General features: G+C 46.6%; 5 protein-coding genes across 8 annotated transcripts in view; 1 reads left to right on the plus strand and 4 right to left on the minus strand.

Annotated features, from left to right (window-relative positions):
- Positions 1–716, minus strand: part of LOC125135679 (HLA class II histocompatibility antigen, DO beta chain-like) — a 6,403-nt gene extending 5,687 nt beyond the window's left edge. The window contains exon 1 of one of the 3 annotated variants that reach the window (XM_047796026.1): positions 518–710. In XM_047796026.1, coding sequence (XP_047651982.1) covers positions 518–647 — 130 coding nt within the window. In that variant the 5' untranslated portion in view covers positions 648–710. Of the gene's footprint in view, positions 1–517 lie in introns of all 3 variants that reach the window. The other 2 variants (XM_047796024.1, XM_047796027.1) reach the window with 2 other exon arrangements.
- A 6,610-nt stretch (positions 717–7,326) lies between these two features.
- On the minus strand, positions 7,327–20,445 carry TAP2 (transporter 2, ATP binding cassette subfamily B member). Its single transcript, XM_047796023.1, has 12 exons — positions 19,784–20,445; positions 18,806–19,306; positions 18,604–18,718; positions 15,748–15,878; positions 15,295–15,500; positions 12,507–12,704; positions 12,233–12,361; positions 10,976–11,164; positions 10,242–10,415; positions 9,896–10,055; positions 9,392–9,528; positions 7,327–9,017 (listed from the first exon to the last, which is right to left on the minus strand). Exons 2-12 carry the CDS (start codon positions 19,296–19,298, stop codon positions 8,769–8,771), a joined length of 2,181 nt encoding a protein of 726 aa, XP_047651979.1. The 5' UTR covers positions 19,299–19,306; positions 19,784–20,445; the 3' UTR covers positions 7,327–8,768.
- A 1,077-nt stretch (positions 20,446–21,522) lies between these two features.
- Positions 21,523–24,719, minus strand: PSMB8 (proteasome 20S subunit beta 8). The gene is made up of 6 exons (XM_047796028.1): positions 24,445–24,719; positions 23,519–23,666; positions 23,237–23,348; positions 22,674–22,803; positions 22,101–22,305; positions 21,523–21,855 (listed from the first exon to the last, which is right to left on the minus strand). Exons 1-6 carry the CDS (start codon positions 24,589–24,591, stop codon positions 21,767–21,769), a joined length of 831 nt encoding a protein of 276 aa, XP_047651984.1. The 5' UTR covers positions 24,592–24,719; the 3' UTR covers positions 21,523–21,766.
- Positions 24,720–25,822: 1,103 nt separating this feature from the next.
- On the minus strand, positions 25,823–35,022 carry TAP1 (transporter 1, ATP binding cassette subfamily B member). 2 transcript variants are annotated; one of them, XM_047796022.1, is made up of 12 exons: positions 35,008–35,022; positions 34,260–34,264; positions 33,679–33,793; positions 33,417–33,547; positions 31,671–31,876; positions 31,048–31,245; positions 29,858–29,986; positions 29,498–29,686; positions 28,491–28,664; positions 28,094–28,256; positions 27,179–27,315; positions 25,823–26,445 (listed from the first exon to the last, which is right to left on the minus strand). In XM_047796022.1, the coding sequence occupies exons 3-12, from the start codon at positions 33,786–33,788 to the stop codon at positions 26,233–26,235; spliced, it is 1,650 nt and encodes a 549-aa protein (XP_047651978.1). In that variant the 5' UTR covers positions 33,789–33,793; positions 34,260–34,264; positions 35,008–35,022; the 3' UTR covers positions 25,823–26,232. The 2 variants fall into 2 exon arrangements, with proteins under 2 accessions (XP_047651978.1, XP_047651977.1); XM_047796021.1 differs by lacking the exon at positions 35,008–35,022 and having other exon boundaries at positions 34,260–34,845.
- A 187-nt stretch (positions 35,023–35,209) lies between these two features.
- Positions 35,210–40,384, plus strand: PSMB9 (proteasome 20S subunit beta 9). Its single transcript, XM_047796032.1, has 6 exons — positions 35,210–35,519; positions 37,352–37,419; positions 38,362–38,493; positions 39,169–39,298; positions 39,550–39,691; positions 40,204–40,384. The coding sequence occupies exons 1-6, from the start codon at positions 35,460–35,462 to the stop codon at positions 40,329–40,331; spliced, it is 660 nt and encodes a 219-aa protein (XP_047651988.1). The 5' UTR covers positions 35,210–35,459; the 3' UTR covers positions 40,332–40,384.
- The last annotated feature ends 29,159 nt before the right edge of the window (positions 40,385–69,543 follow it).

The following is a 69,543-nucleotide window of genomic DNA, read 5'->3' on the forward strand; positions in this document are numbered from 1 at the left end:
ATCTAGAAAAACAACAGCAGTAAATACACATACCTGGGAACCTGAGGATGGGGATAATATATACAACTTCTCTCATTTCTCCAAATCGCTGGGTACAATCTGACCGTATGATAAGAAGCTTAAAAATGGCAAATGAAGCAAACTTTGTTTACAAGTTCTTGGATCCACATATACCCCAATTGGATAAATACTGAAACCGTCGAAATCATCAAACTCCTGGCTGAAGAACAGCAGCTCTTCTCAGACTGACACGGATACAATAAGGACCCTAAGCAAGTGATGGATTTCCCTTCTTCCTGCCTCCCCACTCCTTGAATCTGTGGCTTTGGGACAGGAAGTCCCTTTCCCCATCAGTCCCTTGCGTGTGGTAAGGAAGGAAGGAATACTTTTTTGTCAAAGGGAAGAACACGCTCTTTGGAGCCAGACGTCACTTCCAGTCCAGACTGGTTCGGGAAAGGCATCCATCCCCCATGCCAGTTCTTGCAAATATACCTGAAAAAAAGCACTGTGTTCTTACCTGGAGGATCTCTGCCTTGAGTCATGGAGGAGTCCAGCCTGATTACCGTCATTAACAAAGCCACCGCCCAGGGAACCCAGCTAGAACCCATTCTGGAGGGGGAAAAAGAAAATGAGGTTGTATAAATCATCAGCCTCTTCCGAATGGGGCTTGCCCACACACAACACAGACAAAAATATTCATTAAGAGCAGAGACATCTTTCTGGCTTCCTCAGGATTGGAAACTCCTCAGAGAGATAACCAATCAAGAGAGAGGAGCTTCGTGTCATTAGGCACTGGGTAGACTACTCATCACGGAAGAATGGTTTACCTGCAGAATCACTGACAGCAGTTTAGGTACGTGGAAACTGGGCTAAGAGAGAAAGAAAAAAGTACTCTAGGAGTTCCTGTCATGGCTCAGAGGAAACGAATCTGACTAGTATCCGTGAGGACACAGGTTTGATCCCCGGCCTCGCTCAGTGGGTTAAGGATCCGGTGTTGCCGTGAGCTACAACGTGGTGTAGGTCACAGATGCAGCTCGGATACCACGTTGCTCTGGCTGTGGTGTGGGCTGGCAGCCGTAGCTCTAATTCGACCCATAGCCTGAGAACTTCCATATGCTGCAGGTATGGCCCTAAAAAAACAAAGAGAGAGAGATTCCATTTCACCAAAGTGGTCTGTAAGTATATTATTTATTTAGCATAGCACTCCATGTCCAATACCATAGGTTGTATGAGATGATGGTTAAGAAGTGTAGGAGTTCCTGCTGTGGGTTAAGGGCCTGGTGTTGCTGCAATGGTGATTTGAGTCACAGCTGCAGCTCAGATTCCAGTCCTGGCCTGGGAACTTCCACATGCCACAGATGCACCCCACTCAACCCCAAAAAAGAATGTAAAACCTGGGTGGAGTGACAGGGCTACAATCCACTATAATGTCAGGAAGAATAAAAGTTTGTCATGTTTGGGCACAAGAAGAGAACATTCTAACAATCTAGAGAGAGTTCGTAATGAGGCTGATGAAGTTGACATTTGATAGAAGGGGTCAACACGAAATGTTATAATTCTGAATCCCCAGTGCATGTGGACAAAAGAGAAGAAATAGACATTGAAACAGAAAGTTTCCCTGGAATTCCTTAAAAATTATGACTACCCACAATAAATAAATAAATAAATATATATATATTTATATATGTGTGTGTGTATATATATGTGTGTGTGTATATTTATATATGTGTGTATGTATTTATATGTGTGTGTATATATTTATATATGTGTGTGTGTATATATTTATATGTGTGTGTGTGTATATATATATTTATATGTGTGTACATATATTTATGTGTGTGTGTACATATATTTATGTGTGTGTGTGTGTGTATACACACACACTATTTCATTGAATGGGAGACTACAGTAGAATTTTTTCTTCTTCACTTCCATAAAAGAATGCAGGATTATGATGTAGTTGATGAGGAGAGCCTGGAATACCTGAGTTATGCCTTACCAAATACGCTGGGATGACCTCAGGCCAGCTCTGCTCATAACTATAATAGCCAATTGTAAATCAAAGGCTTCCTCTGTGATTAGCTGGTTAAATCCCTGGTACCCCAATGGAGAATTTGTTTTTGTTTTGGGTTTTGTTTTGTTTGCTTTTTAGGGCCGCACCCATGGCATATGGAGGTTCCCAGGCTACGGGTCAAATCAGAGCTATAGCCGCCGGCCTAGGCCACAGCTGCCGCAATGCCAGATATGGGCCATATCTGCAACCTACACCACAGTTCTGGCAATGCCAGATCCTTAACCCACTGAGTGAGTCCAGGGATCGAACCTGAGAACTCATGGATACTAGTTAGGTTCATTTCTGCTGAGCCACAACGGGGCCTCCTGGAGAGTTTTATGGTAAAAGCCTCCATGAAGCACGAGACCCAAGATTTACCTCCACATTTTCAACACGACTATCTAATTTAGCAACATCAGAAGCTGATTGATGGGGTTCCCAATAGGGCTCAGCAGGTTGAGAACCCAATTAGTATGCATGAGGAATGTGGGTTCAATCCCTGGCCTTGCTCAGTGGGTTAAGGATGCAGCGTTGCCCCGAGCTGTGGCATAGGTCACAGATGTGGCTCGGATGCCAACTGTAGTGGCTGTGGTGTAGGCCTCAGGTGCAGCTCCAATTTGACCCCTAGCCCAGGAACTTACAAATCCTGCAGATGAAGCCCTTAAAAAAAAAGAAGAAGAAGTTGGTCAATTATCTCTACCCTCCTTCCAAACAAGACAGACTTCAGAATGCTTTTACTTTATCTGCCCCACTCTCGTTATTTGTGATTGTTCCACCTTGTTCTTAAATTTTCATTATTGCTAGCGGCTTTGTTTTTTGTTTTTTGTTTTTCCAGTCTTTTTAGGGCCACACCCCCAGCATATGGAGGTTCCCAGGATAGGGGTCGAATCAGAGCTTCAGCTGCCTACACCACAGCCACAGCCACAGCAACAAGGGATCCAAGCTGCATTTGCAACCTACAACCTATACCACAGCTCACAGCAACACCAGATCCTTAAGCCACTGAGCGAGGCCGGGAATCAAACCTGCGTCCTCATTGATACTAGTCGTTAACTGCTGAGCCATGACAGGAACTCCGCTAGTGGTCTTTGTAGTTACAATCGTTTCTTCATTCCTCTGTCTGATTAACTGATATTTTATTTTATTTTATTATGTTTAAAAGATTTTATTAATAAATGCCATTTGGAAGTGAAAAAAAACTATTTTGTGCCAAAAATTGGAAACTACAAGGATATATTTAAAGGAGGGAAGAAAATTATCTATCCTCACATAGATAAATTAATACATTATACACAAAATAGTGTTTAAAGGTTAGAATCTGCTGGGGGTTTTCTTTTTTCCTTCTCATTGCAAATAATTTTTGAATGATATATTTTGCTTCCTAATATGTCTATAATCTAACATATTACAAATATATTTTAGCTTATGATCGCCCCAGGAGTGGAAGAGACTGCACTGACAAATCACTGACCACAATTTAACAACCCTGAAGAGAGATCCTCGTGAATGGTTAGATAAATCCTGGCTTGAAGTTTCACTTAATATATAAATTAGATATTTGCAAAGCAAATATAATTATACATATTTACATTCTCTTTCTGTGATTAGCCAATATTTTAGACAGGTTTTGGCTGATGATGGTTATGGTAGTGGTAGTGGGATGTGTGTGTGTGCGTGTTTACTCATCCTTGCTTATTGCATCCCAATTTTTCTTTCTGGGCTCAGTATCCTTCTTATTGAAGGTGTAGTAAAAATAGAGCAAATGACGACTTCAACGTGATTCCACTTTTTATCCATAAGAATCACAAAATTTAAAAATATTGCACTACTCTGTTGATGAGACTGTGGGGAAAGATAAAATCATCTACTGCCGATGTAACTCTGCATTATACAATCTCTAGGATGGCAATCTTCCAAGAGCTATCATTAATAATATTATATAAACATTTAGACTTGGCACTTTCCCCTCTTTAGGATGTTATCCTAGTCATATTCTCACGCGGGCACATAACAACGTCTATACAAGACATTGCTTACAATAGCAAAAGACTTCCGATAACCTAACTACCCATCAATAAAGGGAGACAGGCTAAATGAAATACAGTACTTTCATAAAATAGAATACACTATAGCCATTTTTTTTTCTTTTTATGACCACACCTGTGGCATATGGAAGTTTCCGGGCTAGGAGTCAAATTGGAGCTGCAGCTGCCGGCCGACACCACAGCCACAGCAACGCAGGACCCTTAACCCACTCAGTGAGGCCAGGGATCAAACTCAAATCCTCACAGTGGGTTTTTAACCCACTGAGCTACAACAGGAGCTCCTATCGCCATATATTTCTAAGATATGTTTAAAAAGTAGAGTTTCCATTATGCAGCAGTGGGTTAAGAACCTGACTGCTAAGGCTCAGGTCACTGCAAAGGCCCAAGTCCAATCCCCTGCCCAGTGCAGTGGGTTAAAAGATCTGGCATTGCCACATCTGTGGCATAGGTCTCAGCTGCGGCTCAGATTCAATCCCTGTCCTAGGAACTTCCATATGCCAAGGGTGAAGGCATTTAAAACAAAGAAAAAGGAGTTCCCGTCATGGCGCAGTGGTTAACGAATCCGACTAGGAACCATGAGGTTGCGGGTTCGGTCCCTGCCCTTGCTCAGTGGGTTAACGATCTGGCGTTGCCGTGAGCTATGGTGTAGGTTGCAGACGCGGCTCGGATCCCAAGTTGCTGTGGCTCTGGCGTAGGCCGGTGGCTACAGCTCCGATTCGGCCCCTAGCCTGGGAACCTGGGAACCTCCATATGCCGTGGGAGCAGCCCAAGAAATAGCAACAACAACAAAAAGACAAAAGACAAAAAAAAAGTAAAATTCAAAACAGGGAATTTAGAGAGCTGCTATTTGTAAAAATAGGGACCAAGAATACACACACACACACACACACACACACACACACACACACACACTGAGATATACATTAAGTTTCTCTGGAAGGATAAAGATAAACCTGGGACTATGGACTGCCAATGCCAAGGGTAAACCGTGGGGAAGGATGGGAGTGAGGTTTTCCTCTGTTTACCATTTTGAATTTCAAAGTTTAAACCACACTAATGATCGCCTAGTCAAATGAACTGCGTCTCTACAAAGGAGAAGAGCATGAGGGCAAGTGGATACAAGGAGTGCAAGGAGCTCTTTGGGGGAGTTTTGTTTGTCAAGTTGGGTGAAGCCTACCTTTTCCTAGCTCTGTGACCCAGGCAAGTTAGTAACTGTTCGTGTCTCCATTTTCCCATTAGAATTGGGGCCTGCTACACAGCATTAGGATTACCTTAAAGATAAAGCAAGGAGATATATGGCAGACACCCAGCACAGCAGTAGCTCACAGAAAGCACTCCATGAATGATTCTTATTGATGCTGAATTATTACAATTCATAAAAAACTCTGGGTTGAAAACTCAGGATTGCCTTGGACCAGCAGATGGCATCAGATTCAAGTAAATGGATGCTCCATTCACTCAGCACCCAAAACAGGGAAGGTCTTTGTTTTCCTTATTCCCTGGTCCTTCCCCCACAAAATCTGACCACCCCGCACTTCCTCCTCCTGAGTCCCAACTGCCATGGGGATTGCATGTGGCCACCCCTTTGACTTGGGGGGTAAAGGACTTGAAGTTCAATGCTGTTCCCACCTTGGGCAGGGCAGACAGGGTGGGAAGTTGTTTGGGGCTCCAAGGTCATCTATGAGCCTTTGCCGAGGTTCCTCCTCTACGTTCACACCTTCCTTTGGGAAGAGTAGGTCCCAACTAAGCAGGAAAGACACTGAGGGTATGTGACAAGAAGTGGAGATTAGGAGTTCCTGTTGTGGTTCAGTGGTTAATGAATCCAACTAAGAACCATGAGGTTTCGGGTTCGATCCCTGACCTTCCTCAGTGGGTTAAGGATCTGGTGTTGCTGTGAGCTGTGGTGTAGGTTTCAGACACGGCTCGGATCCCGTGTTGCTATGGCTCTGGCGTAGGCCGGCAGCTACAGCTCTGATTGGACCCCTAGCCTGGGACCTCCATATGCCACAAGTGCAGCCCTAGAAAAGACAAAAAAAAAAAAAAAGAAAAGAAAGAAAGAAAAAAAAGAAAAATGGAGATTAAAGAGTGGAAGTTGGAGTTCCCATTGTGGCACAGCAGAAATGAATCCAACTAGGAACCACGAGGTTGTGGGTTCGATCCCTGGCCTCCTCAGTGGGTTAAGGATCCAGCGTTGCTGTGGTGTAGGTTGCAGACATGGCTCGGATCTGGTATTGCAGTGGCTGTGGTGTAGGCCAGCAGCTTCAGCTCCGATTAGACCCCTAGCCTGGGAACCTCCATATGCCATGGGTGCGGCCCTAAAAAGACAAAAAAAAAAAAAAGAGTGGAAGTCAAATGATGGTGGACAGTGGGTGGGGAGGAGGAAAAGAACAAGAACTCTGGACAAAACCAGGTTACTAATATCTGCAGTCGTGAGGCAAACCACACTTGTGAGGGGTGCACTGAATACTCTGTCGGGGAACATTTTTCTGTGTCGATAAAATAAGGCTTAGCTGGGAGTTTCCCTGAAATAACACATTTTCATGACCTCTTCAGAGCCTAAGATCCACTGCATCCCCCTGTACTATATGTCAGGATGCCTGAGTTCCCTCCCAGCTCCGTCTCTGAGTAGCTGTGTGATTTCAGGCCCCTTTCCCTACTGTAAAGTAAGATTTGACAGCTATACTATTTTTAAAATGTCTTCCATGTTTAAAGTATTATGAGTCTATGGGTATAATTGCACTGAGGATTCCAAAGAATTATAATAGATTGTCTTCTTCCATGAAGACAATAGTTCCCTTAGGGTTGGGAGATACACAAATTACTATTCCTATTTTACAAATACAGGAAGGACATTTGGTGGGGGAGGGGAAGGAATCAGGCCAGTCTTCTCTCTCTCTAAATGCTTATTTCACCCTTAGTGACATTTGAGAGATACGCAGATGTGGAACAGCAAGGCAGCAGCAGGATGAAGCAAAGGTTTATCTGTCTAAGAAACTCCCTGCTCTGGCCTGACCCTGCTCCCAACAGTTTCCAGGAAGAAAAAAAAAATCCAAGACCACAAAAGTTCTGGCTAGATCATCGCTAGCCTGGAAAGTACCTGCTACTTCTGGGTAAGTGACAGTTTCAGCTTCTTAAAATAGGCATCTTCAAAGGCAAGAACCTTCCAGGAATGAGTAATGTGTACAGCTTTGGATTTTCAGTGGTTTGCATGTGAAGGAAGGATTGGAATGAGGACAGAGGAGGGAGATTTATTCATTTATCCAGCAAACATTTATGTATCATCCATTATGAACAGAGCCCTGTGTCAGGTAGTAGATATAAAGCTTAATATGACATACAGCCTCCCCTGCAGGAGCTCATGGTCAAGTGGAAGGACAGAGGTCTACGGGGGGGGGGGGAGTCCAAGAGGGACTGTGAAAGAGGTAAGCCCCAGGAGCAGAGCTATGGGAGCACATGCGAGGGACACCTTCTCCAGACTGAGGAGGGAAGGGAAGGTTTCCTGGAAGACCTCACCCCTGAGTTGAATCTTAAAGAACTGGGGAAAATGGCAGGCCACACCCCATGCCAAGGCACAGAGGCATCAGGAGGGCAGGAAGTTTGTCGTGGATGGAGGTGAATCCAACAAGAGAGAGTGAGACAAACGGGCTAGAAGAACCTGTGTCTCTGAGGAAGATCTGAAAGCGGCGAAGACACTGGAAGGATTTTACAGGAGTGACATTGTCCTAGGTGTCTTCTAGAAAGAAAAATGACTTCCTGAAGAGTGAAGAATGGCTGGAAGAGGGGAACCAATGTAGGGGAACCTCCTTGGAGATGAGAGCATCTAACACTATGATTGAAAGTTGTTAACAGGGCTAGAGGGAAGAGATGAGATTCAGAGCTAGAAGTAAAAGGGCCTGACGATCTCATTATAAAGCAGATTATGACACAAGATGGGTTGTAATTTATTGGTTGAGAGTGAAGACTCGGGGGTCAGGCTTGGATTCAAATTCAAATTCCACCACTGTATAACCTTTGGAAAGTGATTTAATCTCTTAAGAGATTCAGTTTTCTCATCCATAAAATGGGGATGACAACCAACCTCAAATATATGATGAGGATAAGGATTAAAAATGATAATATATGACAAACTGCTTAGCATAGTTCCTACTCATATTAAAACTCTGTAAACCAGCTATTATCTATATTCTACTAATACTGTTAATTAGGGAACTGCGCTCCAGCCCTCCATACCCTAACTCCCCCCAAACCTCAGACCCTGATGGGAATGGGAAAGGATACAGAAAAGCAGTCTCATGAATATTTAAGTCATACTAGTTAATATGTATCTCAAAGAACAATGAAGACAGGAAGACAGCCAGCAAAATAGTAACCATCTTTACCTCTGGGATGTGAAATAGCGGCTAGTTTTACTTTTCTTCTTCCAACTTGTCTATACTGTCTAAATTTTCCATATGAATGTGTGCTATTTATATAATAAGCAAAAAATATTTTAAAATATATTTGTTATGCCACAATACACTTCTCAGCACCAAAGTTCTGTTCATCAAGTAAATGAGGTTCTTGGATAGAGACAGCAACCTCCCCACCCCCACTCCCCGTGCGCTAACAAAAGTATCCTCCGTCTAAACCTCCATCATGCCTCCAGCTCCAAAAGCAGCTCCCGGGGAAAGTCAAAGCAGGAGCTCCTCTGGGTCACTGAGATGGCCCTGGGAAGAGGGCAGTGTCTCTGGGGTGCCCCCCTCCGGCCTCTGGTTCTGCTGCACCAGGTAGGAGTAGAGGTCCTCCCCCTCCATGAGCTGCGCATGCTCCTGCAGCTCTCCCTGCTTGAGCACCAGGATCTGGTCCGCGTTCTGAACCGTATGCAGCCTGTGCGCGATCACCAGCACCGTCCGGTTCCCGTGGGATTTCCAGTCCTGCAGCTAAAGGGGGAGGACCGCCATGCCTCAGAAAGCTAGGAATGGGATGGACACCACAGCCCAACTGGGCACCATCTCTTGTGACTTAGGGCGAAGAAGGCATGAAACACGAGAAGGTGGCCCAGAGCCCGAGGGAGGGTGTGCACTGCGCTTCTCCGACAGCGGGGCCAAGGCAGCTGGAGGAGGAGGAGGAGGGAGCCGGGAGGAAGCCGGGATGTCCCCACACCACTCTGTCCTCCAATCCTGCCCCACTCCGAGAAGGCGAGAAGGCGCAGGTGTTCGTTCCACTAGTGGCCCATTCGTCCTCCCACTGCCCCATTCTGCACCGGCTGACCCCTCGGGGCCGCGTCCCCTGCCCCGCCCAGCGCGGTACCCACCGCCTGCTCGCTCTCCGCGTCCAGGGCACTGGTGGCCTCGTCCAGGATGAGGACTCGTGGGTCCCGCACGAGGGCCCGGGCAATGGCCAGACGCTGCTTCTGTCCCACAGCCAGCTGGTTCCCTTTCTCCCCCACATCTGTGGAAACCGAGAAACATCTATCCTCAGACACGAGTGATCACTATAGGAACAAGGGCACAAGTGGTATGTCCACAGGCTCGGGTCCGGAAGATGAGGGCCCGGTTCCGGGAGGGAGGTGAAGAGGGAGACTCAGGAGGAGAGGGAGGAAGCACCACTTCCCGCCTGCTTTCGGGGAACAAAGGCTCCTGAGCGGACAGTAGGCTAAAGAACTCCTGACGGTGGGCGAGGAGGGGAGATGGGAGGTAAGGAAAGAAAACCGCGAACACCGAGCTACAGGGACAAGACCCTCCCCGCACCCACCCACCCCCCGCCCCGCACCCCGCCCGGCCGAATAAGCTCCAGGTTCTCCTTTGGCTGCAGGTACCTGTGTAGAGTCCGTGCTCCATTTCGTTTATGAACTCCTCTGCCCTGGCAGCCCGGGCAGCGGCCATCACCTTCTCATCGCTGCAGCTCCTCAGCCCATAAGCAATGTTGTCTCTCACAGACCCTGAGAACAGCACAGGCTCCTGCCCGACCAAAACCACCTGTGCGGAGGCGGTGGGAACACAGACCATGGGGAAACCCGCAAGGCAAGGACCCTCCCTGGCACCTCGCCTGCCTGCCTGCCTCCGAACGGACTCCCTGTGCTGCTTCCCGCCGCTTCCTCCCAGGCTCTGTGCGACCGTCCTTCTTCTCTCCCATCTCTGGTCCCCTCCTTCCTCCCCGCCCACCTGTTGGTGCAGGTAGTGATGCTCATAGGCGGAGACGGGCTCCTCGTCCAGCAGCACCTGCCCCTCCGTGGGCTGGTACAGGTTCTGCAGCAGGGCAGCCACGGTGCTCTTCCCAGACCCATTGGGCCCCACCAGAGCAGTCATCTGACCAGGATGCAGGGTGAATGTGAGACCCTAGAAAAGCCAGAAGGAGTTAGGGGCCTGCCTCCTCTCCCTCAAGACCCTTCCCCTTTTGTTTTCCTTTTTTTTTTTTTTTTTTTGGCCACGCCCACTGCCTGCAGAGGTTCCTGGGCCAAGGACAGAACCGGCACCACAGCAGGGACCCGAGCCACAGCAGGCATAACAACGAATCCTTAACCTGCTGAGCCACCAGGAAACTCCCCCCTCCCCTTTTCTTTTTTCTTTTCTTTCTTTTTTTTGGGGGGGCTTTTTAGTGCCATACTTGCAGAGTTTGGAGTTCCCAGACTAGGGGTCAAATCAGAGCTGTAGCTGATGGCCAGAGCTCACAGCAACGCAGGATCCTTAAACCACTGAATAAGGCCAAGCATTGAACCTGTGTCCTCAAGGATACCAGTCGGATTCATTAACCACTGAGCCACCACAGGAACTCCCCACCTCCCCTTTTCTATCAGAGTAAGATCAGCTTCTCAGAGGTAAATCATCACAGTCCATGATGCCTGGTCACACAGGGAGCCAGGGCCCCAGGTCCCCTCCCTGTGGCCTATGGCGAGCACCTTGAGCACAGGCTTGTCAGGGCAGTTAGGATACGCAAAGGAGACGCCTTGGAATTTCACCACCCCCTTCAGAGTGGAAGGGGCCAATGTCCCAGGTGGAGGCAGATCTGGCTGTCTGTCCAGGTAGTAGAAAACCTTCTCTGCAGCCCCCACGTTGCTCAGCATATCCCCAAACACATATACCAGGGTCTGGAAAACAGGAACGCAGGGGTCAGCCAATCAGAGGCAGCTCCCCAGAAAACCTACCTCTCCCCTCCTCATGCACTCCCTGCCCCACACTGCCCCTGCCATGCCTCTCCCTCATCTGAAAAGATTCCCCACCTTTAAATGTGCAATGCAGATGGAATTTAACATCAGCCCCAATCCCCCATTACTCCAATTTGCAGCATAAAGGAAGGAGACATCCACACTCCTCCCACACAGTGTTCCTCCCACCCCAGACCTGTCCAGGGACTGGTCCCTGTGACCCCTACACAGCTCTGCCTGATGAGACAGGGGACTCCTTAAAGGCAGGCGCTGTGCCCACCTCATCTTTGTAGCCCCCAGAGTGCCTCCCACGCAGCTCTCCAACATAACGATGTTTAACAAATGTCCACGAAAATTATCAAATAAAGCCCAAGATGCAGGAACTAATTATTTTTGGAAGCTGGTAATTATAGGCAAGGAGCTGAATGCTCATTCTGCCTTTCTTCATCAAACTGCACCCCTGGGAACCACACAGTAGATGAGGAGACGTCTCCCTTGAGAGATGAACCCCCGCTAATGAAGGAGGGAATGGCGAGGGTCACTGTTTTGCAGCCCCCAGTAATGTGACGGACCCTGAGCACTGGTGGATGGTGCCCCCACAGATGAGAGAGAGAAAGACATCGACTCAGTGTATACACTTCTCCTACCTCTAAGAGACACGCGGAAATTTGACCACTGACTGATGACGCTACTGTTAACTTTTCTGGTGTGATCATGGCTTTGTGGTTATATATTTTAATGTTTGCATTTAGGGATACATATTTATAAATGAAACCATTTCTTGGATTTGCTTCAAAATAACATGGGCGAGGGGAAGTGGATGGGTTTAAGATGGATTAAGATTGGCCATCAGTTGATAATTGTTAAAACAGATGCTAAGTACATGGGGGTTCATTATAGCTTTTTTTTTTTTTTTGGCCTATGTTTGAAATTCTCCATAACCAATAAGTTGGGCTTATTTCAGGGGTTTTTTTAAGGGGAAAAAGACAGCCTGCACAGATCCCAACTCACGTGCACATAGGAGCCCATGTTTTCCTGGTAGAGCAGAAAGGAGAGCAGCCCACCCTGGGTGAGGTCCCCAGCCAGGATCTGCTGCAGCCCACAGCTCAGCAACAGCACCTTCATTGCCAACTCCAGCATCTGGAGGGAGAAGAAAGGGGAGCCTGAGAACCTTCCATTCCCTGCCCTCCCTGCCAGTAAGCGGCAGGGTCCCCAGGAGCAGCTGTAGGACCAGGACCCCTGCTTTCCCTTGCCCCTCCCTGGGCCCTTCCCCCAGCTTCCTCACCCTTCTTAAGAGCAGGTAGAGGGCCTGTTCCAGGTCTCTTCGCCACCACAGCTGCCGGCATCGTTCCAGGGCCTCCTTATAGCGACAGACTTCTTCCTCCTCGGCCCCAAAACTGCGCACAGTCTGCAGGTCTCCCACAGCCTCCCGCACCACCTGCCCTGCTCTTGCCACTGCATCCTGGATCTCTCGAAGCACTGCCTGGGAAAACGGGGCAGAGGATGGAAGGGGTGACTTTGGCAGGAGAGAACAGACCCCCATGTCTCATTCCAGGCCTTGGGATGCTCCCTCAATCTACCTGGAAATACTAAACCCTCTTCTTTCCTGTTTCCTTACATTTCTTTCCAGAAAAGATCATGACAGTGAAGGAAGGAGGGAACGAGACATTACTGAGCTCTCAGTACTAGGGGGTGGAGGATACAGACCGACTTTTTTTTAACCTTCATTTGAGGTGATTCACACCAACCCCAGGATCTGAATGAAGAACGAAGGGGTAGTTTTCCCAAGGAGCCACAGCTGATTAACAGAAGGTGGAGCTCCAGCTCAAAATGGACCAAAGACCTAAATATAAGTGCTAAAACCATAACACTCTGAGAAGAAAACATGGGGGGAAAGATTCACAAGACTAGACTGGCATTGATTTCTTGAATGTGACACCAAAGCACCGCCCCCCCAAAAAAATAAGTATACTGAACTTCATCAAAATTAAAAACAGTTGTGCATCAAAGGACTCTGTTTATCCATAGAGTGAAAAGGAAAACCAGAGAATAGAAGGAAACATTTGCAGATCATATGTGAGATAAAAGGTTGATACCTAAATTAACATAAAGAATTCCTACAAGCCAGTGATTTAAAAACAACCAATTTGAAAATGAGCAAAGAACTTGAGTAGATATTTCTCCAAAAACGATATTAAAATGGTCAATAAACACATGAAAAGACGCTCCGTATCACTGATCATTGGGGAAAAGTTAAAGCCTTAATGAAATACCTCACAACCCTTAGGACAGCTTTATTTTTAAAAGTGGTATAACATGATGGAGGATAATGTGAGAAAAAGAATGTTTTGTGTGTGTGTGTGAGTGAGTGAGTGACTGGGTCACTTTGCTGTATCGCAGAAATTGACAGAACAATGTATATCACCTATAATAGAAAACATAAAAACTAAAAAAAAAAGTAGTATAAATATACCATGGAATGTTATTCAGCCATAAAAAGAAGGAAATCTTGCCATTTTCAACCACACGGATGGACCTTGAGAGCATTCTTCTAAGTGAAATAAGTCAGACAGAGAAAGACAAAAACTGTATGATTCATTTATATGTGGAAATCGGAAAAAAAAAAGGCAAAGCAAAAAAAAAATCAAACTTGTAGAACATCATTACCAGAGGTGAGGGGAGGGGGTGGGGGAATCGGAGAAGGTGGTCAAAGGTACAAACTTCCAGTTATAAGATCAATAAGGACTAGGGAGATACTAAAAATAATAAGAATTTTTAAACAACAGAAGCTATGTGTTGATGAGAAGGTGAGAGAAACCCTTGTGTACCGCTGGCAGGAATGTAAAATGCTGCAGCTACTGCGGAAAACAGTATGACAGCTCTTCAAAAAATTAAAAATAGAATTAACAAACGATACAGCACTTCTACTTCTGGGTTTACACTTGAAGGAACTGAAATTGAGGCTTGAAGAAATATTTGTACACCCATGTGCACAGCAGCATTATGCATAAGAGTCAAAAGGTGGACAGAGCCCCAGCATCCATCAACAGACAAGCAGACAAGCAAAAAAGTGATATACACATATAATGTAATACGATTCAGCTTTACAAAGGAAGGAGATCCCGACACGGGCTACACCATGGAAGCCATTATGCTAAGTGAAAGAAGCCAGTCAGAAAAAGCCCGGCTAACATGGACCTAAAGTAATTAAACTCAGAGAGACAGAAATCAGAAGGTGGTGGCCAGGGGCTGGGGGGAGGGGGAAATGGGGACCTTGCCCATGTTTAGTGGGTACCATGCTTCAGTCAGGGATGATACGAGAAAAGTTCTGGAGATGGAGAATGGTGACAGGTGCAAAACAGGATATTTAATGCCACTAAAATGGCACATGTAAAAGTGGTTTTAAAAACTGTCAATTTTATGTTATGTATACTTTATCACAATTTTTTAAAACTAGAGAGAGGAGGTAGAGCTGACATTCAGACTCAGGACTTAACTGCTGGCAGGGAATATTCTCTATGCTCCCCTCAAAGTCCTTCTGCTGAAGTAAAGGAAAAACTCTATTTTAAACCCTCTGGAATGGCTCTTTTTTTTTTTTTTTTTTTGGCTTCTTAGGCCAGCACCCAGGCACATGGAAGTTCCCAGGCTAAGAATCGAATCAGAGCTGCAGCTGCCAGCCACAGCCACAGCCACATGGGATCCGAGCCACATCTGCGACCTACACCACAGCTCAGGGCAACACCGGATGCTTGACGCACTGAGAGAGGCCAGAGATCAAACCCACGTCCTCAGGGATACTAGTTGGGTTCATTACCACTGAGCCATAGTGGGAACTCCTAAGATGGCATCTTTAATCTTTTCTGGGGAAGATGGGTATAGACAGCTTTGCAAATCTGATGAGAAGATTATTCTCTCCCCATAAAATGTGGTCTCCTTCTCTCTCTCCCCCCTCCTCCTCCCCCTCCCCTCCCCCTCTCCCCCTCCCTCTCCCCCTCAGGGGTCGTGGGCCTTCTGAAGCCTGCCAGAACTCCTGCCTTTATTCCCCTGGGGGGTTCGCCAGCATCCACACTTACCAGATGGCGGGCATTGTACACCTTCTCAGCCGCTATCGTGAGAGGCATCTGGAGCAGAGAGAGGAGGGTGAGTCGAGGCGACAAGCTGAGCATGAAGCCGAAGAGTCCCAGCACCTTGACCAGGCTGCGCAAGAGCACGTTGGCATTCAGAGGAAGCCAGAGACTCATCAGTTTGGTGTCCGAGCTCAGCCGTGAATTCAGCTCCCCTGGGAGGGAAAGAGCAGGTGTGGAAGCTGCGTGTTGCAATGCAAACTCTGCTCACTCCTGACCTCCCGACCTCCCGCAGCCCCCTTCTCCCTTGCAGAGAGACAAGTGGGGGCGGCTGCCTCACTACATTGTCCCAAATGAGAGAAAAGTAGCTCCAGGCCCTGGTGCCAGGGATGCAGGCAGGACAGGGGAGCCGAGGGGCAGGGCAGGTGCAGGGGATCCCCAGCCCTGGACCCCAGGCCCCACCTGTCTTAGTCTCCTGGAAGAAAGCCAGGTCCTGGTGCAGGAGGGAGGAGAAAAGCTGCTCCCGGACACGCAGATTGATCCTGGACATGACGAGGGTGAAGGCGCTTCCCCGGCAGCCAGCGGACAGTGAGCTACAGGGAGGGAAGGGGGCGGAGGACCAAGCGGACAGAGATGCAGGGGGGAGGGAGGGAGAGAAGCAGAGGAGAAAAGCAGAGAATGAAAAGAAATAGAAAGTTGGGGGGTGGGGGGGATGCATACCACCAGAGGCAAAAGAGGAACAGGTAAGAGAGAGGGAGACAGGCGGGGCAGGAATAAACAGAGGAAGAAAAAAGAGGACACCGTGAGCCAGCTGTGAGAACAAAATTCTAATTATGACCAGTATTGATGGGGCTCACTCTGCGCTACACACAAGCGAACAGTATGATGGGGTGGAAAGATGCTGTGAAGATGCTTCTGACCTGGCCTCCCTCAGGGCCATCCCTCTGCCCTCCCCTGGGTCTTGCTCCCTTTCCTCCCTGCCCCCAATATTCTTCTTCCTATTTCTGCACACCTTTCCTATTTATTTATTTATTTATTTATTTATTTATTTATTTATTTATTTATTTATTGTGTGGGGCCGCACCTGCAGCATTTGGAGGTTCCCAGGCTAGGGGTCAAATCAGAGCTTCAGCTGCTGGCCTACGCCACAGTCATAGCAGCTCGGGATCTAAGCCCCATCTGCCACCAACACCACAGCTCACGGCAATACCGGATCCTTAACCCACTGAGCAAGGCTAGTATCCTCATGGATACTAGCCAGGTTCTTAACCCCTGAGCCACAATGGAAATTCCTCCCACAGACTTTTTTGTGGGACCTGCAGCAATGAACTCCTGGCCCTCCCACTCTCCAGAGCCCTGGGATCATGCTGTTCCCCCCCTCCCTGCCGCCCCCATTGTCCTTGGGGGTGAGGAATTCCTCTTAGACCATGCACATGTTTGCAATAAAACATAAAGGAAAAAAGGTAAATGCACAGAGGCAGGAATTTTACAAAACAGGGCTTCTAATACAAATCTAGTTGCCACGTTTCAAAGGCTGTTGGGATAGTCAGACATAAAATGATGAGGTTTGGACTTTGGCGATGACAGTGAGAATGGAGAGAAAGGAGCCAGAGGAGCACATGTGGAGTGTGGAAAACGCCAGGGCTACTGTTTGAACATGAGAAAGGCCTTGTCGGTGCAGTGCTTGGAGCCTAGGATATGGATGGGCTCATGAATGGGAATAAGAAGAGGGAGCACTTTCAAGGAGACCGGGGGGAATGGGATGGATCTGGAACCCTGGGTGTGTGGAGTCCGAGATGACAGTGAGCCGTCCAATGGGAACATGAAGGGGGCCACTGGATTACAAGACTGGAGCTGGGCAAGGAGATGCGCATCTGGGACTCACCTGCAGAGGGGAGCTGAGTAAGCTCAAGAGCAAAAATGGTCTTAAAGATCAGAGAACCGAGTCATGAGAAAAGTCCATAATTAAGGGTTCAGTGGAGAATGGTTCTCCAGGGGAGGTAGAGGGACTGGGAAAAAGAGGAAGTTCAAAAGCTACCTGAAGTAAGAGCTCACTCATAAGAGATTGTTCTGATGCCACAAGCACGCAGGATCCGAGCCGTGTCTGTGACCTACACCACAGTTCCCAGCAACGCCTGATCCTTAACCCACTGATTGAGGCCAGGGATCGAACCCGCAACCTCATGGATGCCAGTCGGATTCATTACCGCTGAGCCACAACGGGAACTCCCAGTAAGAAATTCACTTTTGAGAAATCAGTTTCAGCAAAGAGTAGCAAGTATGGAATAATGATTGGCTTTTGAGGGATTCTAAATGAAGTAGGACCATAACAAAGGAGAGAATCAAGCCCCCAGCTGATATTAGGGTAATGCTAGTGAAGCACTTGCAGAACTCTGAGAATAAGCTCTCTTTAGATTTCTCACCCCAGGTGTCTCACTCACCCCATCCTAGTTCCAGCCCTATCAAGTCACTCGTTAGTGAGTGAGTTAGTCTGTAGACAGCAGACCCTTGGGTAAGTCTAAAAAGAGAGGGGAAAGCAATAAAGTGGAAAAGAGTAAAGACGCTGAAAAGGAAGGTGACAAGCCTCAGAATAAGATCTTCCAGAACTGACAAGACGAATTAGGGAAGAAGGGTCAAGAGGAAGAAACATGCTCATTCTGACAACAGGATAACTGTGGGGAAAAAAAATACAGGGTGAGAGGTGGGAGACAGAAAAGAGAAATGGAAGTTTGCGCAGATAAAAATGTTGAGAAGCTGGCGTTCCCGTCATGGCACAGTGGAAATGAATCCGACTAGGAACCATGAGGTTGAGGGTTCGATCCCTGGCCTTGCTCAGGGGGTTAAGGATCCCGCATTGCCATGAGCTGTGATGTAGGTCACAGAGGAGGCTCAGATGCTGTTGCTGTGGCTGTGGTGTATGTACACCCGCAGCTGTAGCTCCGACTGGACCCCTAGCCTGGGAACCTCCACATGCTACGGGTGCGGCCCTAAAAAGCAAAAAAATAAATAAAAATTTAAAAATTTTAAAAATTTGTTGAGAGGCAACCGAGGGACATTCTGTTTGACATACAGACACGTTTTGTTCTAGATCACTCATATCTGTAGCAATGATATAATATAAACTTTGAAGATGTTGGTGCTACTTGGTGAATGAAGGCATAAATGAATGGATGTATGAAACAGACTGGCGAATGAGTAAACACATGCAGATTTTAGTTTAAGTATTTTGTGCCTTGTGCACAAAATGGTCTGAAAACAGAGTTAGGAAAGTGAGGGCCCCTGTCAACACCTGAAGCCAGCAAATCACCCATCACCTACCTCCCAACGGAGAAAAGACTCATGAACAAGATGGCGCTGACAAAGGCATCAGGGTCAAAATCACCCCCCAGGATGTCAATCACGAGGCCAGAATAGTAAGGGATTAGTGTCTCACCTGCAAAAGACATGAGGACCACAGTGAATGGGCTGCTGCCAAGGGCCTTTTCCCACCTCCAATTCACTGCGCCCTCTCCTGACTCACCCAACACGGCAAGGACAAGAAAGAAGAAGGCAGCAGCCAGGAAAGGCCAGTCCGGCCAGGAGAGCTTCAGCAACCTCCACATCAAAGCTCTGTTGTTCTCCTGGTCCTCCTTCTTCTCCTGGGCTCCTGGAGGACTCAGCACAGCCCACACTGCCCAGCTGAGCCCCGCAGCCCCGGACCCCAGCAGCAGCCAGCTCCAAGGGGCTGAAGCCACTCTGGCTGGGGGAGCACTCAAGGCTCCTGGGACCAGGGCCCTCAAGGAGAGAAAGAAGGGTATCACCAGGCAGAGGGGGCACAGCAGTGTCCCCACATATCCCAGCAGCCCTCCCAGCCTCAGCAGCCACCAAAGCCCTCCAAGTCGCAAGATGCCCTCCAGCCACAGGCCTGGAAGCCCTCGAGGAAGCACGGCCGCCAGAGGTCCCTGCAGCAGCCAGAGTAAGGCCGAGTCTGCCAGCAGTAGGGCGGCCCAGGGTCTCAGGTCAGGGAGCCGCATGGCGTGGTCTGTGGGGAGAAGGGGAGAAGTGCCAGGGGTGGAGTCCCAGTCCTCGGCGCTACTCCCGCCCCCATTCCCACTCCTCCCAACGCGCCCATGGGCTTCTCACTCGATTTACCCAACCCTACCCTGAGTACCCTGTGCTCCCTCCTAGGACCCAAGGCATTCGGCCTGACCGAAGGCGCTGGGAAGCCTGACCACCTGCAGCCTCATCTTAAAAAAAAAAAAAAAAAAAAAAAAGTCCCATTACCCTCCCCCCAACCCCCGCCCCAGTCCTCTGCCAGCCGCCGCCGTGTTCCAGCGGGCGGCCGGGCGGTCCCTGCCTCGCTCCCTCGCTTCCCCGTAGGAATCACCGTACACCGAGCGGGGGAGGCGGTAGGTGGGCTGCGTCCCCTTAGGGACAGGAATCACCGTACACCGAGCGGGGGAGGCGGTAGGTGGGCTGCGTCCCCTTAGCGCTCCAGACTTCCACCCGCCCCACTCACCAGCGGCGGCTTCTGCGATGCAGCTCCAGGGGTCTTTCCTTTAAGTGCGGAGGGCTGAGCTGGGAACCCCCTCGCACTGTCTCAACGTTGTCTCCCCTCGATCTGCGGGCGATGCTCTCCGGGCCGGGGCGTCCCGGCTCCCCGCGCCTTTCGCTTTCGCTTCCCCAGCGCGTGCCTTGTTCTGGGCCCGGCGGCCAGCAGGGGGCGCGCGACACCGCAGACCCAGGGACACGCCCAAGTCCCGCTCCACTTGCCAGGCCCGGGCTTAAATCGCCCACTCTCAGCAGCAGTTACTCTATCATAGGAAACGGTTGCATTTCTTAAGTTGCCACTAAGAAAATTGCCACGAAATAGTTGGAGAACCGCTGGATTTTCTTGCCTCAAGTTCTCACTGCCCCAGCCCTGAACCTGTTTTGGGAACTGCTCTCTTCTCTTATCGAAGCTCCAGTTGTAGGCTCTTGAGGTAGAAAAAACAGAGCCAGATCCCGAGCAAGAAACACACAGAATTTCTCCTAAATAGAAGCCGCAACTGCTCCTACCAGGACCTACCATGGGTTTCAACTTACAGATTTTGAGCTGAGAAGGCCTCACCCCGTGTCGTCTTCTATCTTTGTCAACACAGCTCCTGAGCAGAGAATGTGTCAGACACCTCTAAATTGATGCTCCAAATTAAGCTGGGAGCACTGTCGGCACATGAAGGAAGGGGACTTTGTTTCTTGGTCTATTTTAACACTGAATAGCACAGGAATCCGGTTTCCATGGGTCCTGCCTGATCCAGGGCCTGTCTATGGACTGTGAAGCTTGCTTTATTCCCGAAATAACAATTCAGGTTGAAACTACCTCCCAGACTCAAAATAACCCCCAAGGGAGGATCACTTGGAGTCCAGTGGACTTGGATTCCAGTCCATCTTTTTGAAAGGTCATTGGCATGATGAGGAGTGAGTCACTTCAAATTTAAAGTGGGGAGGGGGAGATTGAAGCTAGGGAATTACTAAAACTTCTCCAACCCTGTCCATGTGGGGATTTTAAGGATCTCTCTAATGGAAAAGCTCCACGCTCAGCTGCTTCCTACAAGCTCTTCCTTTGAGCAACTCTCCTTGGAGCCGTGACATTGTCCTGCTCCTTCCTGCAGCTCCAGAGTGACGCAGAGGCTCTCGTATGTCTCATCTTTCTGAGCTAGTTACTTTTTCCTCATGTTCCCCACCTCAGCGAGTCCTTCTTATCTCCTCTTCCATTTCAATCACGGTCTTGTCATCTAGCAATTGAGTGTGACACAGCATGAAACTGAACCCCAAATGTCCATCGTTCCACTTCCTATCCAGTCTCTCCACCGTGTTCGAGGTCAGTGGGACCACGTTGGCAATTATTATGGCCCACACGTGAGGTGGAAGCTTTCTCATCCTACTCTACAGCACCAGAAATGGTTGTTCTAAGTGTCCTTCTCCCAGATGCCCAAACCATTCACCACCGACCACCCAAGACGTCTCCAGGCGGAGCTCCCATAGAAAGGACCCTAAACCAAATTAAATTGCTGGTCAACGTGCACAGACAATGAGCCTCCCCGAGGTCTGGAGAGATGAGTATGGAAGGAAAACCCAGGAGAAATATTTGGTGAGGCCCCACTTCTTGGGGGGGGGAGGTGCACATCTCTTCTCAGGAAAAGTCTGAGTGGGTTTCCTGCCCCCTCCTCCCAACAACCCGCACCCAACGCCCGCTCAGCCACAACACAGAGGCGCCTGTGTAACCGTTTTCTTTTATTGTGCTTAGTGAGATGCCCAGAAGGTTGGGGTTGGGGAGGGGGGGAGGCTCCAGTGAAGCAGAGACTACACAAAAGGATAAACTCCGCCCTGCCCCCCAGGGGCCACTGGTTCGTTCCCTCTGGGTCACGTGAAGCCCCTCTTTCTTCTGGGGCGTGAACTGGTCCAGGTCCCTGAGTCGGCCCGGCTTCCTCAGGAGAGGCCGGCCCAGCTGCTGCTGCCACCCTTACAGACTGGCCTCCCGGTACTGGTGCATCAGGTCACTGACGTCCGTACTCTCCACCTTCACCCACCCATCTTCCTTCATGTGGTACACTGCAAGCAAGGCAGAAAGAACAGGGCATGACTTTCCCCTCTGGTGAGTTCCTATTATACGTGATGTTCTGTTGACGGGGGCAACAGCAACACGCAATGTCAAAGCCTTTCATGCTGGGACTTCCGATGCCCCTGTTCTGGCTCTGAACACCTGCTCCCTGCCCCTCTGCCTCCTCCACGTCTCCCAATCTCAAACCCCCTCCCCCCACCCGCCAGGATGGGGGCGGGGGGCCTTAGTCTCTTACTATTGACAACGCCTCCAGAATAGCTGTCTCGATGAGTGGCATGAACAATAGCCCTCCGGCCCAGGTCATAGGCCTCTTCAATGCTAAGATCGTACCGATGGCCACTGTCCATGACCCCATAAGCATAGGTGTTCCCGCTACCAGTGGAGAACATATTTCCCGAGAGCCGAGTCCCATTTTCATTCACATAGTAGAGTCCAGGACCCTATAGGATGTAAGAAGGTTCCAGGTGGGGACTGGAGAGGAAGCTCTTGGTAACAGACAGATTCAAGTGTGAGCCAGGACAAGTGGACAAAAGAATAAGGGTGACCACAGAAACATTTGAACTTTGGGTAACATAGCACTTTGGTAACAATCATAGAACTTTGGGGGGGGAACAAACTTGGAATCAGCTATTTTGTCAAAAGGGACAAGTTTATGAAACAGTGGGTCCTCAGCCAGACCCAGAAATTGCCAGTGGATGTGCTGGAACAGTTCTGTAACCAAGGAGTCCACGTGCCACATACCTCGGAGGGGAGGGAGTGAAAGTGTACGATGGGGAAGCTGATCTCTCATCCACGGTGGGAGACTCACCTTCTTGTCCCAGCCACAGATCATACTGCCCATGGAGAGGCCCATGCCCCGGTACTGGTACATCATATTGGAGAGCAGTTTGGAGGCTGCGGACACTGAGATACGGTCCCCATTCCGCAGATAGTACAACCTGGGGAGGACAGGGCGGTTTGGTTTGGGAGGGGACTTAGAAGTGGCAGGAGAAGGCTAGCTGGGGGTGCAGACAATGACTGATGAGCTAAGCATTTGCAAGGAAGGGTTTTGTGGGCTCTAAGCATCAGGGAAAGATTTGGAATGTAAAGTATCTAAGCCACATGGAGAGATCCCAGTGAACCAGAAGATCCCACCCAGCATCGATGGTGTCAGTGCTAAATGACTGACAAATTGTCTGGCTTATGGGCAGGAGCACAGGCTGAGATTTGGGAGAGGATTTTCAATCACCAAAAGGCTGTTTTTTGAACTACTTCGTTAGCGCTAAAATGCTACGTTAGCACAGGGGAAGTCAATGAGGAGCAGCGATCTGGAAGACCCAGAATCCGAGATTGAAACCTAGGCTTGGAAGGGAGGTCAGAGGCCTCGCCTACCTGCACTCCTTGGCCAGCAGACGCTCCCAATACTGACAGTCCGCCGCACAGCCAGACATGGTGCCAAGCAGGTAAGGGTTAATCTCAATCACCTTGTTCGTTCTTAATGTGGCTGGAAGAAGATGGAGTTTTGAGAAAGGAGGAATGACCTCCACACACACACACACAGCTCTCCCTGTATGTCCTAAATCAGCATCTTCTTCCACTTTGGTGCTGATGTCGAACCCGGGCTCAGAGGAGGGCCCGGATGTCCAGACGCTGCCAGCTGGAACCCACACTCACCAATGTAACTCCCGGCCGAGGCCCGAGAATCCACCGCCACAATCACTCCGTGCTGGAACTTGAAGGCCAGCGTGGTAGTGCCATGAGCCATCTCAATCTGTACGTTCCTTTCTCCATTCCCACCCAGGGACCGGAGGAATTCAGTGGGCTAGTGAGACAGAAAAGGCAGAGAAAGGGGCACTGGAAACTTCCGAAGCTGGAAGCGCCAGGAAAGGATTTTAGAGACTGTGGGAGTGCGGAGATACACAGAATCAACCATCAATAAGTGAAACGGCTAAGAATCAATCCATCTCAACAAGGAAATGGTTTGAGAGAAGGAAAAGAAGAGGCCATGACACCAACCTTTTTCATTTTCCAGCACAGTCAAAAAGAAAGAAAATGTTACTGTAGGCTAAAAACTTTGGGCCACTATAATGGTTTTTTTGTTTTTTTTTTTTTCATTATAGGTCCTTTAACCCTCAGGGAACACATTTTATTAATAGTATCCTGATTTTATGGAAGAAAAGCCCAAGACTTAGACAGGGACTTGATCCAAGGCACACCACAGTGAGTGGCTGAGGCGAGGCTGACCGCTGAAACGCATAGGTTTCTAAGACAATACACAGCCCTTGTATCCTAAGATAGTCCCAAGAGAAAGGCTGCGTGATTTGTGTGTGGTGAAAAAGCTTTCTTGTCTCCGGATGGGAGCCCCCATCTCACCTCTAACTCTCTGCCCTTCTCTGCACTTCCTAACCCTCAGGCTGCCAGTCCCCAAGTCCCACGTGGCCTCTGTCCTGGCTCAGGTCCTGGACCCAGGATGTGGCTCTCACCGGGCTAAAGAGTGGTCCGGTCCGCATTTCCCCGCCTTTTAGACAATCTCAAGGCAGACCCTTCTTTACTCTGCGCCCTCCTGCCCACCTCCCAGAGGATTTTCTTACAGCCCTGACCTGCATTCCCCGGGGGAGGGCGAGTTCCGGAGATCGAATAGAGAAACTGTAGTGACCAGGGTCCGAGCGCTGCCGGCTTTCCGCGACTGGGAAAGCCCAGTCTTCCCGCTGCGCTCGGGGGGCTCCGCAAACATCCAGCAGCGCCATGATCGCCTAGCACCGGAGATGCGTCCGCTCTCTCGGAGGAGGAAGTGAAAGCGAAAGCCCGAAGCCTTAAGGGGAGGGAACCAGAATTTTTTCCGCATCCCCCTGCCTTTTCTGAGAAGTGTCCTGTGAGTGTCTGGGGACCAGGAATGTTGTGTCGGGGACAGGCTTTTCTGCTCCGCCCTCATGGAAATTAGGGAAGCAACAGGTGATAGACTGTCAAAAGAAGGAAAGAGAGCAAATGGCTTCGAAAGCCCCCTTGGCGATGAGATTACAGTGAGAGACTCTTCCAGATTGGGGCATCCTCCAGGAACAGTTATGGACCGAGTAGGGGTCGTATCATCAAAAGGCGTAACCTCAACCAGAAAGCTGGAGTCAGCAAGAAATTGCGAATAGTTTCAACTCGGAAAGGGGGAAGGGGTGTTCAGAGAAGCATCATTTTATACAAGTAGGGGAGAGGTAGGAATAGGTGAGGGCACTGAGTCTTGAGGACAGGTTCTGGGGCGTCCTGCAACAACATACACCTGCAGCATGTGGGGGAAGGGAGCACCGAGGCGAGGGCGCAGCCTCTCAGTCTTTCGACCTAGTCCCTCTTACGACCTCTCCCAGTTCAACGGTCTTCCTAACCCGAAGCCGCCCACAGGACCTGCCCTTTCGGCCCGCATCTACTCAAGTAATTCTTGCTTGACTGAGCGCTGCCGAGTTTAACTTCTCTAAACCCCGCCTCTCCTTGCAACCTGTGCTGGCCTAACCTGCCCAGCAACTGTTGACGTCACGCTACCATGGCCCTACCCGAATGCAAGAGATTTATTGGTCCACCCCACCCACTACACTAAGACTACCCCGGCAGGTGGCATTGCTGAGCCGGGTGAGCCCTGTGGGAAAGGATCTGGGCAGGCGAGGTGGTGAAGCGTGAGCTCCTCCGCTCCAGTGCTTGCCGCTTGCACTTCCTCTAGCTGCGCTCGGCCTCAATCTTCCACCCCGAGGCGTGAGGCACTACAGTTGGTGCCTCAGACGACCACACTGTATCCCTGTCTGGCTCGTTCTTAGGGGCAGGCATAGGAGGATGGAGAAGGGGAGGGGGTAAGCATAGGAAATAGAAAACTTAAGGGGGAAGATGGCACACTTAGGGCTGTGAAACATTGAGGATGCTGAAGGTGGGAGAGACCCGCTCCTGAAAAATGCACTACACATGTTGAGCCATTCGGTGCACTGAAAACTCCAGAGACCACAGTACGAAACACCAATTTTATTATAAATACCAAGAATCCACAGGGTATTTATGGGCCAGCACATGCTTCTGGTGAGACCGAAAGGAGCTGACCTTCCCTTTCTGCGTATTTTAAATATTTCACTTCATTTTCAGGGTTCTAGCCACACCAACCTGGCTCCAAGGAGTTACACTACAGAGTTATAAGCCCGGTTTTCTTCCAGGAAATCTGCATTATCAAGAGGAGCTTGGACAGTGGGTGACACTCATGCCAAAATCTCAGGCATTACCTAGGGGGTTACATTTTAGAATGTGACCCCCCCTTCCCCCCAGAAGCAGCTGCAGCTCTAGTTAAGACCCTTGTTCTCAAATTCTCCACTATACAGAGGAGAGAAAAAGGGAGGGAGATGGAGTGTGCAGGTCTGAGAAGAGCTTCACTCAGGAGCATCTGACCCACCAGGAGCCTGCAACATGGTCCAATAGCGCCCCTTATTAGCCATGAGCTGCTGGTGGGTTCCCTCCTCAACAATGGTGCCTCCTTCCAGAAAGAGGATGTGATTGGCCTGCTCCACGGAACTAAGACGCTGGGTGATGAGAAGCACAGACCGGGAGTACCGCTCAGGGCTTTCATACAGGAGCGACTCCACCTGAGAAAAAAACACAGACTCTGTCAAGCTGGGGACCACTCCCAGAAGAGCTGGGACAGACCTCGCCAGGATCACTGCCACTTCGGCCAGGAACCCCAAAATCAAAGCTTCTCATTCTGAGTGCTTCTCTGTCAAACTTTTGATCTGTTAAGGACAGTTTACATGAGGGGGCAAGAGCGTGTCCTATGGTGAAACTCATAAGAAAAGTGTGAAGGGTATTGAGTAGCCTCTCCTCTCTAATTTTTACATTCTCTTTCAAGGAGACATAAGTGAGTAGTAAAGAGAATGAATATTCGAGTCAGGCAGACTCGAATTTGGGTCCAGGCTCTGCTATTCAACATTGAGCTGAATGCTATCGAGTGGGTTGTTCAGCCTCTCTTAGCCTGCATTTTAGCATCTGTTCGATGAAGATAACAACAGCCAGCTCACAAGCATTCACGATGAATAATTAAACGAGAGAGTACATGGAAAGGGCCTGTTAACATTTCTGGCACATGGTAAGATTTCAACTAATATTGGTATGATGGGATCTTTTCTTTATGTTTGGCTTCGCAGATTCAGAGTCTGAGGATCGTCTCTTTTAACTGACTCTAGGCATGTTGGGGAGAAGCGAAGGGGAACTGAGAATTGCAAAGACTGGTTTGGATGATTATGATGTTAGTACAATAACAAAGGATGAGTGAAGGAAGGAGGACTGGGTGGGTTACAGGCATTAAGAAGATGACTCTCTCACCTGTGCTTGATTGTTGGCATCCAGGGCACTGGTAGCATCATCCAGGATGAGTACCCGTGGTTTCCGGATCAAGGCTCGAGCCAAGGCCACTGCCTGTCGCTGACCCCCTGATAGCTGGCTCCCAGCCTCACCTACCTCTGCAGAGACAAGTGCCCAGGTAAGAGCTGGATAAGCACATGTGCATCCATGTGCTTGCATACATGCGCGAGTGTGTGCGCACATGTGCACGCACGCACGCGCGTGCACACACACACACACACACACACACACGGACTGACGGATACAGCTGGATAGGGAAGGTTCTGGGAAGGTGAAGGAGTTCTGAGGATATGAGGATGAAAGAGCCATAGAAACAAGCTCTTACAACTTCAAACTGATGAATAAAGGCAAAACTATTGGATTTCAACAAAGGTAAAGATGTCTGAGCCATAAAATAAAATTAAAAAAAAAAGAGTTCCTGCTGTGGCACAGTGGGTTCAGGATGCAACTGCAGGAGTTCCTGACATGACTCAGTGGTTTATGAACCCAACTAGTATCCATGTGGACTCGGGTTAGATCCCTGGCCTTGCTCAGTGGGTTAAGGATCCAGCATTGCCATGAGCTGTGGTATAGGTCAGCAGCTGTAGCTCCGATTCGACCCCTAGCCTGGGAATGTCCATATGCTGTGGTGCAGCTCTGAAAAAAAGCAAAAAAAAAAAAAAAAAAAACAAAAAACAAAACCTGAATGCTGTGGCTCAGGTCGCCTTGGAGGTGCAGTTCAATCCCTGGCCTGGTGCAGTGGGTTAAAGGATCTGGCGTTGCTGCAGCTGCTGCATAGGTTGCATCCAAGGCTTGGATTCAGACTATGGGTGTGGCCATAAAAAACTAGCCCTCCAAAAAAAGATGCCTGGGTGGTGATATGAGAGGAGAGAGCACCTGTGTCATAGCCTTGCGGGAGCTTGGAGATGAAGCTATGGGCTCCGGACTCCATGGCGGCAGCTATGACTTCCTCCATTGCTGGCTTCTGGCTCAGGCCATAGGCAATGTTTTCTTGAAAACTTCTTCCAAAGAGCTGTGGCTCTTGCCCCACCGCAGCCACCTGGGACAAAGCATGATGAGAGAACGAGGAACACAGGAGTATGATGATCTGGAGACTGAAGACTGAAAATCTTTATTGTGAACAAATCATGAAATCACACAGCCTCTCTCCTGACCACACCCCCCGCCCCCCCAGGATCTCCTGTCATTCCCAGCACTCCTTTCAGAGTGCCCAGTGAGCATGCTCTTCTTACTCGAAGCTCCCTGCCCTCCCCTGTGCCACCTTCTTGCTCACCTGTCTGTGCAGGTAGCGGTGCTCATATTCAGGAAGGGGCTTCTCACCCAGCAGCACCTGCCCCTCCGTGGGCTGGTACAGGTTCTGCAGCAGGGCAGCCACGGTGCTCTTCCCAGACCCATTGGGCCCCACAAGGGCGGTCACCTCACCAGGACGTAGAGTGAACGTGAGGCCCTGGAGGCCAGAGAATCACACACTAAGAGGCAGATCAAGGCCCCTAACCTTAAGAGCGTCATGGACTTGGCCCATTGTTTTGTCAGTGTCTCACCCCAGAGAAGAAAAGAGGAAAGTGGAGAAACACAGCAACTCCTACCCTCCCACATGCACAGACTTCTGCTCCTCAGCGATGCCACCTCCCCGTGGACTAGAGATGGAAGAGGAGACAAAGACCAGGGCAAAGACCGTGCCGCACACTCAATCTCAGAGACCAGGAGAAAAAAAGAAAAAAAAAATCACATTTGAAATCACAAATGGAAAGAAAAAGGAGGAGTTCCTGTTGTGGCTCAGGAGGTTAAGACCCTGACATAGTATCCGTGAGGATACAGGTTCGATCCTTGGCCTCGCCCAGTGGGTTAAGGACCTGGTGTGGCTGCAGCTGCCCCGTTCAGTCACAGAAGTGGCTCAGAGCCGGTGTTGCTGTGGCTGTGATGCAGGCCGGCAGCTGCAGCTTCACTTCAGCTCCTGGCCCAGTGTGACCATTAAAAAAAGGAAGAAAAAAAAGGCAAGAAAAAGGAAAGATGGAAGACCAGATGGATACACAGATTTTGCAGCAGTTCCTTAGGATATGAGAGCCTTCTCCCTGAGAGCCTCCTTTCCTGTCCTCCCTGGAAATCCAAACTGGTTCTTGAGTTTGGGGCAATTTTATGGAACAGATGATGCTCATCTTTGCCTCTGAAGGGTAAAGAAGGATCTAGCTACACCTGATGTTAAGCAGACTGAAGGCAGGAAGACGATTCAGATCGAGCTGAGAGGGAGGTTGGTGGAGTGCAGGGGTTGGTGGGTTGTACCTGCAGCACTGGGACCTCTGGTCGGTTCGGGTAGGCAAAGGAGACATTCTGGAACTTGACAAGCCCCTCCGACTTTAAGGAAGTCAACGATCCACTGGCCGGGCAGCGAGGGATTCGGTCCAGATACTCAAATATTTCCTTTGAGGAGCCCACAGCCTTCTGTACCCTGGGGTAGGTGGACAGCAGTACCTGGAGGGGAGGTATGAATAGTGAGATGGGGGGAGGTAGTGGGGGAGGGACCTGATCTGCCTGCCAGGATTATGTGATGTGAGAAGGGCAAAGCATGGAAGGAAGGTGACTCAGATGGTGATGGGACAGGGGAGGGAAAAGCCCTGGGATGTGAGAATGGAAGGACCTCACCTGAACAGCTTCGGTGAACTGGATCTGGTAGAGAACAAATGTGACGAGGTTTCCACTGCTTATAGCCCCACCTGTCACCAGCTTCCCGCCAACATACAGGATTCCCACCTTCAGCAACATCCCTGAGATCTGTGGAGAGACCACACAGAAAAGGGACTTTTGTAGAAAAATCTAGAGGGGGTTCAGAGAAGCAGAATCATTAGCATTAAGGAGATAAGAAGTTCTTGGAGTTCCCGTCGTGGCTCAGTGGTTAACGAATCCGACTAGGAACCAGGAGGTTGCGGGTTCGATCCCTGGCCTCGCTCAGTGGGTTAAGGATCGGGTGTTGCCATGAGCTGTGGTGTAGGTCGAAGATGTGGCTCAGATCTAGTGTTGCTGTGGCTGTAGCTCTAGGGTAGGCTGGCAGCTGTAGCTCCGACTGGACCCCTTACCAGGGAACCTCCAAATGCCTCAGGTGCAGCCCTAAAAAGCAAAAACAAACAAATAAACAAAAAAAAGGAATGAACCATAGCAATGCCACGGAGTCTCACTCAGTTATACAGAAAAGAAGCCAATCGTTATTACCATCACCATTATCACCTTGTCTGGGAAGCATTTACTCTGCACAAAAGGCCTTCATGAATGTAATGTCATCTAATAGTCGCATCAAAAGCCCCATAAACAAGGTTAGGTCACTGCCATTTTTAAAACTGAGAAAACAGTCTCAGAGAAGTGAAGTCACCAGCCCCTGGTCACAGAGCCAGAAAATGGCAGCATCATGACAGGAACTTGATGGCTGGTCGCGGTCGCTTTCGGTTACATCACAGGTGCCCCTCATCCTTGCTTCTGCTACTCCCAGGACTCTCACTAGCATCCATGTAGTGTCAGCATGAAACGGGACAGGGTGCCAGAATTTATAGTCCTCTGAGCACCCCCTCGAGGCAAAGGAAGGCCTTGGAAAACACTTCCCTAAAGAGAGGGTTGGGTGGATTTTTGTGTACCGTAGTGAAAGGAAGCCATCCAGCACGCCTAAAAAGGGGGAGGGGGTTAGGAACAGTGAGTAGGGTGACTGAGCCTCCGGTTGTTAGAATATGGCCACTGAACCAACCACTGGGCAGTGGAGGAAGAGTGTGGAGCAGGGTCATGGGAAAGGGAATGGCATTGAGGCATCTTGGGGACAAGGGACTAGGCAGTCATCTGCAGGTGCTCACACTGGTGGTCCAGAGGTCGACCGCATAGGCCAGGGCCTCCTTCTGGTTGAGTGTCTTCATGTCCTGCAGCTTTTGCTTGAACTTCTGGGCCTCACCCTCTTCATTGGCAAAGCTCCGGACAGTAGGCATAGCTGACAGAACCTCAATGGCCACCTGGCTTGACTTTGCCAGAGATTCCTGCACCTGTGCTGCCATCACCTGTGGAGACATGGACCAGAGATGCCACACATGGTTGTTGACAAACCATAAGGGACACTAGTACCTGAGTTATCCGATTAGAGTTTAAAGGTGAGACGTGGTAGAGGGAAGGCAAGGGGACAAAGGGACACAGCCAGGCCCCCAGATACTAAAGGATACAGAGAAGAGGAAAATGACTCAGAAGCGTCGTAGGGGAGCATATTCTTGAGATGGCTGATCATGTTCTTAAAGACAGGTTGTGGGCAGGCATTAGAAAAGAAGACACAAGGGATGTGAAGATCAACACTGAGCAATCTGGGAACGTGGACGACAGGGACAAGGAGTCCCACAAAGAGGAGAAGCAGTGAAGGTGCCAGGAAAGGGATCTGAGCCCACCAAGTCTGGGATGAGGGTCAGTGTAGGTTGAGGCAACTCCCTAGACATACCTGGTGCCATTTCCCCAGCTTCTCAGGCAGAAGGAAAAGCAGTGGCAAGGCGGCCAGGGTGACCATGGTGAGGGGAGGTGACCCCCAGAGCATGAGCCCTAAGAGACACAGTCCCCGTGCGAGGTACCACAGCAAGAGGCTCAGCTCCGAACTCAGAGACACACTCACAGTAGATGTGTCCTCTGTTACCCGAGATGTGATGGCACCTGCCAAGGGTTCAAGAGAAGAGAGTGGAGTGAACAGGAGGCTCAGAGTGATGGGAGCGACCAGCAATGAGCCAGGTGCCACAGCGAAGGGCATCAACACAGTGTTCTAAGAAGGTCAGGAAAAGGAGTTCCCGTCACAGCGCAGTGGTTAACGAATCCGACTAGGAACCATGAGGTTGCGGGTTCGGTCCCTGCCCTTGCTCAGTGGGTTAACGATCCGGCGTTGCTGTGAGCTGTGATGTAGGTTGCAGACTTGGCTCGGATCCGCGTTGCTGTGGCTCTGGCGTAGGCCGGTGGCTACAGCTCCGATTGGACCCCTAGCCTGGGAACCTCCATATGCCGCGGGAACGGCCCAAGAAATAGCAAAAAAAAAAAAAAAAAGGTCAGGAAAACAAGGTCTGTGGTTGGGGGAGGACTGAAACATAATGCAAGGAAAATGTGTTAGAGTGGAAAAGCCTGGCCAAAGACCTTCGTTTTAACTATAAAGAAACTGATGCCCAGAGTTCCCACTGTGGCTCAGCGGTTAAGGACCTGACGCCGGCTCTGTGAGGTTGCAGGCTGGATCCCTGGCTTCGCTCAGTGGGTTAAGGACCAGCTGTTGCCACAAGCTGTGGCGTAGGTCACAGATGCTGGATCAGGTGTTGCCATGACTGGCACAGGCCTCACCTGTAGCTCTGATTCAACCCCTGGCCCAGGAACGTCCATATGCCACAGGTGCAGTCATAAAAGAAAAAAAATTTTTTAAAGAAATGGATGCCCATGTGAACTTCTGTTTCTTTGACAGGTGTCTGTTCCTTAAAGAACTTGTATATACCATGCTCATAGGTAGGAAGAACTTAAGCTGATCATACAAGAGCTGGAGAAAAATGGAGAGACTACTAGAGAGCAGTCCAGGAAACCACAGCAAGCACTGGATTGGGAATCAAGACATGGGTTCTGCTCTCAAGTTTGTCTTCATCCATGTGCATCCATGCAAATGTTGGCATTTAGGTCTAGACCTCATTTCACTTCTCTGTAAAATGAGTCAGCTAGACTCTCTAATCTCAAAATTTCCAGGTTTGAAATTCTACCTAAATACACTTATAGGGATAGTTTATGGAAAAATCTTGGATGGAAACAGTAGGTTAATCATTTTTTTTTTTGTTTTATTGTGTTTTTGGGGTTTTTTTGGTTTTTTTTGTTTGTTTGTTTGTTTGTTTGTTTGTTTTTTTGCCCTTCCCACAGCATGCAGAACTTCCCTGGCCAGATGGAACCTCGCCATGGAAGCAAGCTGAGCCACAGCAGCGATCTGAGCCACAGCAGCCCCAGAACTACAGCAGTGGCAACACCAGATCCTTAACCCGCTGAGCCACCGGCGAACTCCAACAGTAGGCTTTTCTAAAGGTAAAGAGCATATCTTGCTCTTGAAGTACATCAGGAATAAAAAGGGACACCATTTGTGTGTGTGTGTGTGTGAGAAAGATCAAGGTTATAAGTAAAAGATGATGTGTGGGGATACAAATAGAAAACAGACGGATAATGAAAGAGGTTCATAAGACACCTGTTTGATTCTTCTGAAAAAACTCTGTTTCTTGGCGCAGGACAGACCGAAACACCTCTCCCTGCAGGTGGCTGTGCACGCGGCCCATGGTGCTGTTATAGATCCCGTCGCACACGAACTCCAGCACCGAGCTAGAGGGAGACAAAGGAGGGCCGGTCGGTCAGGGACCCCGTAGAAGTGCACTTTGGAGGGCGGCCCCAATTTCCAACTGCTCCCTTTTCAGGGTCCCCCGTCCCCAGCCTTCCAAGCTCAGCAGTCAGACCTGGCTATGATGAGGATGGACATGAGAGTTAGGTTCTGCGTGAAGGCAGCGCCTGCCCCATCTCGTAGAATCCAGTCAGTGAGCCGGCCTGTGAAGAACGGAATGGCCATCTCCCCTGGGGAGGGAGAAGAGAGATTGCCGGGTCAGAAAGAGCAAGTCTAAGCAGCCTAAGCAGCTCAGCTCTAACCAGGCTGCACCTCCCACCCATCCTCCCTTCACCCTTGCCCATTATCCTGCAGAAACAGCGCACACTCTCGGCACTGGAATGGGCCCCCCGGGGAACTCGCAATCCTGTGGCCTCACCAGACCTTTAGAGGGTTAATTAAGAAGCCTAGGATGGTAGGAGGAAAGAGCTCGCCCAAGGTGGCCAGTGAAGCAACACCTGAGCAGCACTGGAGTCCAGGACTCCTGACTCCCACCCAGTCCAGGGCTCTTTCCTCTCCACCAAGTGGACCTGAGCGGGGTCGGCTTGCTCTTATCCACATTTCCGAGAACTCACACCTGTCTATCTCACTGACCATTAGGCTTGATTCCTACCCAGCCCTCTAACCTCCCTCTCCCTCCCCCTGCATCCCCCTTACCAAGGCTGGAGAGGACCACCAGGGTCAGAAGGAGCCAGAGGTGGCGGATCTCTGAGCCCAGGCAGCCGAGAAGCCGGCTCACTGTCACTCCAGAGCCTCCGTGACTTCCTTGCACCCAAAGGCTCCTAAGCTTATGCCACAGGGCGGCCGCGGGCAATGCCGCTGCATAGCTGAGGGCGAAGGCATCGAGGCGACTCCCCCAGTGCAGTAGCCGCGTTCTGTCAGCTGCTCCCGAGCCCAACTCTCGGAACAAGGCAAGTCCCGGCAGAGCCAAGCCCAGAGCCGCCGCCAGCGGCTCCAAAGCTGCCAGCCATCCCTGAAGTCCTGTGCTTTTCCCCCGGAAGCCAACCGTCGCCCTGAGGACGCTGCGGGCCCCCAACCACAGCACAGCCCAACGGCTCAGGCCCACCACCCAGACCCGGAGCAGCGGCAGCGCTGGGGGCAGCAGCAGGGAGGATATCCGGGGCAGCGCCGGCCGGAGCAGCACCCAGTCGGCGAGAAGCAGCAGCGCTGCCCCCAGCCAAGGCAGGGAAGCTCGGGAGACGCAGAGACACCCGCAGGGAGCCGAGGACCCCGAGCTGGCCATTGGCCGTACGAGGTCGATCCCCGGCCTGGGGCTCTCGCTATCCCTGCTGGGCTGGATTCTCTCGATGCTGTCGGAGTGGGTGCCCGAGCAGGCCTGGACCCGCAGCGGGGAGGGTCCAGGGGCGGGCCGGGGCGGGGATCTCGGAAAGTCCCGGGAACCGACCTGGACCGCCTCAGCGAGCTGGAAGCAAGCGGTTTATGGGAAAGGGAAAACGAAAGCGGCCGCCGGCTCACTAGACCCGCCCACTTCCCCAAGGCGGCCAGCCCGGACTATTTTGGAGGAGGGCGTTGGCGTCAGATCTGAGGTTTGGGGGAGGAGCCCTGGCGCTCCACCTTCACTATCACCAACGCCAGACCCTCCTTCTTTCCTTGCCTCCTCTTGCGGGATCCAATGGTCTGGACTTTTTCACCCCAGCCCTTTGGTAGGGATCTCACGTCATCTGTCTCCGGGCAGACCTGCACCACACAGGTTGGCGCAGGAGTGCGAAGCCGCAAGGAGCGGACCAGGGCGCCCCCTGGCGGGCGTGGCGAAGGGGCGGGGCTGTAAGGCAGCTCACCCCGTGCTGTCCCAGGTCGGAAACCAGTGCCCAAGGCAGCGAGGAGCGTGGCACCGGGATGCTGCGGGCTGGAGGACCTACTGGGGACTTACCCCGGGCCGGAGAAGTCCACACTGGGGTAATGAGTCTGGGCTTGAGGGCCAGCAGAGGGGTGGAGAGACAAGGGGACCCTGGAAGCGCCAAGGAGTAAATTTGAAGACTAACAAGCGTGAGGAGATAGCTTGTAGCAGCCAGCTGCTTGCACCCTGAAATGAATACAGGCGTCTCTGTTCTGGAGGGGGTCGTCTAGGGGTCCGCGAAGGGACTGGGCACGCGAGGCTGGTAGAAAGGGGGTGCATTGGCCCTTAGGTGGAAGCGTTAAGGGGAAGCTGTTCCAAAGCGCTTTCGCTTTCACTCTGGACTGGAGGGGGGGGATGGTTAAATCAAGGGAGGGGGTTGGAGAGGATGCACAGAGATGAGGAAATTGTGCCCTGGGTGAAGTAGGACAGCGCTTGAGAGAGGGGAGTATGGGTACTAATTGAGAAGGGACACAACCGTTTGATAAGCCAGCCCTTGGGTAACTCATAGTCGTAGCCCCAGCACTGATCATGGGGGTTCTATGTGAGCTGGTAGTGCCCTTCCCCAGCTGGGCCCAGGAAGGCTCCTGCTTGGCCCAGGCGCTGCCATGCTCCCTTTCCAAGGTCTTGCACACACCTGCCGGGGGACTTTTGCCCAGGTTGGGCCCCCGGGGGGCAGATGGCAGCCCAAGACTGGCTAGCTTCTGCTCTCAAACTACTGCTACCACTCAGCGTCAGAGCAGCTTTGTTGTAAAGCAACACCCTCTAGGATGGGGTTGCCCCTGTTCCCTGGTGGGCTATTCATGACCAATCAGTAGGTCAAAATGAACACTCAGGCTAATATCCCTGGGGGCCAAGGTAACTTATGGAGTGGTGAGAAGGAGAGCCATAAAACCATTTATAAATCAGATAATCTCCCCTCACAGCCAGATGAGCAGTGGAGAGTAAGAAGTCAGAACAAAGCATGAGAACTAGACCTGGGTTTTAGTTGTGTGACTTTGGACGAGTCACTCGCCTTCTCAGTGACTCAGTTTCTTCTAAAGGTTCTTTCCAACTCAACGGGAGTTAAAATTGTACCTTTATTCTCCTTCATTCTTTCTTCTTCTCCTTAATTTCCTTTCTTGACCTGGAAAAGTCAGCTCAAACTCCCCAATCAAATGCTCCCTTGGTACAAATCCCTTCCCCTGTCTACTGAGATATCTATTTGCGTCTTGATCAGAAATCCTTGAATGAAACCTTTGTCTCATGTGCTTCTTGCTCTTTCCTCCTTCCTTTTCACTGGCCATGCTAACCACTGACCTCTGAGGTGTTTTCCATTGTTCAATAAACTGAAAGCTCACTTCTGATGAAAGGTGTGGGATGGATGATTCCGGGCCAAAAAAAAAAAGACTAGAGCTTGTTACCTTGTTTCCCAAGATGATCATGGTAACTTGCTGTGGGGGCGGGGGTGGTCGGTAGCACAGCTGTACACACAGCAAGCAGATGTGGAGGTAATTCACTTGCAGAGCTGCCTTTGGGTGCTTGGAAGTGCCCTCCCCCACCCTTTACTCAAAAGGAGTCCTTCTGCCTCTAGGCACCTCACCCTGTCTCTCTCTTTACCGTGCAAAGAACTCCACTTAGGAAGGTTGGGGCTCAGGGATGCCCTTCCTTCTGTGTGATACCATGGCCAGGCTCCAACATTCCCTTGCGGCCAGGAGAGACAAGAGAGAAAATGGAAAGATGGAGGGAAAAAAAATCCAATACTGGAAGTCCCCTCTGGCCTCAATGACCGTGTGACCTTGAGCCAGATTTCTCCCCTCTCTTGAGGCTGTTTCCTCAAGAAGGAAGAGATCCCTCCACATGAAGGGATCAAGGCTCTTCCTGCTCTGATAGTCCCTCCTCTGTGTCTCTGCAGACAACCATCATGGCAGTGGAGTTTGATGGGGGCGTCGTGGTGGGATCTGACTCCCGGGTGTCTGCAGGGTAAGTACAAGTGATGGTGTATACTTTTGGAAGGAAGCTAATGGTCCCAAACACACGTTTTTCTTAACCATTCATGAAGAGACTGATGAACTGGCAATTTGGAGACACTGATTTAACCTTTCAGAAAGGCCACTATAATAAGATACTGGGTGGGTATTTTTTCGGGACTCTAAAGGGTTTGGGGGGTAGAGATTTCAGGGGCCCTCTTGCCACCTGTGTTTAGAGATAGAAAAAAATGCTTCTGCCAGGCAGATATTGTATTTTCTCATCCACTGTGTGTTGAACTAATTTCGTCTTCCTCCCTTCTGGCTAGTTTTCTCACATACAAAATAAATATATATAGGATTTGGTCAATATTACTTAATGTTCCCATAGAACACATAACTTCCTCCAGATGGCTAATAGCAAAGAAAAATTAATAAGGGGAACATTATTTTTTTGTCTTTTCGTATTTTTCTAGGGCCGAGCCCACGGCATATGGAGGCTCCCAGGCTAGGGGTCTAATTGGAGCTGTAGCTGCCAGGCCTACACCAAAGCCACAGCAACACAGGATCCAGGCTGCATCTGCAACCCACACCACAGCCCACGGCAAAGCCGGATCCCAACCCACTGAGTGAGGCCAGGGATCGAACCCGCAACCCCATGGTTCTTAGTCGGATTCGTTAACCACTGAGCCAGGACAGGAACTGCAGGGAAACATTATTCTTAATTTAACTTTTTTGTTTTATCATAAAAGTCTAAGACTGAAAGTAAGTCTAATTTTGATCATCGCCTGCAGCATTTCATTTGAGATGATTCTTTGCTTCTGGATTTCATTCATGCATTAAATGTAATGTATTCTGAAGGTGTTCTCTTGTGGAGTAAATTTGAGAAACACTGAGAGATTAATATCAAGAATTTGGGCACTTCTGACATTGCTGACTTCTGCCTTCTTCTTGACAGAGAGGCGGTGGTAAACCGAGTGTTTGACAAGCTGTCCCCCCTGCATCATCGAATCTACTGTGCGCTCTCTGGCTCAGCCGCTGATGCTCAGGCCATAGCGGACATGGCTGCCTACCAGCTGGAGCTCCATGGGTATGAAGCTTTGGGGTCCTCAGTCCACCCCAGCTAGAGCTTCCCCAACCAGTGAACCCCTATACAGTGTCCTGGTCCAGGAACACTGCAGTGGAAAATGAAAAATTCTTGTTTTGGCTCCCGCTTTTATTAGCCTTGAACTGGCACTTAAATCTCTTGAAGCTGGTTTCTGCACCTGTAGAGTAGAGATATTAATAGTACCTACCCTACCTCACCAGATCAAGTGATGAGCAGGACAGGGGTTTGAAAACTGCAAACCAGTACCCTCATATAAATAATGAGGAAGGTAATGACACCATGGCCCACCATAATATCAGGCAGTGACCTGCGAGAAACCAAGGTCATTTGGGGCAGAAGTAAAGCTTATCTGCTTTTCCCCACATGGGCAGCGTTCTTGCAGCCAGGAGAGTTATGTCACTAGGGAGTGGGGGTGGGACAGAGTAAAGGAAGGAAATAAATGAAATCTTACCCATTGGTGATGTGAGACTGGTTTGCCTGTACACGTGGGAGGGGAACTGGAGTTAGGATCTTTGCAGCTGTAAGTTTCAGGTGTCACTTGGCAGGGAGGATGGTAATGACCCGGGAGGATGGTAATGACCCGGGAGGATGGTAATGACCCAGGAGGATGGAACTCCCGGAAATTATCTCGACGCCTACTCCTAACACTTCCTTTAGAATGGAACTGGAAGAACCTCCACTTGTTCTGGCTGCTGCAAACGTGGTGAGGAACATCAGCTATAAATATCGGGAGGACCTATCTGCACATCTCATGGTAGCCGGCTGGGACCAACGTGAAGGGGGCCAGGTGAGTCCCTCCCAATGTACTCCTTCCCTGGGGGTTCCTCTCTCCCCCAGAGAGGGAGATGGAGGTCCTATGTCATTCTAGCAATGAGTTTCAAAGATGCTGCCTCTAAAAGCATGGTATAGACGCAAAGGATAAGGGTGGAGGATGCTGGGGCTTCATTGCAGAGTGGGGAGCCCACCTGCTTGTCTTGGTGGTAAGTAGAGGATTGATGCTTTCACAGTCTGACCTGTAGGATGCCCCCCGCCCCCCAGGTATATGGAACCATGGGAGGAATGCTGATTCGACAGCCCTTTGCCATCGGTGGCTCTGGAAGCACCTACATCTACGGTTATGTGGACGCGGCGTATAAGCCAGGCATGTCCCCTGAGGAGTGCAGGCGCTTCACCACAAATGGTAACTAACCTGGGGCAGGAGTTAAACATGGGAAGGAAGCAGAGTACAAGGAACAGGAAGAGGAATATGCTGGTGACCATTTAATTAAATAGCCACACTGGGACGCTTTTGAGAGTGAAAGGGGGCAGGGCCGGTGGTGAACTAGATGGGATTTCAGGACAAACGGCATAAACCAGGACTGTTGTGAGCACACCAAGTTAAGTTATATGGTGACTACAAGAACCAGTGCGCCAGCTCTTAAGATTGCTAAATATGCAAGAATTTGTGAGCTATTTGTTTATCTATTTACACTTGAAGTCACTCGTGGCAAGAGTGTTGAGACCATGGACATCAGGAGATGCCAGAGATGAAGAATTTTAAGTGGGTTCACCAGTACACCATGAAATATGCATCTCTAGGAGACGGGGTTTTGAAGTCTGAAAGTGGTAGTAGGCATATAGACACAAGGAAAGGAAAAGATTTTTAAAGCTAAGCCATTCTCTCTTCTCTCTCCAACTTGAAACCCTCTGCAGCTATTGCTCTGGCCATGAACCGGGATGGCTCTAGCGGGGGTGTCATCTATCTGGTCACCATTACAGCTGCTGGTGTGGACCATCGAGTAATCTTGGGCAATGAGCTGCCAAAATTCTATGACGAGTGACTCTTCCTCAGACCTCCCTGCTGTATTTTGTAATAAACGTTCTGGGCCCGGAACCTGGTATGGTCAGTGGGTGCTCGGCGAGATGAAGCTTGGGAAGGGAGCTTCTTCCCTCACAGATGGTAGCTTATCCTTTTTATTCTTTTGTGCCCAGCTTGCAAACATCTTTCCCAGAGGAAAGTGCATCGGGAGGATGCTGGAACTAGGAAGAACCCTATACATGACAGGCCATCATGTATTGAGTGATTTTGAAATATTAGAAATGATATAAAGTCTCATTCTGACGCTCAGAGGATGAAAGTGCAAGTGAACTGGCATTCCTTCCTTCAGGCTAAGACTGATAGATAACTAAGACACACATGTGAGAATTAGTGAAAAGCACCTGCAAACTCACATGTAAAAGAATTCCTTTCATAGGGTGTTCCCATCGTGGCGCAGTGGAAACGAATCCGACTAGGAGCCATGACGTTGCAGGTTCGATCCCTGGCCTTGCTCAGTGGGTTAAGGATCCGGCGTTGCTGTGAGCTGTGGTGTAGGTCACAGATCTGGTGTTGCTATGGCTGTGGCATAGGCTGGCAGTTACAGCTCCGATTATACCCCTAGCCTGGGAACCTCCATATGCCACGGGTGCAACCCTCAAAAAGACAAAGGACCAAAAAAAAAAAAAAAAATTCTTTCATAATGCATGCATTCACCTCTAGGTCAAAATATGATAAATACTTACATATATTGGGGGTGGGGACACTTGTGACTTTCAGATAATAGCAGTAACCCCAAAACTACATTTACTGAAGCAGGCATTAGCTAAAGGCTTATAAACTTTATCTCTGGAGTTCCTGTCGTGGTGCAGTGGGTAACGAATCCGACTAGGAACCATGAGGTTGTGGGTTCGATCCCTGGCCTCGCTCAGTGGGTTAACGATCCGGTGTTGCCGTAAGCTGTGGTGTAGGTTGCAGATGTGGCTTGGATCCCGCGTTGCTGTGGCTCTGGTGTAGGCTGGTGGCTACAGCTCCAATTAGACCCCTAGCCTGGGAACCTCCATATGCTGCGGGAGTGGCCCAAGAAATAGCAAAAAGACCAAAAAATAAATAAATAAATAAATAAATAAATAAATAAACTTTATCTCTTAGAACCCAAACAAAAATACATTCTATAGATACTATAGCTACTTCTACGTAGGATAGAGGAGAGCCTAGAATAGGTCCTGGCAAGTGCAGAAACTGAGATGTGGGATTTAGTTTGGCATATGTCCTTTCTTTACCACTACATACAACTTTCTACTTTCTCAAGCTTCATATATTGTATCCTTTTTCTTTTAATGGCTTTCATCTTTACTATTTAGTATTATCTATTACATTTCAATTTTTCTTTAAAAATTAGCATTATATTAAAATTGTGTATATTATGCATCTAAAATGTATAAAGAAGAAAGCCTTATATAACATTAAATATTTTATATAGCATAATATAAAGAATAACTGGTAAGAATAACAAAAATAATACACCCTCTGAAAATAAGTAAAATATAAAATGCATAAATTGGTTAAAAAACAGTATAACTAGGAGTTCCCGTCGTGGCACAGTGGTTAACAAATCCAACTATGAACCATGACGTTGCGGGTTCGATCCCTGGCCTTGCTCAGTCGGTTAAAGATCTGGCATTGCCGTGAGCTGTGGTGTAGGTTGCAGACTCGGCTTGGGTCCCGTGTTGCTATGGCTCTGGTGTAGGCCAGTGGCTACAGCTCCAATTAGACCCCTAGCCTAGGAACTCCATATGCCTCGAGAGTGGCCCAATAAATGGCAAAAAGACAAAAAAAAAAGTATAACTATATAAATATGTCCTCACAATTTGTTACATCTTATTGATTCTTCAATAAAGGCATTACACCATTCTAGGTGATGTGATAAACAAGACATTATAGACTTTACATTGTACCATGGCGAGAAATGGTTATTAATAATACAATTGTAGAACTGTATTATTTAATTGTACAGTTGCATTATTTAATTATAATTATCATAAATTCTTTGATGGAGAGGAAGTCAGAATCAGTTCTAAGAAGACCTCAGCACTCCAAGAATGATGTCAAATAACCCCCTTCATGGTGAATTATGCACTTATTTACTGTGAGATATATTTATTCTTCAGAGATTCCTTGTTGGTGTATCAGTTGTAGATTTTTGGTTTGCAGTTATTCTGAAGTTTTGATATAAGAGTCTATATGTATATGAGATTGTTTTAAGTTGTTGTTCTCTTAATTGCAAGTTCATCTCCAGTGTCCTGCATTTGTACCCACCTCTTCTCATGGTTTCTGATTTTGGTGGTATAATTGTGCATGGATGATTTCGTATCTTTACTGTATATATACCTTTACTGGTGAACCTTGTCATTTGTGGAATTTTTGTTTCCTGTTGCTGTCTTTTCTTTTCTGCCTAGAGAAGTCCCTTTAGTATTTGTTGTAAGGCTGGTTTAGTGTTGCTGAATTCTCTCAACTTTTGCTTATCTGTGAAGGTTTTGATTTCCCCTTCAAATCTGAATGAGAGCCTTGCTGGGTAAAATAATCTTGGTTGGAGGTGTTTTCTTTTCATCACGTTAAGTATATCATGCCACTCCCTTCTGGCCTGCAGAGTTTCTGCTGAAAAATCTGCCGATAACCTTATTGGGGTTCCCTTGTATGTTACTTGTTTCTTTTCCCTAGCTGCTTTCAAGATTTTCTCTTTGTCTTTAATTTTGGTTAGTTTGATTAATATGTGTCTCGGTGTATTTTTTTTTTTAAACCAGCTACCTCTGTAGCATATGGACATTCCCTGGCTAGGGATCAAATCGGAGCTACAGGTGCCAGCCACAACCACAGCCACAGCAATGCCAGATCCAAGCCACATCTGTGACCTATGCTGCAGCTTGCAGCAATGCAGGATTCTTATCTCACTGAGTGAGGCCAGGGATTGAACCTGCATCCTCACAGATACCAGTCAGGTTCTTAACCTGCTATGCTACAACACGAGCTCCCTCCTCTCCTCCTTGAAATCTGCACTAGTTAATTCAGACTATGATTTGACACTTAGGAAGCTGTTACTAGATACTTGAGTAACTGTATTAAATAAGCTGAGTTCTGGTCCTGTCTTTGGCATGGTCTTCCTGAGCAACAGGACAAATGAGTTCCCTTCTCGAAGCCCTCATTTTCTCTTCTGTCAAATGAAGGCGTTGAGTGACTTCTAAGGGGGTTTACAGCTTTGACATTCAATGCCGTTTTGCTGGTAAGTGAGCGCTTGGGAAATGCATTTAACAGAAATTCTAGTAGGCTACCCAGGAAGCTTCTGTTTGCTTTTCTAACATCCCAGGCTAAACATACACATTCAAAATACCCTAAAACACTCTTATGTCCTTAGGAGTGTGTATTTGGTTTGCAGAAAAATAATTTAACATTACGAGAGCCTTGAGTTCTTTCTAGTCATGATATTTAAATTATCTTGAAGTTTAACATAACTTAAGAGCCTATATCTCTCACTGATCACAACAAAACTCTGGGGAATAGACAAAAGCAAGTACTAAACAACTCCGAAAAATCAGCAAAAGCAGGTGGATTGTGGAGAGGGTCAAAACTTGGAGGGGCAAGGCTGGAATTGTGGGGAACGGAGTGTTCAGTTTTTTCTTCTTTCCTCTCACGGCTCTGTCCTGAAGTCAAATATCAATTGTGGAGCAGCCCTGCTGAGTTGACTCTCAGAGAAAAAGACCATTGCTCTGGCCAGAGGAACTAAGAAAAGGGGCCCCTGTGGGCAGGAGTGTGGAGGGGTATCTCCCAAGTGAGAGCTGGAGAAGGGGATTCCCTGATTCTAGGTGTGAACCCTCGTGACGACCGGGGTGCCCCCTGAGCTGCACATGCGTGTTCCTCAAATCCGTAACAGCACAGCAGAGACTTTGAGAACAGAGGTAAAATTTAAGCCTTTTTTTTTTTTTTTTTATTCTGTCTGTGCCCACAGCATGCAGAAATTCCCAGGCCAGGGATCAAACCCAAGCCACCGTGGTGACAACCTAGATTCTTAACTCCTAGGCCACTGGAGAACTCCCAAGATTTAGACATTTTATTTTACTTTATTTTTATTGTTTTATTTATTTATTTATTTATTTTGGTCTTTTTGCCTTTTCTAGGGCTGCTCCCGCAGCATATGGAGGTTCCCAGGCTAGGGGTCCAATTGGAGCTGTAGCCACCAGCCTACACCAGAACCACAGCAACGCGGGATCCGAGCCGCATCTGCTACCTACACCACAGCTCACGGCAACGCCAGACCCTTAACCCACTGAGCAAGGCCAGGGATCGAACCCACAACCTCATAGTTCCTAGTCGGATTCGTTAACCACTGTGCCACGATGGGAACTCCTATTGTTTTATTTTTTGCTTTTTAGGGCCACACCATGACACATGGAAGTCCCCAGGCTAGGAGTCGAATCAGAGCTGCAACTGCCAGCCTACACCATAGCCACAGCCACAGCAATGCCAGATCCTTAGCCCACTGAGCGAGGCCAGGAATTGAACCCCATCCTCATGGATACTAGTCAGATTCATTTCAGCTGGGCCACAGAGGGAACTCCAGCAAATTAGATGGCAGAGTTCCTGATGTGATGCAACAGGATCTTTGGTGTCTCTGCAGTGCCAGGACGCAAGTTCGAGTCCCTGGCCCCAGCATGGTGGATTAAGTATGGAGCACTGCCATAGCTGTGGCATAGGTTGCAACTACAGCTGGGATCTGATCTCTGGCTGGGGAACTCCATATGCAACAAGGTGGCCAAAAAAAAAAAAAGGAAAAGAAAAGAAATTAGATGGCCATCGTTTTCTTTATTAGCCAAAGAATTGTGTTCTTGTGCTCCTCATTCCAAAAAGGACTTAATGCAGCTTATAGGGGCAGGCACAATTTAAAAAGAAGAAAAAGAAATTGGAACAAAGAGAAAATAAAAATAAGAAATAATGAAGCCAAGGGGTATGAATATCGTTAAAAAAAAAAAAAAGTGATATGCTGGAGCTGTCCTGTGCAGCCTAACAAGAGCAATTTGTAAGACATTCAGGAAATTTTTATTTATTTATTTATTTATTTATTTATTTATTTATTTGCTTTTTATGCCCACACCCATGGCATATGGAAGTTCTAAGACTAAGGGTCCAGTCAGAGCAATAGCTGCTGGTCTATGCCACAGCCACAGCAATACAGGATCTGAGCTGCTCAAGGCAACACCAGATCCTTAACCCACTGAGCGAGGCCAGGGATGGTTCCTGGTTGGATTCATTTCCACTGCACCAAGATGAGAACTCCACATTCAGGAATTTTGAAAGGCAGTTGTTAACTATTGGTAGCTTGACATTGACCATGATGGAAATATTTATACTACAGAAACCAACAATGCTACATGCCAGAACTTTTTTGTTTTTTTTTTCCCCCCCAGAGAGCCAGTGTAACAGGACTTGTTTATCAGCCAGCTGTAGATGAGTTAAAAAAAAAAAAAAAAATGGCTCTGAGCTATGGGGTAGCGAAAACAAAGAAAGAAATGAAATCAGGCACAAGATTCAGAAGTTTCATTTAAAAAACATCATTTTAGAAGTTCCTCTTGTGGCTCAGTGGTAACGAACCTGACTGGTATCCATGAGGACGCAGGTTCAATCCCTGGCCCCGCTCAGTGGGTTAAGGATCCGGCGTTGCCACAAGCTGGGGCAGATCTCATGTTGTCGTGGCTGCGGCTGTGGCTGTGGCGTAAGCCGCAGGTGCAGCTCCAACTCAACTCCTCACCCAGTAACTTCCACATGCAGCCCTAAAAAAGAAAGAAAGAAAAAAAGAAAGCAACAAATACGCACATATGACATATATATATTGTTCCGAGAACAATTTCCTATGTATTTTCATGACAAATACTAAATAATTCCCCCTTTTTTTTCCATCCAGTTAAACAGAGAATATAATAAAAGTATTCAGATGGGAGGTCAGGATTTAAAACGGGAGAGTAGGGATTAAGAATACTTAGACTTCTTCCTACATTTGCAGCATCTCTTTCCAATGCATACATATTATTTTTATAATAATTTTTAGAATCTAATAAACATGTTCTATTTTATATAATAAGCTAAGATATATGGATTATCTTCAGTCCTCCTTACCAAATTCTTAACTCTCTGATGATGAACATATATGGTAAGAAGAAAAATATTTTCACTCCACTGGGCTTATTCAGAAGCATTGGAAACTGGTTCAGCAATAGTCAACCAAAAATGTTTAGGACAGCGTTGTATGTAGTCTATTTATGTGTAATACAGAGCTTGTACACTCAAAAACTTAGTGACAGAGTGTGGAGAATCAATTTCCTAAAACTGTATGGACATGGAAAAAAAAGTGGATTTATCTGGGAAACAGCCTTCTCTAGGAAATATATTTGTCAGGGTTTTCTACAGAATCAGAGCCAACAGGAGACATATTTATATCTATATCTATATCTATCTATCTATCAAGGGAGATCTACTTTAAGTAACTGACTCATGTGAGAGCTGGCAAGTTCAAAATCTCTAGGGAAGGCCAGAGATCTAGGAAGAGCTGATGTGGTAGCTCAAGTCCAAAGACAGTGTGGAAGCAGTTTCCTCTTAGACAACTTCATTCTTTTTCTCTTAAGGCTTTCAGCTGCTTAGAAAGTCCACTCACATTATGGAGGGTAATCTGCTTTACTTAACTAAATCTAAATGTTTAAATGTTAATCTTATCTGAAAAAAATACCTTCTCAGTAATGTCTAGACTGGACCTGGGTACCATAGCCGGGTGACACAAAACTAGCCATCTCACGACTCAAAGTGAAACTTTAAGAAACATGGGGCAGGGGTGTTAAGGGGGTGGGGGGGGGAAACGGACTTAGTACTAGCCAATCAGAACAGCTGAACCATCACCGAAGTGTCAGAGGGACCTCACATCTGAGGTAACAGGAAACAAGGTTTTAGATTAGGACCAGGACCAGACAAATGCTGGGTGATTCAGTTAAGGTTTTTGTCACCACCTTCATAAGCTGGCTGATTCAGGCTGCCCTATAGGGCATACAAAGAAACAAAGGATAATCAAAAGCTTTCCATCCAAGCTCAAGACATGATTGCAAACTTTAAAAAAGCCACTAGAGCAGTTTTAAAGGGTACCTTCTCTTCTACAACGCAACACAGATAGAGATGAGAGCCAAACCTAGTGTCTTATGTAACAGGTTGTGAGGCTATAGAACTATTAATTGCATAAGCCCGTGGGGTCTATTCCACTAAGGGTAAGGCCACTGCTTGGGATGGATCTGAACTCCGAGATATTAAATGGGGACACGTGAACAGACATGGAGAAGTCCGAGAAGTAGGAATCACCACATCACCCTGAACAGCTTAACTGGAAGAAGCAGACCCACTGAATTCACTTTCTACCTGTTGTGTCATGCCCTCTGCGTTAGTTACCTACGGCTGCATAACAAATGACGCCAAAATTTAGCATCTTAGAATAAAGAACTGTTACTCTTGGGCATTATTGGGACTACAGAGGAAATTTGAACATGGACTGTGTGTTTGATAATATTGTATCAATGTTAAGTTTTTTGTTTGTTTGTTTTTTGTCTTTTTGCTATTTCTTGGGCCACTCCCGCGGCATATGGAGGTTCCCAGGCTAGGGGTCAAATAGGAGCTGTAGCCACCGGCCTACGCCAGAGCCACAGCAACGCGGGATCCGAGCCGCGTCTGCAACGTACACCACAGCTCACGGCAACGCCGGATCGTTAACCCACTGAGCAAGGGCAGGGACCGAACCCGAAACCTCATGGTTCCTAGTCGTCGGATTCGTTAACCACTGTGCCACAACGGGAACTCCCAATGTTAAGTATTTTTGAGGTGATGATGTTATTCGGGTTTTGTAGGAGAAATGTCCTTATTCTCGTGTGTGTGTGTGTGTGTGTGTCTGTGTCTGTGTGTGTCTGTGTCTGTGTGTGTGTCTGTGTGTCTGTGTGGCACATATAGAAGTTCCTAGGCCAGGGATCAAATCCAAGCAGCAGCTGCAACCTATGCCACAGGCAACACCAGATCTTTAACCCACTGTGCCACAGGGAGAACGCCAAAATGTCTTTATCCTTAAAATACACACACCAAACTTTTTCATGGTAAAATGTCATAATGTCCACAAATTGTTTCAAATGGCTTAACAAAATAGATCCTCAACAGTAAATGGATAAATATAATGTTGATCCAACAGAATACTATATAAGCAATGCATTTTAGTGAACTACCAACAATGCAACAACATGGATAAATGTCATAGAAATAATATTGCTTGAAGAAACCAAACACAATATACATTTCAGTTATCTATTGCTATAGAGCAAACCACTCCTAAATTGTGTGGCTTAAAACAAATACAATCATTTCGTTGTTTCTTTTGAGTCTGTGGGTTAACTGGACTTTAAGAACCACTGATGTAGCCCATGAACCGAAGCACTGATTTACAGGAGCCACCCCACAGGGCACCTCACATTTCGTGTCAGGACACTGGTGAATGTGTCCCATCAGATTTAAACACCGTTAGAATACTGTACAATTCTCCTCTATGAGTCCTGCTTCTCATAATATAATTCAGAAAACCCACTTCCCCCAGCTCTCTTTGAAGCTAGGGCACCAGTTCCAGACCTAAGTCTCACCAGTCAAGTTCATACACCTGAGACTTCAATTAAAAACTGAGCAACAGGAGGAAATGGGGATCTTTTCACTGGCAGAGATGACAGAAAAAGCAACTGGCTTTGGGGGAAGAAGTGGTTTAAAAAAAAAAAAAGGTGAAGTTCCTGCAACAGAAGTGGCTTAGAAGTATCTTCAGTGGTGGTTGCAGTAAAATCCAGCTCCTAATGACAGAGCAAAAAGCTGCTCTTAGAAGCAGCAGTGCTTCGGTTTGAGGCTTGTTCTTGCAGAACAGAGAAGTGATGCTTTTCTGTTTATAATGAGCCTCCCATATTGTTTCAACATTTCCACTCCTAATTCTATGAGAAATGTATTTGTTAGACTCTTCAAAACTTCATCAAACTCACTAAGGATTCTGAGTGTTTGTAAAACAAAGATTATATAGTCGGGAACAGTTGCTGTGATAGAGATTAAAAACAGTTAATGTACTACAGAGCAATAAAATCATAGCCTTGGACTTATCTTCTTTAGCAGGGTAAAAGTAAAGCCATCATAGCTTATCAACTTTCTGCAGATTAACCTCTAATAGTACAGGGCCAACCAGATCCTTTTTAGTCAAGTTACAATCCCTAAAACACTCGGATTTTGATCAGGCAGGATTATAAGAAAATGTTCAAGTATGATATTAATTAATCAAGAAAGCAAATTTTTGCCTTTTTCCCAATACTTGAAACATTTGTCCTACACAATTCCTACCTGCAAGGTACAGAACTGACCAAAGAAGATTTTCCAGAAACATTCTAATTCATTATCATTAATTCGATAGGCTCCTTTTTTTTGGGGGGGGGTCTTTTTGTCTTTTAGGGCCACACTCGTGGCATATGGAGGTTCCCAGGCCAGGGATCTAATCGGAACTGTAGCCCGCCTGCCTACGACAGAACCACAGCAATGCCAGATCTGAGCCACATCTGCAACCTACACCACAGCTCATGGCAACGGTGGACCCCTAACCCACGAAGCGAGGCCAGGGATGGAACCCATGCCTTCATGAATGCTATTTGGGTTCGCTAACCGCTGAGCCACGATGGGAACTCCTAATTTGACAGGCTCTTTTATTTGGCCTGTTTTAGGATTAATATGTGACGATCTCCTTGTTGTGTAGTTAACAAAACAAAGCTCTTATGATATTACGACTAGAGTGTCAACATCTACCCAGAAAGCTTTAGCTCTTAACATCATAGTTTCAATTACTCCTGTGATAACCAGAAATAATTTTACTGCCACTTATCAGCTCCCTAATTCCAAAAACCATCCCCCAATTCAGTTTCTCAGAGCTTTGCTTGTAGTGCCTTTAACTGTGAATGGAGTCCCATTTTCTCTGAGATGCCCAAAGTCTATCAGTGATCCTGGCTTGTAAGAAATAATATCCTTTTGTACCTGTCAGGTGGGCCCTTAATAAACCAGGAACCAGTGTACTGAGAGGATTTTGTAGCTCTTGTTTCCAAATACAAACTCCAGTCCTTTCTCTTATTAGTGACTTATACCCAGTTAAATGAGATTTTCCTTTAAATGTGATATTTATGGCATGCTCATTATTCCAGCTTTGGAGATGTGAACCACTGCATATCTCTATACTGACATAAAAACTTAAAGCAAGCCATGAATGCACTTGCATGGTATTTGAAGAGAAGAATTACATATCAGATTTTCTACAGGGTTATCATATATTCTACCATTGATGTCTACAAAACAAAAAGTTTTGATTGTAGAGGTGTGATAGTAATAAAAAGCAAAATTTGACTCAATTTGGCTTTGATTTTTCTAAGCTTAAAAATTGTAAAAGCATTTTTCAAAATTCCAATTAATTGGATCATCATTATATTTCATTTTTCTTGAGTATTAAAAAAAAATATTTTTTTGCCACACCCATAGCATGTGGAAGTTTTTGGGCCAGGGGTCAAACCTGCACCATGGCATCGACCAAACCCACAGCAATGACAATGCTGGCTCCTTAACCCACCACTGAGCCACCAGGAAACTCCTTGAGTATTTAAACTTTATAGTCTACCATCTATTTTTAAATTTACTATAGGACTATTTTTTTTCCTGAATTTTGAGGTTCCATTGGAATAAGACCCATTCAAAGAATATTTGGTTTTAGTTTCCACAAGATAGGCTAAAGGTGAGGATTAGAAAGCTAGATAAAAAGAAAATAAAATGGCTTGCTCATGTGCTTATCAGAAAATGGAACATGTAAAACAATATTCTAAAACAAATACCATAATTAAATATTGGTTAACAGTTTTATCCAGTCTTATTTCTTTCTTTCTTTCTTTTTTTTTTTTGTCTTTTTGCCTTTTCTAGGGCCGCTCCCGTGGCATATGGAGGTTCCCAAGCTAGGGGTCGAATTGGAGCTGTAGCCACCAGCCTACGCCAGAGCCACAGCAACGAGGGATCCAAGCCGCATCTACGACCTACACCACAGCTCATGGCAATGCTTGATCCCCAACCCACTGAGCGAGGCCAGGGATCGAACCCGCAACCTCATGGTTCCCAGTCGGACTCGTTAACCACTGACCCATGACGACAACTCCTCCAGTCTTATTTCTTGTTCCACTGATCTTGAGCTAGCAGAGTACATTAATGACTTCATCTGCTTCTGTATTAAAACAGTCCTATAAATGCCAGTCTTCAAGTCCCCCAGCATAGTTTGGCAATGTCAGCTCAAACTGGTAAGTTTGTTCTCATAATTCTCTTTTTTGCAATATCAGGCTGGTGATCATTGCCACTGAGCTTCAGAGGTTGTCCTTTTCTGTTGTGTCTCTCAGAAGACTCAGTTTTTGATGATAGCTAATAGCAGAGGGCTTTGGGGCAAGTATGAGAGAACAGCAGGAAACATCTGTTGGTAACAGGACAGGATGGCTCTGTTTAATGTATCACAGTAACCAACAGTATTAGAATAGAGGAGAAGAACTTAGAAATCTCACGATTTCACAAAGACTTACTAGTCATGACTGCAAAGGTAAGTCAGTGCACAGTCTGGATGGGATGAGGGGCAATAGCAACTTTCCACAGTCTTCTAACCCAGCCTGTAAAGTGCGGTTAGGATTCCTACCAATTCACAAAGGTATTTTAAACCTAGAGACAAAATCTTCTTTAAAATTAGTGTCAGAGTTCCCGTTGTGGCACAGTGGTTAACGAATCCAACTAGGAACCATGAGGTTGTGCGTTCGATCCCTGCCCTCGATCCGTGGGTTAAGGATCTGGCGTTGCCGTGAGCTGTGGTGTAGGTCGCAGACACGGCTCGGATCCCACGTTGCTGTGGCTCTGGTGTAGGCCAGTGGCTACAGCTCCGATTCCACCCCTAGCCTGGAAACCTCCATATGCCACGGGAGCGGCCCTAAAAAAGGGAAAAAAGACAAAAATAAATAAATAAATAAATAAAATTAGTGTATTTATGAATTAATTAATTAATTAAATTAGTGTATTAAAATCACCATGAAAGACTGGGAATATGAATATGAGTATGCTTTTACCCTTCCTGAAACAAAAAAAATGATTGTTAAAACACACATTGACAATATTTTTACCTGGACAAAATTAATCAAAGAAAGACTGAGTTGGGGGGTGGTGTCAGCTTTTTCCACATTGTGGGGTTGATACACAGGGTAGCTCCTTTTATAATACAGAATTAAAGTGTATAAAGCATGCCAAATGCACCTAATTATGGCCAGCCTCCTTCATTTTATATGGTGAAAGATTAATCCTTTGGTGCTACCTAGTGGTCAAATGGATAGTGGCTACCTAGTGGGAAAATGGTTTTTTTTTTAGTGTAAACGATAGCTTGACAGTTTTATTTATTTATTTATTTATTTATTTGTCTTTTTGCCATTTCTTGGGCTGCTCCCACGGCACATGGAGGTTCCCAGGATAGGGGTCCAATCGGAGCTGTAGCCACCGGCCTACACCACAGCCACAGCAACTCGGGATCTGAGCCGCGGTCTGCAACCTACACCGCAGTTCACAGAAATGCCAGATCCTTAACCCACTGAGCAAGGCCAAGGATCGAAACCGCAACCTCATGGTTCCTAGTCAGATTCGTGAACCACTGAGCCATGACGGGAACTCCGACAGTTTTAGTATTTTCAATTCAGGGCTAGGTTTCAGGAAGGCAACAACAAAAATAACTTTCCAAAGAATCCTAAAGACCTGAGCGTCTGCAATTGTTATATCGTTTGCTATCCCAATAATCAAAGTGACAATAAAACATTTTAAAATAAAAGTAAGCAAAGTAACATAATTATAAGAAGTGTTAGGTCTCTCATAAATCAAAGGGGTTTTACTATTTGTTTTAAAAATTATTTTAGAACACAAAGATATCAGCACAAAGCAGTCAAATATATCAGGATATTGAGAGAGAGTATTCTGATAAGAATTCGCTGCTAGCTGAGCTGATAACACTGAGGGGGGGAAATCACTTTTTATACCTCATTTTAAGAGCCCACTGAATATTCCAAGACCAAATTTTTAAAAATCCTCTTTTTTTTTTTTGCTTAATAATTTTAATTCATCATGTATATGTTTTAAATCTACAGAAATATGTACATAGTTAAATGACAATATTATTTAAAGCTTTAAACTTCAGCTTTAAAATATGATTAATCTTTTTTATTTTTGTATCATAGTTGATTTACAATGTTGTGCTAATTTAAAATATAATTAGGAGTTCCTGCCATGGGTTAAGAATTTGACTTCAGCGGCTTGGATCACTGCCGCTGAGACAGTTTCGATTTCTGCTGGTGCAGTGGGTTAAAAGATCCGGCATTGTGGCTGCTGTGGATCAAATTTAATCCCTGGCCAGGAAACTTCTGTATGCTATGGTTATGGCCATTGAAAAAATAGAATAAAGTAAAGTAAAACTAATTTTACTATAACATACAAATCTATGTACCACATTGAATTTACAATCTTTTTCTTTTTTTTTTTTTTTGGTCTTTTTAGGGCACACCCACTGCACATGGAGGTTCCCAGGCTAGCGGTTGAATCGGAGCTACAGCTGCCAGCCTACACCACAGCCACAGCAACGTGAGATCCGAGCCACGTCTGTGACCTATACCACAGCTCACAGCAATGCCGGATCCTTAACCCACTGAGCAAGGCCAGGCATCGAACCCACAACCTCATGGTTCCTAGTCAGATTCATTTCCCCTGTGCCACGACGGGAACTCCAGAGGTTACCATCTTAATTTGAGTTTTGGCAGAAAGTAAAGATGGACAAGTTTATACATAATAGCTGATGATTCAGTATTTCTTTCTTGGTCTCTATGAATTACTATTTCTTCTGAGAATTTTGCAGGTAATCAAAAGTTATTTATTAACTCAATTTAAATTGGTCCAAAGTTATAAAATCATTCAGGTTGAGACGACAGAGATGAACGTAATCACTATCGATCTTAGACTTTTTCAGAGGTGAAATTTTAAATTTTTACCAAGAGAGTAAGTGGAATAATCAAGTCAAATGATTTGCAGCATTGTCTAAAGTTCAAAAGAGCAAATAGTTTTTAAAAATACAAGTGTATGTCCTGTGTTAATTAGATTAAATGCATATGTTTAAATTTAGGTTTGCTTCCCAGAAATTGAGACAGCAAAGTGAATCTGAAGATGGGGAACAAATCCCTTTCTTCCCCAAAAATCAAGTTAAGGTGATAGAAATCAAATTAGTGTCTGGAGTGGGGAGGACTGATTGCAAAAAGGCAAGAGGGAACTTTCTGAGACAGGAAAAATGTTCTATGTATCAATTGGGGTGATGGTTACACTGTGTATGCATTGGTCAAAACTCATCAAGCTGATACTTTAAATGCTTCAATTTGTATGATTTAAAGTACACCTCAATAAAGTTGATTAAAAACCATAAAAAGATCGAATGTTTCAGCTGTGCAGTTTGTAAGCCTTAGCAACAGAAAACCAAATAGGTCATGTGTCAAGGATAGCACAATCAAATGTGCTATCCAGACTCACAGACACAGAGAATAGACTTGCGCCTGCCAAGGGAGAAGGGGAGGGAGTGGCATGGACTGGGAATTTGGAGTTAGTAGATGCAAACTATTCCATTTAGAATGGATAAGCAATGGGGTTCTGCTGTATAGCACAGGGAACTGTATCCAATTACTTGTGATAGAACCTGATGGAAGATAATATGAGAAAAAGTATATATATATATATATATATATATATATATGACTGGGTCACTTTGCTGTACAGCAGAAATTGACAGAACATTGTAAATCAACTATACCTTAATTTAAAAAAAATTTTTAAATATAAATATACTGTTTCCTTTTTTGCCCCCTAATTTAGTAGGTCAGTTTCTTCTTTTCTTTTCTTTTCTTTTTCTCTTTTGTCTTTTTTAGGGCTGCACCTGTGGCGTATGGAAGTTCCCAGGCTAGGGGTCTAATCGGAGCTACAGATGCTGGCCTACACCACAGCCACAACCATGCCATATCTGGGCTGAGTCTGCAACCTACAACACAGCTCACAGCAACACTGGATCCTTAACACACTTAGGGAGGCCAGGGATTGAACCTGCAACCTTGTGGTTCCTAGTCGGATTCGTTTCCACTGCGCCACGAGGGGAACTCCCGGATCAGTTTTTTTCAAATTCAAATTATTTAAACAAAAACATCCAAGACATAGTTTAGTGGGGATTACAGGGTACAAGGCTCCCAGACCAGTTCCTGATACTTTCTCCTCAGCCCAGGGATTCTGTCAACTTGAAGTTAGAGCGAGCAAGAAAACTCGCTCTAACTTCATCAAGAGTCCTTCCCCCATCTACTATTTACAGCATAAGCACTGACTTCGGATATTTACGAATGTTCATCTAATGCCTTTTGTTCATCTTGCTTCTACCATGGTCTTCAAAAGTAAATTTTAAATTCAAGATCTTAACCTTGGAGTTCCCATCGTGGCGCAGTGGTTAAAGAATCCGATTAGGAACCAATGAGGTTGCGGGTTCGATCCCTGCCCTTGCTTAGTGGGTTAAGGATCCGACATTGCCATGAGCTGTGGTGTAGGTCGCAGACGTGGCTCGGATCCTGCGTTGCTGTGGCTCTGGCGTAGGCTGGCAACTACAGCTCCGATTAGACCCCTAGCCTGGGAACCTCCATATGCCGCGGGAGTGGCCCAAGAAATGGCAAAAAGACAAAAAGACAAAAAAAAAAAAAAAAGCTTAACCTTTGATCATCATTGTTTTGCTATAGTCACCCAAGGCATGAAGAGAAAATGCCTTATCTGTCTCTGTACCAGAAAGACAAAACAACCTTCAGCTCATGTGTTAGAAGTTCTCCCATCATACACCTGAGTAAGTAAAAGCACGTGAAATGTCCTAGCGGGATACGTGCCACAATACACAGCCTCTGGGAAACAGAGTGGAATGAGGAAGGAGGGAGTAACAGAGACCTTTTACCCTACACTCTTCTGTATGGTTTGAACCTTTTATAACAAGATATTTACTGTGGAATTTTTAAATAAGAAATAGGGCTTTTAATGAATGAATCTCCACTAGGTGGTAGTAGAGAATCACAATCAATATTAGCCTGAACCATCCCTCCACCCCCCATGGGCAAAGGGAAATACTCATTAAGCTGAGAATCAAATGCTGTAGCCCATTTGTAGTTACACATATTTATAAGCCTAAAAAAAAAAATTATCAGTCTAAGGTTCAGTTGCTTCATGAACATAAGATGATAGGTATATGCTCTTTTGAGCAATGATTTTCTGGCTTTGTTCTCTTATAACCTGCTTTTCTGAAAACTGGCCTGAGATATATTATTTACTACTGAAATTGAACAGTGAGGGTGCGTTATGGTTGTTATGATGGAACCCTGAGAAGAGACACATGCACACATTGCTAATATAAAGATATACACTCTTCTCCCTTAGGTGAAGTGAAATTGCAGTAATATACACTGGATCTGCACACATCCCTCTCCTTAAGTTACCCTGGATAAGAGGATGCATATTCTGAAGCAGGAACAACCACAAATAGGCTGCAGCATCCTTATCTAATCTCCAATATGCTTGGTCCATCTGCATCAATGACCCCCTATGTCTCTGCTCAATTGCTTTCCCCGTTCCATCCAAAAGCAGTAGAATACACATTCTATTCAAGTACCCATGGAACATTCTCTAGAATAGATCATATATTAGCACACGAAACAAGTCTTGACAAATTTAGAAAGGCTGAAATCTTATCAAGTATCTTTTTGGACCACAGTAATCAAAAACAAGAAATCAAAAACATGAAAAAACTGCAAAAAACCCACAAATACGTAGACACTAAACAACATCTACTAACCAACTATTGGGTCAATAAGGAAATCCAAGAAGAAATAAAAAAAATATCTTGAGAAAAATGAACACAGAAAAACAACTGTCCAAAATCTATGGGACAAGGAGTTTCTATCATGGTTCAGTAGTTAACAAACCCAAATAGTATCCATGAGGATGCAAGTTCAATCTCTGACCCTGCTCAGTGGGTTAAGGATCCGGCGTTGCTGTGAGCTGTGATGTAGGTCATAGATGCTGCTTGGATCCTACACTGCTGTGGCTGTGGTGTAGGCCATCAATTACAGCTCCAATTCAACCTCTAGCCTGGGCACCTCCATGTGCCACGGGTGTGGCCCTAAGAAGACAAAAAAAAAGAAGAAGAAAAAAAAAGAAAAAAAAAATCTATGGACACAGAAAAAGGCAGTTCTAAGGGGAAAGTTCATAGCAATCTCAAGAAACAAGAAAAAGCTCAAATAAGCAATCTACTCTTAAGCCTAAAAGAAGTAGAAAAAGAATAAAACCCAAAGTTAGCAAAAGAAAGGAAATAATAAAGACCAGAACAGAAATAATTGAAATAGACTTAAAAATAGAAAAGATTAGTAGTTCCCAGTTGTGGCCCAGGGGGTAACAAACCCGACTAGTACCCATGAGGATACCGGTTTGATCCTTGACCTTGCTTAGCATGTCAGGGATCCAGTGTTGCCATGAGCTGTGGTGTGTTGTAGATGCAGCCCAGATCCATGTTGCTGTGGCTGTGGCGCAGGCTGGCAGCTATAGCTCCCATTTGACCCCTAGCCTGGGAACTTCTATACCGCCAGTGTGTCCCTAAAAAGTAAAAAAAAAAAAAAGAGAGAGAGAGAGAGAGAGAAAGAAAAGAAAGACAAAACCAGACTAACAAGGAGCTCACTTGTGGCACAGTGGGTTAAGGATCCTGCATTGTCACTGCGGTGGTGCAGGTTCAATCCCTGGCCCAGGAACTTCCATATGCCATGGGCATGGCCAAAAAAGAAAGACTTATAAAACTACAAATTGGTTCTTTGAAAACATAAACAAAACTGACAAATACTTAGCCAGACTCCAAAAAAAAAAAAAAAAAAGAGGGGGGGGGCCCAAATAAATAAGAAAAGTGGAGAAATTACAACTGACACCACAACAGAAATATAAAGGTACGCACGCAAACACTATGACCAATTATATGCCAATAAATTAGACAACAGAAGAAACTGATAAATTCTTAGAAACATACAGTCTTCCAAGACTGAATCCTGAAGAAACAGAAAATCTGAATAGATCAATGACTAATAATGAAGTTGACTACTTAATTAAAAAAAAGTAACTCCCAAAAAACAAAAGTCCAGGTCCATTCTAAGTTCCTCTTTCACGCTGTGGCATCTGGGAACCCGATAACGCTACTAGAAATCCCCCTGCCACTCCTTTCAGGGGCCCTGCCGCAGAGGAGAGCAGGTGAACGGAGAACTGAGGTGAGAAGCCAAAGGACATGGAACTACTACCCTTGAGTGGGAAAAGGCCATGCAGTTAACACTCTCCTTCCTCAGCAACCTTCTGCCCCCGCCCTCTTCCAACTCTGCCTTCGTTCTGCCTTCTTTTGTTCCTCTCTCTCCTTCGCCCACCTTGCTCACCTTTCCTCCCTGCAGTTGAATAACTCTCCGCCTGGCAGCCGTTCAGGGTCTATGAGGAGCGGGTAGTTTACAAGAAGCCGGGCCCAGAGTCCTGGAGAGGTGCGGTCAGGTGGCGAGGCTCGGGGACTCTCGGTCCGGCTTTCGGTCCGCCGCCCGCATCCCCGCCTGGGCACCAGGCACCTCACAGGTGGGAGGGCCGAGCTCGCGGGCTGAACCTGGCGGAAGGGAAGCGGAGCCCCGGAATCAGCGCAGACAAGCTGGGAGAATCCTGGGGGCGGCGACTGAGGGCTGGACATCAGGTCACCGCGGAACCCTCAGAGGGACTTTTAGGAACCCGCTACCCTGGCGGACCTCAGAAAAGAACCCAGCAGCTGTTAAAGCCGGAGGGTGGTGCCGCGTTTCTCCGGCCCCAGAGCGCCGAGCTCTGATTGGCGTTCCAGCGAGCCAATCATAGCTTCTGGCCCTGAGGTGGGTGGGGCCAGAGGGCTCCCGCTGCGACCCTGGAGGCGGATGCCCAGAGGGCATTTTTTCCATTGCGGCGGTTCGCAGAGGGTCACCTGATGGGCCCGGCTTCTCCGCCCACCCCCACCCCTCGCAGCAGCTCTGGTGAAAATGCTTGCACCCGGGCCTAGAGACTGAACAGAAGCTACGCTGCGGCTCGAAACCCCTCCCCCACCAGGCTCCAAAGGAGATGCCTATTGCAAAGTCCGGAGCGCCTGCCTGGAGGGAGAGGGGATCAGGTAGCTCCGCAAATACCTGAAGAACGCGCAGGAGACGCCCTTGCGAGGTAAGATTTGGGACGGCGATTTTGTTCCCCAGGGATCACTCAATCTGGGATAGTGAGGTAGGGATGCAGCCGTCTAGGTTCCTCTCTCGCTCCCTCCTTGGAACCCTGGAGTGAAGTTGGGAAGGGCAATGAGATTGGGTCTCGTCCCTAACAAGGGATGGACGACGAGGGAGGGACGAGGTCTGCCCAGACCTTTAAACCTTTTATTTGTGGGAGGTGTACCCTAAGTAATCCCATCCTGGCGGGGTCTTTAAAGGAAACCAGGTCCTTGGAGAGGGTCCCCGAATACTTGAGTGGTACATTCAGCCCTTAAGTTGTCACTACATTTGTTTGGATCTGTAACTCGAGGTCGTCTTAGCTTGTGCGACAGACATTTTCTCTCTCAGACATCACCCCCTGGGCCTCATATCCGTGTCTTTCAGCCTGGGGTACGGAGGACTATGTGGGGAAGGGAATGGTCTATCAGACCAGGGAAGTCAGGAACCATCTTCAGTGCCTTAAGCAGGACCAGGGTTCCAGCCAAGGGAGAATCATAACCCACTTCCTCTCCCCTTCTCCAGAGCTATCTTCCTACCTCCTTGTAATTATCGTGGAATAATTGCTGGCCTGCTCTTCCTTGTTGCTCTGGTTATTAGAGTGGATAAAATAGATGATAAACGGAGTTCCCGTTGTTGTGCAGTGGTTAACGAATCCCACTAAAACCCATGAGGTTGCGGGTTCCATCCCTGACCTTGTTCAGGGGGTTAAAGATCTGGCGTTGCAGTGAACTGTGGTGTGGGTCGCAGATGCGGCTTGGATCCTGCGTTGCTGTGGCTCCGAAGGCTGGTGGCTACAGCTCCGATTAGACCCCTAGCCTGGGAACCTCCATTGGCCGCAGGAGCGGCTTAAGAAAAGGCAAAAAAGACAAAAAAAAAAATAGGTGACAAACTTGAGCAGAAAGAGAGTGAGGACACCAGGCCTCTTCACCTTGATGTGTGGGTTTTCCACTCTTAAGTAGTGAGGTTACACAATATCCCACCACTCTTACACTGGGGCCAGAGATGTGCTGTAGAGGATGGAAGGGAGCATGACCTCAGGCAGGCAGGTCTCATCAGCCTGGTAGGCAGAGGGTGTGACAAGCCATCACCCAGAGGGCCAGCAGATGCAAGTGAGTTCCTGCAGCTGCCTGTGTCAAACCTGTAAGGCAATAGGTTGGTGAAAACTCAGCCTCCTGGTCAGTCTGAGAAGCCGTCAAAGTGGAGAACCACAGAATCAGCAGGACAGGTTTTCCAGGAGTCGCAGTGCCCAATGCCCGGTTTCTAGCAGGCATGGCCAGTCTCTGTGGGCTGCACTCCACATGCTTGGTCTGCATTTGGATCTCCCCTGCTTATTTATAATAGGAGCTGAGGAAACTGAGCCAGGAGCCTGGAGAGCGACCAGAAGGGCATCCAGGCACCCAGGCCATGATTTCCTTATCTCTGAGTTCCACTCCAAGAATTCTCTTCTTGCATTTCTCAAGAGTCTCACTAGTGATTCAGTGGGAAGAAACCAGGTCCCAGGCTTGACCAAAAACAAAAACAAACCAAAAAACCCCTCGAGGTGAGCATGTATAAGTGTGTGTAGATGTTGCTACAAATGGTGTGTTGAATAGTCAAAGGGAACATCAACCTCAAGCGTCTATGAGGAGAAAAGTTGGAGTCAAAGAAACTTGGTGTGGTCCCCAGATGTGTGTGTTGTAGGGTTCATTGGAAGAAAGCCTAGGACAGACTCCTAGCAGTGCATGTGTCCTCTCCCCCCGCCCCATTGTTTCCAGAATCTACCATGGGTCTGATATTTACATTTTTATGCTGCATCGAAAGTAAGACCAAAGATTTTCTCTAGGACCTCACAACCTCCACCTCCACCTCCCACAGGTCATATTCTCTTCACAGGTAATCAAAGAGGGCAGTATCTTCATCATCAGGTAAATCAGGGGGAGGGCTTCCATTACAAGGGAGAGGAAGAATTGGTTCTGTGTTATGTCCAAGAGTTGCTGAAAGTTAAAGAACACCCTTCTGAGCTGAAGGGAGCTTTGGGGTTTGGCGATTTGGGGTGTGAGCAAGGCTGTCCAGAATGTCAGTGGTTCCAAGACTAGTGTTTCTTGCTTACTGCTTCTGTTCTCAGTATGGGTGGGCTTCCCAGCATGGAACTCTAAAAACGGTCCACTCCTTTCTGTCTCTGCTGGCACCTAGATTCTCTTCTCCAGTTGTATGTGTTTCTATGAAGGTAACGCACGAAGGGGGAAGAATTACTCAGTGGCCTTCCCTTCACATCTCTCCTAAAAGAATTGTGAAGTACCTTCTGCCTTTGCCACAGGCTTCCGTTGACCTGAACTCTCAGCATGGATTCAAACAGTTGCAAAGAATAAAATTTCCAGTTTTAAGTGAAACTGGTAATAACTGTCACATGGCCAATGGAATCCAAATACTGTAATGTTTTGACACCCATCATTATTATTATTTTTTTTTTGTCTTTTGTCTTTTTAGGGCTGCACCCACAGCATATGGAGGTTCCCAGGCTAGGGGTCTAATCAGAGCTGTAGCCACCAGCCTACGCCAGAGCCACAGCAACACCAGATCCAAGCTGCATCTGCAACCTGCACCACAGCTCAGGGCAATGCCAGAGCCTTAGCCCACTGAGCGAGGCCGGGGATCGAACCTGCAACCTCATGGTTCCTAGTCGGATTCGTTTCCACTGTGCCACAAACTCCAAACCATCATTAATTTTTAAAACTCACAAGCAACCCCTTCCTCAACGGTTGGAAATTTTAGTTTGCTCCTTCTTTTCCTTTTGAATTCATATTTTCATTTTACTCCCCCATAGAATTGTTTTTGAGTTCTCCACCCTGGCTGCATCCTAATGTCATACATTTTTGTTCTTGGAAATCTTTTCTTGATCCAGATATTAGGTTTCTTTGAAGCAAAACACCTTCTTAAAATGAATTTTTGGAGTTCTCGTTGTGGCTCAGCAGTAACGAACCCAACTAGTATGCATGAGGACAAGGGTTCCATCCCTGGCCTTGCTCAGTGGGTTAAGGATCTGGCATTGCTATGGCTGTGGTGTAGGCCAGCAGCGGCAGCTCCAATTCCACCCCTAACCTGGGAACTTACATATGACCTAAAAAGAAAAAAAAATGAATTTTTATTTCCTCTTCTAAAAGTGTAAAAAGTCATATGGGGGAGTTCCCGTGGTGGCGCAGTGGTTAACGAATCCGACTAGGAACCATGAGGTGGCGGGTTCGATCCCTGGGCTCACTCAGTGGGTTAACGATCCGGCGTTGCCGTGAGCTGTGGTGTAGGTTGCAGACGCGGCTCGGATCCCGCGTTGCTGTGGCTCTGGCGTAGGCCGGCAACTACAGCTCCGATTTGACCCCTAGCCTGGGAACCTCCATATGCCGTGGGAGCGGCCCAAGAAATAGCAAAAAGACAAAAAAAAAAAGTCATATGGGTTAAGATAATGTTACAATTATTAGAGATACAGTCAATCAAAACAATATAAATAATATCGATGTTAGTAAATAAAAATATTTAAAAATTAAATTTTGGGAAGTTCCCATTGTGGCTCAGCAGATTAAGAACCTGACTAGTATCCATAAGGATGCAGGTTTGATCCCTGACCTTGCTCAGTGGGTTAAGGATCTGATGTTGCCATGAGCTGCAGTGAAGGTTGAAGGTTCTGATCTGGTGTTGCTGTGGCTGTGCTGTAGGCTGGCAGCTATAGCTCTGATTCAACCCCTAACCTGGGAACTTCCATATGCCATGGGTACAGCCCTAAAAAGCAAAAGAAAAAGTAAAAAAATAAAGTGTTTGCAAGTAAAATTTAATTGGAAATGTATCTCTGGAGTTCTTGTCATGGCTCAGCGATAACAAAACCGGACTAGGATCCATGAGGTTGTGGATTCAATCCCTGGTTTCGATCAGTGAGTTAAGGATCCCAGCATTGCCGTGGCTGTGGTGTAGGTCACAGAAGCGGCTTGATCTGATGTTGCTGTGGCTGTGGTGTAGGCTGGCAGCTGTAGCTCCGATTCAGCCTAGCCTAGGAACAACTTCCATGTGCCTCATGTGCGACCCTTAAAAAAAAAAAAAAAAAAGGTCTCTTATTAAGATGGATTGAAGTTTTATTTTCCCAACTTCATGTTGATGAAAAGTTATTTATTCTGAGGCTAGGTTCTATATGATTTGTATTAATTTAAAAAATTAGCATGAAATAACTAAAGAATTTTGTTTTTCACATGTGCAAGTATGGAAATATAGTAAGTATGAGACTGGAGAGAATTTTGTTGCAGCAACTTCACCCAATTTTAAAAGTGTCTTCTTAGTTATATGCCAAAAACTCACGAAGTAAGCTATTATTAAATACTATTTTTAATAATCTCACAACTAAAATGTAGAGTTTTTCTTTAATTTTGTTGAAGCAAAGAATTAGAGGCTACTTGATTTGCAAAAGTGTTTTTATTTTTTTATTTTTATTTATTTATTTATTTATTTGTCTTTTTCCCTAGGGCCGCTCCCACAGCATATGGAGATTCCCAGGCTAGGGGTCTAATCGGAGCTGTACCAACCAGCCTATGCCAGATCCACAGCAACACGGCATTTGAGCCGCATCTGCAACCTACACTGAAGCTCATGGCACGGCAACGCTGGATCCTTAAAACCACTGAGCAAGGCCAGGGATCGAACCCAAAACCTCATGGTTCCTAGCTGGATTCATTAACCAGTGCTCCGCGACGGGAACTCCATAAAAATGTTTTTAGACATACATTAATTTGTATCACTTTCTCAATACCAAAAAGACTTTACAAATTCTTATGAAACAATAATTATACCTGTTAGCCTTTCACTTGCAGGCATCTTATTTGTGAAACTCTAATTAGATGAAAATGGGGTTAGAAAGAAACCAACCCACAAAATTGAAAATAAAATTTAGTAGGTTCTGAATAAAGATCTTTTTCCATTTTTTATGTCATCTGAGAGTGTTTAAAATGTATGGCAAAGAGATGGACACTTTAAACTAATGCGTGTGTATAATTTCATTTCGTTGTCAAATAATGATTTATTTTATAATTATGCATTTGACAGATATAGAACAATGTGTCAACATCCGACAGGGTGAAATTAATCCCAAATAAATGAACCTGAATTTCTAAAGTTTAGGGCATTACATCAAAGACTGCATTTGGGAACATTCTGTTTTGTGTTTATTCATAAGTGGATTTCTGCTTTTAAAAACACAATTTAATTTACTTAGTGGAAATCAACATTAAAATGAAGAGACGATATTAGATCATCAATAAGTTAAGCAGCTGGGGCAATGCTGGATCCTTTAACCCACTGCGCCAGGCTGGGAATCACACCTATACCTCTGAAGTGACCCAAGCCGCTACAGTCAGATTCTTAATGCACTGTGCCACAGCAGATGCTCCAGAGCAGGGATGCGTTTTAAACTCAAAATACAGAAAATAATTTGATTTATGAAAGTGTTTACCCAGACTAGGAGTATTAAATATAATTAGATTAAAATTAAGTTATCTTGAATTTAATTTACTGAGTAATTCTCTAAGTACCGCTGGTTTAAATTCTTAATGCCAAGGGGTCTTTGAAGTCTTTTTATAACCACTAATTTTTGGTCTGCATTTCCTTGATTTTTATTTTATAACTTAACAGAGACACAGAGGCCATTAAACCAGAATTATATTTTCCCGTTTCTTATACAAAAGCATTTTAGGGACAGAAGAATATATATATATATTAGAAAACAAGACCTGCTTCTAATGGGATTGCTCACTATAGGTAAACATCTTCAAAGCAAAAGATCTGTAACAAGAATTCTACAGAAAGCCAACAGTTACCGAATCATAAGTACACTGCAACAGGAAAAAAAATGCAAAGCAACCCAGAACAATAAAGTAATTAACTCTTATTGGTATGAGTTGGTCAAGAAACACTGCCTGGAGAAAGGGACATCTGAATGGAATGTTGATAGATGGAACTTGGAATTTTCCAAGTAAGCAGGGGGACACATTCCAGGCAGAAGAAAACACATGAATGTAAAGGCATGGGGTCATGAATCAGCATGTTTTTTATAAAGAGCTATCATCAGATCAGCTTACTGGAGAATAAATTGAAACAGAGAAACAGCGGGAGTGGGCGGTGGCCAGATAAAGCCCTCAGACACTGTGTTAGAGATTTGACGTGTTCTGAAACACGCAAAATCACCGAAGTTCTGAATGAAGGCATTGGAAATTGCGCTGAGGATGAGAGAATGTATTTAAGGCTGTCTGGGATGTGGAATTTACACTAAGTGTCAAGAAATAAAATGAAGGGAATCCAGGGAGAGGTGAGAATGTAGGATGAGTTTAAAGTTTCAGGTTCAAGGCATAAATGACAGGAAGTCTTTGAAATCTATTAGCCTGTCTCGCACTTTGAAAGGATCTTTTACCTTTGCATGATTCTATAACATTGTGCATTGGTCACTAGAAATATCCGTTCAGGAGTTCCCATTGTAGCTCAGTGGGTTAAGAACCCAACATAGTTAGTGTCCACGAGGATGTGGCTTCGATCCCTGTCCTTCCTCAGTGGGTGAAGGATCAGGCATTGCCACAAACTGCTGCATAGGTTGCAGATCTGGCGTGGATCCCGTGTTGCTGTGGCTGTGGCTGTGACTGGTTCGACCCCTGGTCTGGGAACTTCCATGGGCCACAAGTGTGTCCCTAAAAAGCAAAAAGAAGGAAAGAAACACATTCTTAAATATCCCACAGTGGCAGACACGAGTTTCCCAGAATCCTAGTTTTCATTTGAAAGCTTAAATTTTATCATTGGCAACAGATTCCATTTAGTTGCTTTCCTTGAAGTGACCCGTTCATTTTCAAGAAAATGTATGTCAACTATCCAAGTTTTCTATCTGTCGTTTATTTTTCTAAGGGGAAAAAAAAAATCTATTCTATGAAAAAAGTGGCTAGTTCAGCTTGCAGCTCCGTGTTTTTCCTGGAGACAACCACTGTATTTCAGTATGTGACAGAAATGCTTTATGGGTCCTTCTCATTTCATCACACAGAATATTTCCTAAGATATACTCAAGAATGGAGATATAATAAAAATTGTAATTTTGCTGCTTCATCAAGGACATTCTCTAGTGCCACTGACGTCTTAGAAACCACGACTGTGTGGTGATAGGGAATACAGTGACTACTAATACAGTTCGATGCTGTTAGCCTGATTCATGCTAAAGCACCAGTTCTGTTATCCATTGTTGTTTCTGCACCATCAGTACAATGTCAACACATTCTTGCAGGAGAAGCCCTGAGATTCAAAAAATGTTATGCAACATTGTTAGTATTTTCAGCACCTCATAAGTTACCGTTTTCAGCACCTCAGTGTTTGTTGCAAACATTTATATAAAATATCTTCAGTGATTAACTTCTGCTGATACCAAATGAGTGCAAGTGAAATGGCAGGTCCAATCATACTTACAGATCAGTCCATTTGTAAGGGAAAGGTATCGTTTTTCAGATAAGATATTAACTCAGTTTTTATGTTTGCAGTTAAATCAGATCTTTCATTTAACAAGTTACTGTATGGTTGGAAAGTGGCAGTACTGTGCTTTCTTTCTTTTTATTTTATTTTTTGGTCTTTTTAGGGCTGCATCTGTGGCATATGGAGGTTCCCAGGCCAGGGGCCCAATTGGAGCTGTAGCTGCCAGCCTACACCACAGCCACAGCAATGCACTTTCTGAGCTGAGTCTGCTACCTATACCCCAGCTCAAGGCAACACCAGATCCTTAACCCACTGAGCGAAGCCAGAGATTGAACCTGCGTCCTCATGGATGCTAGTCAGATTCATTTCTGCTGAGCCACAACAGGAACTCCAGAACCATATTCATTTTTGAAAATGTTCTATTTCATAGGACACAATAAGGTCAATTATTATCATCTATAAAGGTGAAGGAAAGATACCTTTTGACATTTTTTGCATTTACAGTTTTTCCCAGCTTCATTGAAACATTTTCTTCCTTTACATAAGTTAGAGAACTTGCTGATATGACAGTTTCATATTTTTTCAGACATAGGCAACAGACATGGATGAGAAAATGGGTATTCTCATCTCCCTTTTTTAAGCCAACACTCCATCCTTAAATACAAGAAAATGTATTATAAATAAAATGTCCTTAATTTTAGAATGAAATTCAATTATAAAATAATGCGTTTCATATAAAATTTAGAAAATTAAAAATGTTTTTGAAAAATATTTTTAATATTGTTGCAAAACAAGATAAACTTAATTCTTGATGCGTTTCTGTATAGAAGCAAGACAAACTTTGGGATTTAAAAATAATGACTTCTAGGAGTTCCTGTCGTGGCCCAGCAGAAATGAATCCGACTAGTATCCATGAGGATGTGGTTCAATCCCTGGCCTTGATTAGTGGGCTAAAGGATCCGGCGTTGCCATGAGCTGTGGCGTAGATCGAATATGCGGCTTGGGTCTGATGTTGCTGTGGCTGTGGTGTAGGCCAGCTCCGATTTGACCCCTAGCCTGGGAACTTCTATATGCCATGAGCATGGCCCTAAAAAGAACAACAAAAAAAAGATGTGCATTGCAGCCTTGTTTATAATTAGTTGTCAGGGTAACTTAGACTTGTTCTTTCTCTTTTCTTCTCTCTTCCTTCCTTCCTTTCTTTATTATAGCCTATCATATTTATTTAAAATTATTTAAGTATCTGTGTTAATACTGTGCTTCATTTCTTTTGTCCAGTTCATGGTTTATCTTTTGTGGCGCAGGCATTCCTCAGGAGTCTGGTTCATTTGGCCTGTGAGTTCATGTAACCTATGAATTACTGGCTCTTTGGTCTTGGGACCACAGTCTGTGTCAGGCTAGGGTAGTTCAGGCTGTCTGGATGTGGGGAGTAGGGTACGGGGCACGCAGACCCTACCAACTGGAATGATCACTTTACTTTGCAACAACTCAGCAAGAAACAACTCTCTCAGTGTTTCACCCCTACATCCTTAGGGGGTATAACGTAGAGAGAAGGTACTTTTGTTGTTTGTTTGTTTTTTGTTTCTTAGGGCCGAGCTCATGGCAACATATGGAAGTTCCCAGGCTTGGGGTCAAATCGGAGCTACAGCTGCTGGCCTGGGCCACAGCAAGGAAGGATTCCCCAACCCACTGAGCGAGGCCAGGGATCAAACCCGCCACCTCATGGATTCGTTTCCCCTGCAACGCAACGGGAACTCCCAAGAAGGCAATTTTGCAAGGTTGTAATCCGAAAACCCCTGGAACTGGATGGGGAGAGGATAGGGCTAAACGCCCAAAGCATTCACCTCAATGCCGCCTTCTTTCCTCTCATCCACTAACATTCTTGCCCGCAAGGAAAAAACCAAAGCAGTGGTTTTAGGAAGGGGAGGGGAGTGGAGGGTGGCGTGAGGAGAGACAAGCAGAGAATTTAAATTGTCCTTCCAGGGGTTCCCGTCATCATGGCGCAGTGGTTAACAAATCCGACTAGGAACCATGAGGTTTCGGGTTCAATCCTTGGCCTCGCTCACTGGGTTAAGGATCCGGTGTTGCCATGAGTTGTGGTGTAGTTCTCGGACGTGGCTCGGATCTGGCATTGCTGTGACTCTGGCGTAAGCTGGAGACGACAGCTCCGATTCCGACCCCTAGCCTGGGAACCTCCATATGCCTTGGGTGGGGCCCTAGAAAAGACAAAAAAGATAGATAGATAAATTGTCCTTCCAACAGCTTCTCTCTGCCTTAAGCTGAGGCCACCCCCTCTTGCTCAGAACAGTCTAAAATACTGCT

The sequence above is a fragment of the Phacochoerus africanus genome, chromosome 9, assembly GCF_016906955.1.
Source record: "Phacochoerus africanus isolate WHEZ1 chromosome 9, ROS_Pafr_v1, whole genome shotgun sequence".
In the NCBI taxonomy this organism is placed as follows: Eukaryota; Metazoa; Chordata; class Mammalia; order Artiodactyla; family Suidae; genus Phacochoerus; species Phacochoerus africanus.

Coding starts and splice junctions, on each gene's coding strand:
- PSMB8 (XM_047796028.1), bottom strand. CDS start 24,591: ATGGCGCTGCTGGATGTTTGCGGAGCCCCCCGAGCGCAGCGGGAAGAC. Junction 23,667..24,444: donor CCCTCCCCCGGGGAATGCAG/GTCAGGGCTGTA, acceptor CTGTCTCACTAG/CCCACTGAATTCCTCCGGTC. Junction 23,349..23,518: donor CTCGGCCGGGAGTTACATTG/GTGAGTGTGGGT, acceptor ATCTTCTTCCAG/CCACATTAAGAACGAACAAG.
- TAP2 (XM_047796023.1), bottom strand. CDS start 19,298: ATGCGGCTCCCTGACCTGAGACCCTGGGCCGCCCTACTGCTGGCAGAC. Junction 12,362..12,506: donor TCTACCTGCTCTTAAGAAGG/GTGAGGAAGCTG, acceptor TTCTCCCTCCAG/ATGCTGGAGTTGGCAATGAA. Junction 10,416..10,975: donor CTGACAAGCCTGTGCTCAAG/GTGCTCGCCATA, acceptor TGGCTTTTCTAG/GGTCTCACATTCACCCTGCA.
- PSMB9 (XM_047796032.1), top strand. CDS start 35,460: ATGCTGCGGGCTGGAGGACCTACTGGGGACTTACCCCGGGCCGGAGAA. Junction 38,494..39,168: donor TACCAGCTGGAGCTCCATGG/GTATGAAGCTTT, acceptor CACTTCCTTTAG/AATGGAACTGGAAGAACCTC. Junction 39,299..39,549: donor ACCAACGTGAAGGGGGCCAG/GTGAGTCCCTCC, acceptor CCCGCCCCCCAG/GTATATGGAACCATGGGAGG.
- TAP1 (XM_047796021.1), bottom strand. CDS start 34,845: ATGGCCAGCTCGGGGTCCTCGGCTCCCTGCGGGTGTCTCTGCGTCTCC. Junction 29,987..31,047: donor TCGACCTCTGGACCACCAGT/GTGAGCACCTGC, acceptor GTCTCTCCACAG/ATCTCAGGGATGTTGCTGAA. Junction 29,687..29,857: donor AGTTCACCGAAGCTGTTCAG/GTGAGGTCCTTC, acceptor CCTCCCCTCCAG/GTACTGCTGTCCACCTACCC.